The sequence below is a fragment of the Hypanus sabinus genome, chromosome 27 (assembly GCF_030144855.1).
Source record: "Hypanus sabinus isolate sHypSab1 chromosome 27, sHypSab1.hap1, whole genome shotgun sequence".
Lineage (NCBI taxonomy): Eukaryota > Metazoa > Chordata > Chondrichthyes > Myliobatiformes > Dasyatidae > Hypanus > Hypanus sabinus.
Genome location: NC_082732.1, coordinates 43,535,450 through 43,596,397, shown reverse-complemented (window position 1 = coordinate 43,596,397; position 60,948 = coordinate 43,535,450). Strand labels below are relative to the sequence as shown.

Here is a 60,948-nt window from a genome sequence, read left to right as displayed (position 1 = left end):
GTTGTTTCGTTTGGCTGTATACATGTACAGAGGAATGTTGCTTTGTTTGGCTGTATACATGTGTACAGAGGAACATTGTTTCGTTTGGCTGTATACATGTGTACAGAGGAACGTTGTTTTGTTTGTAAACATGTGTACAGAGGAACATTGTTTCGTTTGGCTGTATACATGCACAGAGGAATGTTGCTTTGTTTGGCTGTGTACATGTGTACAGAGGAATGCTGTCTCATTTGGCTATATACATGTATATGATTGAATGATAATAAACTGAACTTGATGCAGGTGGAAGTATTCTGTAAGATCCAGCAGAGGCCACTCTTGTAACAGTTGTGGTGAAGTATCAGGTAGTCGGCCCAAAGCATTAACTTGCACCCAGTGTGAGAGCTGCCCTTAAACTGAATTCAGTGACTGCTCTGCAACTTAATTCAAAATCATCATAACTACTAAACTGAGCTGAAGATCAACGCGCCATCAGCAATATTAGGAGCAAAATTTCTTTGAAATAATTTTTATCCTGTTAGCTGCAATCTGCTGATTAGCGGAGCTGAACCAAATTGCAAACAATGATAACCATTGTCAGGAGACGAGCTGTAACTATCGCCTTACATTGAAGTCAACATCAAAGTAGATTTATTATCAAAGTCCGTATATGTCACCATGTCCGACCTTGAGATTCATTCTCCTGCAGGCATTCACAGGAAAATAGAGAAATACAATAGAATTTGTAAAAAACTATTCAGGAACAAAACCTGATGAACAACTCATGCAGAAGACAAACTGAGGAAATAAAAAAATAAATAAATCAGCAAAACGGCAGACAGATAGATAGATAAAGAAAGAAAGAAAGAAAGAGATGGATGAATAGATAAAAGATAAATAAGTAATTAATATGGAGAACTTAAGTTGTTAATGAAGTGGATGGGTTGTGCGAACAGTTCAGTGTCAAGGTGAGTGAAGTTATCCCCTCTGGTTCAACAGCCTGGTGGTTGAATAATAATGACTCTTCTTGAACCTGTTGTTTTAGATCTGAGCCCCCTGTACCTCCTACTTAATGGTAGCAGTGAGAAGAGAGCATGGCCTGGTTGGTGGGAATCCTTAATGATGGACGCTGCTTTCTCGAAGCAGCGCTCCTTGTAAATCTGCTCAATAGTGGAGGGGGTGGGTAGGTGTCCCCAGTGTAAGTCCCTTTATGAGGAAGTTCTTCCCATTCACCTTAGGGATCTGGAGTGGAGGCTGCTGCATAGAGCGGTGCCCTGCAATAAGTTCTTTAGTTTGTACACGGATCTCCCAGTCGCATGTCACTTCTGCGGGCTGGAGGAGACTGTACGTGGAGTGTGTGAGGCTGCGGCCCCTTTTTGGATATCTGTGTGGGCTGCTTCTCACCTTCCAGTTACATTTTAGCCCCACCCTATTTATATACGGACATCAGTAAGGAGGGGGCATGGAGGGATGAGGATGTCCTTGTTAACTTGCCCCTGGGGCTGGCGAAATCATCCGTGGGTCTTGGAAATGGGTGGTGGAGAGATCTGGCTGGACAGACTGCCTGGCAATGTTTAGGGGGTATGTTCGTGCCTGGGTAAATATCAAGAGGGAACGCACGCTGTCCAATGCAACCATAGAGGCATTCTGGGACCATTGGGCTCCAAGGGGGGGGGGGGGGGTTAGCGCCATCTTTGACAGAGATGGAAACAGTTTAGTTTAATGTTGTTTGTCTAGTAGTAGTGTTGTAATTGTGTTAGTCACTGGTTTGTGTATATTGTAGCACTGAACAAAATGTTGGAGAGGGCTATACCTGTGCTGGACTGGGCTGTATCCACTACTTCTTGTAGACTTCTCGTTTTTGGGCATTGGTGTTTCCATACCAGGTTATGCCAGGTCATCACCTCAGGAAGACAGTTCTGCAGACTAGAGGAGGCAGATGCTAGTTAGTGAATTGGTATAGGAAGGCCAAACCACACTGGATTTGCTCTTTTGTATCTCCTTGCTCTTTGTCCCTGTCTCTGTCTTTCTTTCTCTCCTTGTTTCTTTCCCCTTGTTCTGTTCTTGTAACGTTTAATAAATGATCACGAGTGATAAGTTTTATACCTCATTTTTGACTGCCAAAGAATCTCAGATCAAAAGCTTGAGGATCCAACAGAGGGATGTGAGCCGAATGCAGGAAATTGGGACTATGAGGATGGGCACTGTGGCCGACATCGTGTCATCCATTCAAATGGGCTGCATCCATGCAGTATTGTTGGGTTGTTGTGTGGCTTTAAGGGTAGCGGTGAGACAGGAGTCCGAGGTGATTGGTGGACTGAGGAGTGGTGAAAGGTAACGGTGGATGACAACATTCTAGGTCATAACTCTGTTGTTTGCTGCTGCATTAATAATACCTTAGTCATTCTGTATTTAAATTTCACACCTTTCCCTGTCACAAATTAGAACACAGAACAGTGCAACACAGACTCAGGCCCTTGGGCCGCAATGTTGTGACAAACCAATTAAATTAGTAATCAATTTGCTAACTAATCCTTTGAAACCCCTTTTTACCAGGCATCTCTAGTGTTATGTACCCCTAGGGTTCATTTTTCCTGTGGACTGTCACTTTAAAATGCAGGGAGAATGAGACTGACTTCTGGACACTGTTTGAGGGGAGGGAGGAGAGAGAGGAGAGAGAGAGAGGAGAGAGAGAGAGGAGAGAGAGAGGAGAGAGAGAGGAGAGAGAGAGGAGAGAGAGAGGAGAGAGAGAGGAGAGAGAGAGGAGAGAGAGAGGAGAGAGAGAGAGAGAGAGAGAGAGGAGAGAGAGAAGAGAGAGAGAGAGAGAGACTATTTGATGGACAATTGATGTTATGGTTTCTCTGCAGCTTGTTCTGAATGTACAAGGTCACGCAGACACACAGAGTCAGCGTCAAGATGGATTTGGTCAATGGAAGACACCAGTGAGTCGGTCGCTGGTTTAAGCTTTCAGTAGCCCAAAAGGGTGAGTTGAGATCGATCCAAAGCATTGATAAATGACTGTCTCTAAGTAGCCCGTGAGGGTGAGTTTGTTTCCATTCGGATACGTAAGTGTGATTGTCATTTAGTTAATCCACAGGACCGGGTTCTCGGGTGAGGGGAAACCTTTCTGAATACCACGTGTGTGTTTAGCCTTTGTCTGGGTGTGGCAGTTCACTGAAGAAAGGCACCCCTGTGGCAAATCACTGTTGGAGATATTTTGTATGTTGTGGAACTGGATAAGTGGCTATCACGTTGCGTGTGATTGGGGTAACTGTGTGGAATCTGCCGGTGTGTTGACCCTTGCCTGGCTGGTGGTTCCCTTGAAGATGCTCCACTTTGTGATAAGCTACTGTTGGTGATGATCCATATGTGGATTCTGTTTGAGTATCCTGTGGCCACCACTTTGAGATGTCCCGTAGCTGAACTCGGGTGTGGTACCACTTGTGATGAAAGGATATTTGTTGAAGCCCACTGTCGGTGATACTTTGTGTGTGGAGTGGATCAACTTCGGAGATAAAGCCTACTGCTGTTGTTATTTTGTGGAATCTGTAGAATATCGACATAATTGCCTTCTCACAACACTTGCCTTTGGATAACAAACATCTCACATTAATTAACCTATACATCTGAACTGAACTTTTCTTACACATCATCATAAGATTGTATCACTTACCACCTGAGCCTGAATAAATTTGGGCACTTTATTTACACCAATATACGCATAACACCATTAGCTCCTGATCTGCCTGGATTAAGTTACTGTATTATGTAGTTACTAATAGTGTTTTTTTAGCAGCAAAACCAGACTCCAGGTGTGTTCTATTGTTGCTGATTCTTTTACAGGGTTGCGTGTACGTGACACTAGAAACACGGCTGGTTAGCCCCTCGTTAACAAGCTAATGGATTCAGTGGTGAGAAAACCACTTTTTTCCAACTCTGTCTGGTGATACGACTTGAGTCCCACCAGATCAGGAGAGCTGGGATGTTCTGACTAGCCACACCCCAATCTGAGGGAATACTGTGTAAGTGATGCCCACTTGCAATTACCCGTCAGCAAGAAATAACAGATCGTACCCTGCATATAATTATAAAGGAAGTATATTTACAAATGTCAGCTTTATCAAAATTAGCAGGAAAAGAAAAAAATTAAAAGGGCCCATTACAGCTCACCCAGTCCAAATGTGCTCGTAAGTTTGAGCTCATTTTGAAGTTGTCTTTAACTCACTCACTGGACTCACGGTCTACATGAAAGCACACACCACCAATTTCACGCGAAATCCATCTCGAACAAATGGGCTCCCCCACGGGAGTATCGGTCCTTCCTCCTTGAAGCCATTCATTTGCACAAAGCACCTCGTGCAACAGGGAGCATCCTCAGCCAACTTCCCTTCTGCCTGCTCCCAACTCCTGGCAAAAAGAGTTCGACCCACACCATTGTCCGTCACAAAAACCCAGCATTCTCTAGAACCTTCTCCCAATCCCGCCATCCTGATTGAATGACACTACATTCCTAAGCTTGAACATCACAGCCCCTTATCTTCAGCTCAAACAGGCTGAAAGCAGAACAGACTGCTCTTACAGAACAGCTAAAGTGAAATCCCCGCAGCACAGCAGTAAAAATCTTAATCAGGATGTTACACACTTATGCCTACATAATGCCCATATCCCTCCATTTCCCTCACATTCCTGTGCCTAACCAAACATCTCTTAATATTCCCTAATGTATCTGCCTCTACCACCACCACATTCCACCAACACGTTCCAGGCACCCACATCTTTCAAATTATGCCCTTTCACTTTAAATGCATGCCCTCTGATTTAAACCTTGTCATGAGGGTGTGAGTTCCCTTGTGCTGTGGACCAGAGCAATTCAGCCTTTGCCCAGTTCCCTGAACAAACTTGGTAGCAAATGGAAAGGTAAGAGCTCTCTGTCCCTGAGCATTGTACCAGAGAGAAATAGGCAAACGTTTACAGACGACGTGTACAACAATGAAACTGTGAGCCAAATATAGTTTTGGGTGAGGCTATCTAGAGTGGTTCCTTAAGGTTATTCTAGTCGGGGGTGATAGTGGGGACAAGCTCCCACAACCTAATAAATGCTCCCAATTGATTGGGTCCTCAGGCTTCAGTACCTCCTTCCTGATGGTCATAATGAGACGAGTGCAAGTCCAAGAAGGTGAGTGTCTTTTGTGATGGATGCTGCCTTGTTGAAGATGTCCTCAGTGGTGGGGTGGGTTGTGTCGGTCATGGAGTTGCTGGCCTCTGCCGCCTCTGATGATCCTGTGCATAGGAGTCTTCGTACTAGGATGTGATGCAGTCAGCATGCTCTCCACTGTACATCCACAGAAATTTGTAAGAGTCTTTGGTGATGTACAAAGTCTCCTCAAATCCTGTTCTGTTGAGCCTTCTTCATGATTGCTTCACGATGTTGGGCCTAGGACAGATGTTCTGATGCCCAGGAACTTGAAGCTGCTCACCCTTTTCACCACTGACCCCTCAATGACTGTACTCATGACTTCCCCTTCATAAATTCCAGAACAAAGCAAAAACAGACAGATCAAGATCCTTAGAATACAGTACTTCATTCTGGTCTAAAGCTCATTAAAAATGCATTGTGTAGAAAAAAATTCATGAGATCTGAAAGGCTATAATCAGCTGGAAAAACTAAACAGGTTGGAGATCTAGACACAAAATTTTGTTTGTGTTGCCCGGACTTTCCAGCATCTGTAGAATTTCTTCTGTTCAAGTTGAAAATCTTTTCTTCTCTTGAAGTGAAATAGCCCTCCATAATAACAATGCTGGAGAAACTCAGCTGGTCAGGCAGCATCTATAGAGAGAATAAACAGTCAACGTTTCAGGCCGAGACCGTTTGTCAGGACTGGAAAGGAAGGGGGCAGAAGCCAGAATAAAAAGGGGAGGGGAGGGGAAGTAGGAGAAGCTGACAGGTGGTAGGTGAAGCTAGGTGAGAGCGAGATGGGTGATGAAGTAAGAAGCTGAGAGGTGATAGGTGGAGAAGGTAAAGGGCTGAAGAAGAAGGAATCTGATAGGAGAGGAGAGAAAGGGAAGAAGGAGAGACAACAGTGGGAGGTGGTACGTTATGAGAAGGGGTAAGGGCTAGATTGGGGAAATCAGGAAGAGGGAAGGAGGAGGGGGAAATTACTGGAAGCTAGAGAAATTGAGGTTCATGCCATCAGGTTGGAGGCTACTTAGATGGAATATGAGGTGTTGCTCCTCCTCCCTGAGGGTGGCCTCATCATGGTAAAAGAGGAGGTCATGGACCGACATGTCAGATATGAATTAAAATGGTTGGGCACTGGGAAATCCAACCTTTTGCAGTGTCTGTGAAATGCCTCAGTCAGGTACCCACAGAGACAATAAACACATTTGTCGGGAAATCTGAAATACAAGGCCATAAATAAAAGATAGCCAATAACTAATCCAAGGGGGAATGTAAGACAGAGGCACAACCGAAGTAGGTCACAGATCCCTTTGAGGCTGCTCCACATTTCAATAGCTGATCCTCGTCATTGCTAATTAACTACACCACTCTGACTCGCTTCTCCATCAGATTTCAGTTACTTGTGCACAAGGACCATTGTCAGGGTCCCCACCACCAAGGACATGCTCTCATCTCACTGCATCCATCAGGCAGGAGGTACAGGAGCCTCAGGACTCACAACACCAACTTCAGGAACAGTTATTACCCCTCAACCTTCAGGCTCCTGAACCAGAGAGGATACCTTCACTCACCCCATCACTGAACTGTTCCCACAACTGATGGATTCACTTTCAAGGACTCTTCATCTCACATTCTTGATAGTTACTCCTTATTTATCTACAACTATTATTTTGTTTGTATTTCTTGTTTTTGTTGTCTTTTGCATATTGGTTCTTTGCCCAAGGTTCAGGAACATTTACTAATTATGTTATAGTGTAAGTAGTGGAATTGGTCTCCAGTTTCTAGTTTTTGGGGATGAACATCACCGAGGGGCTCCCTTGGTCAGTCAACACACCTCGATAGTAGGGAAGGCACAACAGTGACTATACAACCTGAGGTGCTTAAGGACAACTAATCTGACCAACAAATTGCTGGCCAACTTTCACTGATATGCAGTGGAGAGCATACTGACAGTGTGGGACTCCAGCTGCAGCAAAACAGATCACAAAGCGCTCCAACGGGTGACTGGGACAGCTCAGCACATCATTGGGACTTGGAGACAATCTACAAATCGTGATGCCTACGGCGTGCTTGGAACATCATTGAAGACCCATCCCATCACAGACACTGTCTGTTCAATCTCCTGCCATCTGGTAGGAGATTCAGAAACATCTTTGCCAAGACAGTAAGACTGAGAAACAGCTTCTTCCTGAAGGCTGTTGTGCAGCGGAATAATGCGACAACCCAGCTTGCTGATGGTCTGCAAGTGTTACGGACCATCAAAGTCACTTGTTGCATGTAAATATGGAATTTTTTTTAAAAATTAGGTCGTACTGCTTACATTGTTTTGCATGGACTGGAGTAACACCACCTTCTCATTGTCTTAAGCAACGACAATACAGCTCTACTCTATTCTATAGCGTGCACCCATAGTAATAGAAAATTGTATTTACTGTTAGACCTGCGGACAATCCTAATACTCTGTAATCAGGACCGATTCTGTTACTTAATTAACCCTTCTGTTAGCCACCATTTTGTTTTGCATATGTGGTTTTACCGGTAATCTCATCAACTGAGAATGAAAGTGCTTCCTCAGGAAGATCAACTTTGACTGGTGTCCTGGTGCACAGCACATTTTAATAAATCGCCTGTTACTTCAAGCACCATCTCCACGTGATCTTTCAGCCTGTTCCTATAAGTTTAGTTTTCCTTTGCCAGTTCAGTTATCCTGACAGGAATTGTGGTTCAGATTTCCAACCTGTACCAGCACCGGAAGAGCCTCAGTACAATCAGACACAACAAGACGAACAAACACCTGTGTGCAAAAGACAACTGTGTAATTACAAAAAAAGAACCAAAGTAATAATAATAAATAAATAAGCAATAAGTCAAGGACATGAGATGAAGAGACATTGAAAGTGAGTTGTGGGAACATTTCAGTGTTAGGCTGAGTCAAGGTGAGTGAGGTTATCCCCTCCGGTTCAGGAGCCTGATGGTTGTGGGGTAATTACTGTTCCTGAACTTTGTTCTGTGTCTCCTGCGGCTCTTTAAATCCTCACTAATTTCATTTGACACAAATGATGCATTTAACTGTATTGTGGCACTCTGGGGATGTGGTCGACTTATTGCTCTTGTTTTGAAAAGCGGTCGTGGTGTGAGGACTCAGTGGAATTAGGGAGAGATGTTAAAGTTCATTTATTTTAGCTCGGGTTCAGTCCCGAGTCTGTGTGCCATTCTGAATTAATAACCACCTCCCCCTTCTGTATGTGACTGAGCTGGTCCTTACTGAGTGATTCTGCTCTATCATCGTGCTTGTCCCAGTAAATACGGCAGTTGACATAAATAAGCTTTTCTCGTCTGTCGTCATGGACTGAATGCTCTTCACACTGGTTCCAGGAGTGGGATTAGAAATTGCCAGCGAGATTGAAGGGCCACAACATCAGATGGAGCGCCTTAAAATACAGGGAATAAGTTGAGGGACCTCCCCCACACCGGGCTTCTGAAGATGGGAAGCCAACCCAGAGGGAGAGCTGGGAACTGAGCATTGTGCCTTCTCAGGGAACCCCGATGGGACAAGCATACCCAGGTGCCCCAACCCAGGGTACATAGTGGAGTGCAGCCCCTGCCAGGGAACCCAAGATGCATCAGCCATGGGAGGCACCACCAATGCTACTGGCCGCCTGGAACCTTACCTGGAGCAGGTCAAACTTGCCGCATGGCAAAACGGGTGGAGCCCCAGCAAGACGGCGGTGTAACTTGCCCAGGTACTGGAAATGGATGCCGTGCAGGCCCTCCTCAACCTCATGTGAGCTGAGCAGTGTGGCTACAGGGCCCTCGTAGCGACTGGAGTGGCATTTTGAGCAGAGGCCATTGGATGCAGCAATGAGGGAAGAACGGGGCAGCAGACAGCGCCATGTGGGAGACAGCCTGGGGGCATTTACGGCAGATCTCAGCTACTGTGCTCAGCGTGGCTACCCCCAGTTCCCTCCCCCGGCCCAGGAGGAGCTTGCCCTCCACGCCTTTGGTAGTGTGTTCGCCGGACGTCGCCATCATCACTGGCTGAGGCAGAGAGGGCAGATGCAATTTTATCTTTCAAGGTGTCCTGGCGTCACCCATGAGTCCGGGCATGTGTTACTGAGGAAACTGATGAGGAGGGGCCGACCAGCTCTCTTTGCTCCCAGGCCTGCCCGCACCTGCCGCACTCCAGTCCGGCACAGCCATCAGGAAACGCCGAGGCCTCCGGCCGGACCATTTGGATGAAGAGTAAGGCTGACACTTGGACTGGGCAGTGGGGGAGCGAGGTGTTGGCCATCCCCAACTCGGACCAGTCACCCACCCCCGCCTGGGTGGACACGACGGCGATGAGAGGGAAGGGGTGGCAGCGCACCGCAGTGGGGAGGTCGGCATCTTGGGACCCGCTGCCCCGCCGGGGGTAACACGCTGCCCTCGGCGCTGAAGCCGTGGCGTTCCGGCAGGGCAGCTGCAGCACCCGCCCCGAGGGGGTGGATCAGGACCAGCGGCGGGGGCTGAGGCAGACCGGCCCGGCCCGGCCCGGCCCGGCCCCGGTGAGCCTGGGACGGTGGGGAGGGGTCTGCACCCTGGATGCAGAGCGGTTTCCCACTGCGGGTGGCTCCCCCGGGGCTCAGTGCCACGTCGCTGCGGTCGGGGATGCAAAGACGCCGGGCAGCTTCTGTCAGCCTGGGTGCGGGAAGGTTCGTGCACTGCCACGACGCCTGCGAGTTCCGGGAGGTACAAACTCCTTACAATCAGTGGCAGGAATTGAATCAGAATCAGGTTTAATAGCACCGGCATACATCATAAAATGTATTGTTTTGTAGCAGCAGTACATTGCAATACATAATATTTGTAAAAACTACAAGTTGCAATATATTATATAGTATATTAATATACTGTATATTAAAAATAATTGAATGAGTGATGCGAAAGGAGAGAAAGAAATCGTGAGGTAGTGTTCATGGGTTCATCGTCCATCCAGAAATCTGGTGGCAGAGGGGAAGAAGCTGTTCCTAAAATGTAGAGTGTGTGTCTTCAGGCTCCTGTACCATGTAAAGCATTACACTAACTGCTACACCAGTTGCTGCTGTATCACCTGCTTACTGTAGAGTGCCCAGTGAACCAGAGGCACCTGGGAGAAACTGAACATAAACATTGAAATGCTAACCGACAAACATAACAGCTTAGAATTAGTAATAATGAGGATATGATGATTTCTGCAATTGAGTTTGGCTTATTGTAAAATTCTCAAGGAAGCTTGATTGACAGTGTGTCTCTATTGTTGACCACATCGATGGCTCCTGAGGAGAGATTGTAAAGAGCACCAAATTTCTTGGTGTTCACCTGGCGGAGAATCTCACCTGGTCCCTCAACACCAGCTCCATAGCAAAGAAAGCCCAGCAGTGTCTCTACTTTCTGCGAAGGCTGAGGGAAGTCCATCTCCCGCGCACCCCCCCCCACCCCCCCATCCTCATTCTACAGAGATTGTATTGAGAGCATCCTGAGCAGCTGCATCACTGCCTGGTTCGGAAATCGCACCATCTCAGATCGCAAGACCCTGCAGTGGATAGTGAGGTCAGCTGAGAAGATCATCGGGGTCTCTCTTCCCGCCATAACAGACATTTACACTACACGCTGCATCCGCAAAGCAAACAGCATTATGAAGGACCCCACGCACCCCTCATACAAACTCTTCTCCCTCCTGCCATCTGGGAAAAGGCACCGAAGCATTTGGGCTCTCACAACCAGACTATGTAACAATTTCTTCCCCCAAGCTATCAGACTTCTCAATACCCAGAGCCTGGACTGACACCTTACCGCCCTATTGTCCTGTTTATTATTTATTGTAAAGCCTGCACTGTTTTGTGCACTTTATGCAGTCCTGGGTAGGTCTGTTGTCTAGTTGTTGTTGTTTTTTACGTAGTTCAGTCTAGTTTTTTGTACTGTGCCATGTAACACCATGGTCCTGAAAAATGTCTCATTTTTACTATGTACTGTACTTAGCAGTTATGGTCAAAATGACAATACAAGTAACTTGACTTGACTTGACTTGTTTCAGAGAAGCTTGTGGATTTCACAGTGAACAGACCACGGCTGTTGTCAGCTCCCCTGAATATATACCTGGTGGCCACTTCATTCAACACCTCTTGTACCTAATAAAATGGCCACTGAGGGTATGTTTGTGGTCTTCTGCTGCTGTCTCCCATTCACTTCAACGTTTGATGTGTTGTGTGTTCAGAGGTGCTGTCTCTGTTGCAACGTGTGTTTATTTCAATCCTTGTCAGCTTGAACCAGTCTACCATTCTGTTCTGACATCTCTAATTAACAGGGTGCTTTTGCTCACAGATATGCCAATCCCGAGGTAATTTTTGTTTTGGACCATTCTCTGTAAACTCTAGAGACTGTTGTGTGTGAGATCAGCAGTTTCTGAGATACTCAAACCACCCCATCTGGCACCAACAATCATTCCACAGTCAAAGTCACTTAGATCACATTTCTTCCCTGTTCTGATGTTTGGTCTGAACAACAACTGAACCTCTTGACCACATCTGCACTGAGTTGCTGCCACAAGATTGGTGATTTGGTCTTTGCATTAATGAGCAGGTGTATAATATGTACCTAATAAAGTGGCCACTGAGTGTATGTTGGCTTATTGTAACATTCTCACGGAAGCTTGACTGACACTGTGTCTTTGTTGTTTCACAGAAGCTTGTGGATTTCACAGTGAACAGACCATGGCTGCTGTCAGCTCCCCTGAATATACTAGATCTCACACAAAGGCATCAGTCACCTCGACCTGGTTCCTGCATCTTGCTGCAACATTGCACACAGCTGTAAGATTCTGTTTCTGATGCTCATTCTGAAAGGTAACAGAATGCTACCATTTATTGCTAGTGTTGAAAGATGTGGAGGTTAATTTTCAGTTACAGTCTGCACTGTGGTGGACAGGAATGCTCCACACTGACTGGTCACTGGCACCAGCCTACCCAACATCAAGGGCAGATACACAGAAAAGAGCCAATAACATCTTAAAAGATCCCACCCACCCTGCTCATGGACTGTCTGTCCCACTCCCATCAGGGAGGAGGCTACGTAGCATCCACGCCAGGACCACCAGACTCAAAAACAGTTACTTTCCCCAAGCAGTAAGGCTGATCAACACATCCACCCACCAACCCACCCACCACACCCCCAACCACCACTACTTTATCATTTCCTGTTGGTCACCTTATGTACAGACACTCCTGTCCCTAGCATCACTTTATGGGCATACAATCAATCTATGTATATATATTTATTGTGTTCCTTATCTTATTGTGTTTTTTTTCTGCTGCATTGGATCCAGAGAAACACTAGTTCATTCCCCCTTACACTTGAGTACTGGAAATGACATTAAACAATTCTGAATTTTGATTCCTGAAACACCTTTGGTGAAATCAGTTCTGGAGTTCTTTTTTTTAGCATGTCGCTCCAGACAGTCAGCCATTCTCGTCTGGCGTGCGGTGTCAGGATTGGTCTCCTTTCGGAATAACCAGGTCACGATATGAACGTTCCTGACTCAACCCTTTTTACGAGGGTAAAACCAGGTCACGATATGAACGTTCCTGACCCGACCCTTGTATTTTTTACGAGGCCGAGTGGCTAGTCCGACGTTCAGCCCAGCTCGGATGGAAAGCGTGCTCGGGAGTGACTCGACTTGGATTCGAACTCGGGAGTCTTCGCTCCGGAGTCTGGCGCTGAAGCCATTGTGCCACCATCTAGCCTCTGGAGTACTGAATGTTGTTGATGCAATAGAAGCAGCTCAGGGAAGGTTTATTAGTCCAATACCGGGCATGGACAGCTTGTCCCAGGAGAATTTTGGGCAGGTTGGGATTGTATTGTCATGTCTGATAGTAAAATAAAATAACTGGGCCCAGAACACATGCACTCTTATGACTCAGACGATTTTATTTACCTGTGCACAAAGAGAACAGCATGGCCCTGTCACACACACACTGTTCTAGAGGACATAAAACTCCCATTTTTATACAGAGTTGGCTTATCATTTACAGATATTGACTATTGAATAAATTCCACATTGTACGCTTGAATTCCTGATTTGCAAGATCAGTCGCCTTTCACAGCCGGCATGTTAAAAGTCATTGGAAGTGAGAAGCTGACAACCAATGACTCCTTGAAGTTAGTAAAGCAATTGCCCCTTAGTTATTTCACATCCTTCCGTTATTCTTATCCCATCAGTCTTTGGCACTCCCTACTATGTTCTTCCAGGTCGATTACACTCTGCCACGAGTCATTCTGGCCGATTGTCTGCAGCAAGCAAGTTTAGATCCGGCAGTCTCATTGACTACAACCAGTAGGAATTTCACCCTAAACATTGGCACTGTAAAGCCTTGCGCTAAACGCTACATTACCATGCCGCCATTAGAAAAACGCCCGAGCTACACAACCCCTCCTTGTAGCTTGGGTTCCCTGTCTCATGCCAATATACTCTGGCGCTGCATTTCCCCAACATCCACAAGATCAAAACTGTTGTGTGTTTAATATTTCAGTAATGTTTGAGTAATATTGTGAATATATTGTCTGATTAAGCATATTTTGTTGTTTACAGATTGCATTCTATGTGTAAGAGTACATAAATCACACGACCATGTGACACGTGTGCGCCTCGCTTAAAGTAAAAACGAATTAAGACTTGTATCTCTCTGCTCCTTTATTTTCCTTTCAATTTGTTTTTATTGTCTGAAGTTCCAAAACGTAACAAAATCCCTTCATTATAAATCTCTCAGTACGGTCATGAGTGAAATGTGACCCAGTACAGTGTTCAGATAAGACTGCAGAATTAATTTATTTATTTAGTGATAAATATGGGGCCAGCCCTCCTGCCCCTCAACCCACACTATCCAGCAGCTCCCGAGAAACCCAATCCTCCTCGCCCTAATCACGGGAGAACTTACAATGACCAAGTAACCTGCCTGGTATGCCTTTGGACTGTGAGAGGAAACGGGAGGGCCCAGAGAAGACCCAGGCATTCCAAGAGGAGGACATACTGAGACTCCTTATAGAACAGCGCCGGCACTGAACAACAAATTGCTGAACACCCTGAGTTGCGCGATGTTACCACAAAGCCCCAAGTACAATATCACAAGTATAAAATGATTTCTTATATTAAATATGATAAGATTTAGAAAATTCCAGTTAACCAAGTATCAGCATATTTCAAATAAATGAAATAATAATTTCCATTAGATCCAGTCTTCTTACACACAACATTGAACACTTCAGCACAGTACAGGACTGTCAGTCCACAATGTTGTGCTGACATTTTGATGTACTCTAAAATCAATCCTATCTTTCCCTTCTATATAGCCCTCCATTATTCTTTCATCCATGTGCCTACCTAAGGGTTTCTTAAATGTCCCTAATGTATCTGCCTCTACCAGCATCCCTGCCAGGTTTTACACACCTACCACTCTCTGTGTAAAAAAAATTATCTTCTTCCAGTCACTTTAAAGTTATGCCCCCTCATACGAGCCATTTCCACCCTGGGAGAAAGTCTGTCTCTCCACTCTATCTATGCCTTTTGTCGTCTTGTACACCTCTATCAAGTCAGCTCTCATCCTCCGTCTCTCCAAAGAGAAATGCCCTAGCTCACTCAACATATCCTCACAAGACATGATCTTTGATCCTGGCAGCATTCTGGTAAATCTCCGCATCCACTCTAAGGCTCCCACGTCCTTCCAATAATGACTTGACCAGAACTGAACACTCCAAGTCTAGTGGTTAGTGAGAGTACGGCGCAGGGTATTCTGGAGTTCAGAGTTCAATTCCCATGCCACCTGTAAGGAGTCTGTATCTTCTCCCTGTGACTGTGGATTTCATCCAGTTCCCTCCCAAAGTCCAAAGACATACCGATTAGCAGGCGAATTGGTCATTGTAGATTGTCCTGTGGTTAGGCTAGGGTTAAATAGGTGGGTTGCTGGGTGGGCCAGAAGGGCCTGTTCTGCATTGTATCTCTAAATAAATTAATTAATAAAGCAGTGTTTTAGTAACATTACCTCACGGCTCTTTTAAATCATTAACCCACTCCTACCTAAAGAAAACTGTACATTTTCATTGTTATCATTGGCTATTTGAAAAAAAAAATTAAGCTTGCAAATTTATTGAAGATTCAGCGTAATTAGCAGAATCACTTTGTACAAGGATAACCTTGATCTGCAGTGTATTTTTACAGTACGACTGCAGGGACACTGAACTTTCCAACATCTGATTTGGTTTGACTCATACTGAGTAAATGATGTATAGGTGTTAACAGGCTCCGTGGGTGTCCAAATCTGTGTTTCATTTTAAAAGCTCTGATTTTTCCAAATAAATTACTTAACGTAATGCAGGTTGGAATGTACTGTATGTACTAAACAGCCTCAATTTTCCTGTTGACCTGAACAGCTGAAATTGCTGACAATGTTCTTTCTTAAAGGTCGTTAACAGTCCTTGACAAAGTTGATTAATTAACTTATTTAGAGATACAGCCCGGAACAGGTCCTTCTGACCCAACAATCCGTGCTGCCCGGCAACTCACATATCTTCCCCTGGCCTAATCACAGGACAATTTGCAATGACCAATTAACCTACTGATCAGTACGGCTTTGGACTGTGGGAGGAAACTGGAGCACCTAAAGAAAGCTCACAAAGCCATGAGCAGAATTAGGCCATTTGGCCCATCAAGTCTGCTCTGCCATTACATTGTAGCTGATTTATTATTTCACTCAACCCCATTTTTCTGCCTTCTCTCTGTAACCTTTGATGACCTGATTAATTCAAGAACCTATCAACCTTCACCTTAAATATACCCAATGACTTGGCCTACACAGCTATGTGTGGCAACGAATTCCACAGATTCACCACACTCTGGCTAAAGAAGTTGCTCCTCAGCTCTGTCCAAATGGAAGTTTCTCTTTTCTGGGGCTGCGCCCTCTGGTCCTAGACTTCCCCATTGTAGGAAACATCCTCTCCACGTCCACTCTATCTGTGTCCTCTGGTCCTAGACTCCCCCACTATAGGAAACATCCTCTCCACATCCACTCTATCTGTGTCCTCTGGTCCTAGACTCTCCCACTATAGGAAACATCCTCTCCACATCCACTCTATCTGTGTCCTCTGGTCCTCGACTCCCCCACTATAGGAAACATCCTCTCCACATCCACTCTATCTGTGTCCTCTGGTCCTAGACTCCCCCACTATAGGAAACATCCTCTCCACATCCACTCTATCTGTGTCCTCTGGTCCTGGACTCCCCCCACTATAGGAAACATCCTCTCCACATCCACTCTATCTGTGTCCTCTGGTCCTAGACTCCCCCACTATAGGAAACATCCTCTCCACATCCACTCTATCTGTGTCCTCTGGTCCTAGACTCCCCCACTATAGGAAACATCCTCTCCACATCCACTCTATCTGTGTCCTCTGGTCCTAGACTCTCCCACTATAGGAAACATCCTCTCCACATCCACTCTATCTGTGTCCTCTGGTCCTCGACTCCCCCACTATAGGAAACATCCTCTCCACATCCACTCTATCTGTGTCCTCTGGTCCTGGACTCTCCCCACTATAGGAAACATCCTCTCCACATCCACTCTATCTGTGGTCCTAGACTCCCCCACTATAGGAAACATCCTCTCCATATCCACTCTATCTGTGTCCACTGGTCCTAGACTCCCCCCACTATAGGAAACATCCTCTCCACATCCACTCTATCTGTGTCCACTGGTCCTAGACTCCCCCACTATAGGAAACATCCTCTCCACATCCACTCTATCTGTGTCCTCTGGTCCTAGACTCCCCCACTACAGGAAACATCCTTTCCACATCCACTCTATCTGTGTCCTCTGGTCCTAGACTCCCCCACTATAGGAAACATCCTCTCCACATCCACTCTATCTGTGTCCTCTGGTCCTAGACTCCCCCCACTATTGGAAACATCCTCTCCACATCCACTCTATCTGTGTCCTCTGGTCCTAGACTCCCCCCACTATAGGAAACATCCTCTCCACATCCACTCTATCTGTGTCCTCTGGTCCTGGACTCCCCCCACTATAGGAAACATCCTCTCCACATCCACTCTATCTGTGTCCTCTGGTCCTAGACTCCCCCACTATAGGAAACATCCTCTCCACATCCACTCTATCTGTGTCCTCTGGTCCTAGACTCCCCCACTATAGGAAACATCCTCTCCACATCCACTCTATCTGTGTCCTCTGGTCCTAGACTCCCCCACTACAGGAAACATCCTCTCCACATCCACTCTATCTGTGTCCTCTGGTCCTAGACTCCCCCACTATAGGAAACATCCTCTCCACATCCACTCTATCTGTGTCCTCTGGTCCTAGACTCCCCCCACTATTGGAAACATCCTCTCCACATCCACTCTATCTGTGTCCTCTGGTCCTAGACTCCCCCCACTACAGGAAACATCCTCTCCACATCCACTCTATCTGTGCCCTCTGGTCCTAGACTCCCCCACTATAGGAAACATCCTCTCCACATCCACTCTATCTGTGTCCTCTGGTCCTGGACTCCCCCCACTATAGGAAACATCCTCTCCACATCCACTCTATCTGTGTCCTCTGGTCCTAGACTCCCCCACTATAGGAAACATCCTCTCCACATCCACTCTGTCTGTGTCCTCTGGTCCTAGACTCCCCCACTATAGGAAACATCCTCTCCACATCCACTCTATCTGTGTCCTCTGGTCCTAGACTCCCCCACTATAGGAAACATCCTCTCCACATCCACTCTGTCTGTGTCCTCTGGTCCTAGACTCCCCCACTATAGGAAACATCCTCTCCACATCCACTCTATCTGTGTCCTCTGGTCCTGGACTCCCCCCACTATAGGAAACATCCTCTCCACATCCACTCTATCTGTGTCCTCTGGTCCTAGACTCCCCCACTATAGGAAACATCCTCTCCACATCCACTCTGTCTGTGTCCTCTGGTCCTAGACTCCCCCACTATAGGAAACATCCTCTCCACATCCACTCTATCTGTGTCCTCTGGTCCTAGACTCCCCCACTATAGGAAACATCCTCTCCACATCCACTCTGTCTGTGTCCTCTGGTCCTAGACTCCCCCACTATAGGAAACATCCTCTCCACATCCACTCTATCTGTGTCCTCTGGTCCTAGACTCCCCCACTGTAGGAAACATCCTCTCCACATCCACTCTGTGTCCTCTGGTCCTAGACTCCCCCACTGTAGGAAACATCCTCTCCACATCCACTCTGTGTCCTCTGGTCCTAGACTCCCCCACTATAGGAAACATCCTCTCCACATCCACTCTATCTGTGTCCTCTGGTCCTAGACTCCCCCACTATAGGAAACATCCTCTCCACATCCACTCTATCTGTGTCCTCTGGTCCTAGACTCCCCCACTATAGGAAACATCCTCTCCACATCCACTCTATCTGTGTCCTCTGGTCCTAGACTCCCCCACTACAGGAAACATCCTCTCCACATCCACTCTATCTGTGTCCTCTGGTCCTAGACTCCCCCACTATAGGAAACATCCTCTCCACATCCACTCTATCTGTGTCCTCTGGTCCTAGACTCCCCCCACTATAGGAAATATCCTCTCCACATCCACTCTATCTGTGTCCTCTGGTCCTAGACTCCCCCACTATAGGAAATATCCTCTCCACATCCACTCTATCTGTGTCCTCTGGTCCTAGACTCCCCCCACTATAGGAAACATTCTCTCCACATCCACTCTATCTGTGTCCTCTGGTCTTAGACTCCCCCACTATAGGAAACATCCTCTCCACATCCACTCTATCTGTGTCCTCTGGTCCTAGACTCCCCCACTATAGGAAATATCCTCTCCACATCCACTCTATCTGTGTCCTCTGGTCCTAGACTCCCCCACTATAGGAAACATCCTCTCCACGTCCACTTTCCTCGACTTCTCAATATTCGATAGGTTACAATGTGATCTCCCCTCATTCTTAGAAACTCCAGTGAATACAGGCCCAGAGCCATCAAGTGCTCCCCATATGTTAACCCTTTCATTCCTGGGATCATTCTTCTGAACCTCCTCTGGATTATCTCCAATGCCAGCACATTTTAGTTAAGGGGCACAAAACTGCTCACAATACGTCATGCAGTCTTACCAGTGCCTTATACGGCCTCAACGTTTTTGCTTTTGAACTCTATTCCTCTTGAGAAGAATGCCAACATTGCATTTACCTTTCTCACCATGACTCAACCTGCAAGTTAACCTTTAGGGAATCCTGCACGAGGACTCCCAAGTCCCTTCGCACTTCTCATTTTTGAATTTCTCCTAATTTAGAAAATAGTCCACACCTTTATTCCCTCTACCAAAGTGTAGAGAAGTTACTTTCTGTAATATCACATTTTATACGAAGGGCTTCAAGCTGCAGTTCCAGTTCCCTAACACAATTTCTAAGAAGCTGCAGCTTGATGCACTTGATGCAGATGCAGTTATCAGAGTCTGGAGACTGGAGACTCACAAATTTCCCACATCTCACACAACGAACACATGACTAATACTACCACTGGGTCCATTCTCAGTGCACTAGCTATGTACTAATAGAGAAAAGATATTACTGGAAACTTTCTTCCTAACAGTACTCACTTAGAATCTCTGCCTGTGCTTTCCCAAGCCTGCTGAACCAAAGCTGGCCCACTCTAACACTGGCCCACTCTAACACTGGCCCACTCGAACACTGGCCCACTCTAACGCTGACCCACTCTAACACTGGCCCACTCGAACACTGGCCCACTCTAACGCTGACCCACTCTAACATTGGGCCACTCTAGCATTGGCCCACTCTAACGCTGGCCCGCTCTAACACTGGCCCGCTCTAACGCTGGCCCGCTCTAACGCTGGCCCCTTCTAACGCTGGCCCGCTCTAACACTGGCCCACTCTAACGCTGGCCCCTTCTAACGCTGGCCCACTCCAAGACTGGCCCGCTCTAACGCTGGCCCACTCTAACACTGGCCCGCTCTAGCATTGGCCCTCTCTAGCATTGGCCCACTCTAACACTGGCCCACTCTAGCATTGGCCCACTCTAACACTGGCCCACTCTAACACTGGCCCGCTCTAACGCTGGCCCGCTGTAACACTGGCCGGCTCTAACATTGGCCCGCTCTAACACTGGCCCACTCTAACACTGGCCCGCTCTAACACTGGCCCACTCTATCACTGGCCCGCTCTAACGCTGGCCCGCTCTAACGCTGGCCCCTTCTAACGCTGGCCTGCTCTAACACTGGCCCGCTCTAACGCTGGCCCGCTCTAACGCTGGCCCCTTCTAACGCTGGCCCACTCTAACACTGGCCCACTCTAACGCTGGCCCACTCCAAGACTGGCCCGCTCTAACGCTGGCCCACTCTAACACTGGCCCGCTCTAGCATTGGCCCTCTCTAGCATTGGCCCACTCTAACACTGGCCCACTCTAGCATTGGCCCACTCTAACACTGGCCCACTCTAACACTGGCCCGCTCTAATGCTGGCCCGCTGTAACACTGGCCGGCTCTAACACTGGCCCGCTCTAACACTGGCCCACTCTAACACTGGCCCGCTCTAACACTGGCCCACTCTAACGCTGGCCCGCTCTAACGCTGGCCCGCTCTAACACTGGCCCGCTCTAACGCTGGCCCGCTCTAACACTGGCCCACTCTAACGCTGGCCCACTCTAACGCTGGCCCGCTCTAACACTGGCCGGCTCTAACACTGGCCCGCTCTAACACTGGCCCGCTCTAACACTGGCCCACTCTAATACTGGCCCTCTCTAACACTGGCCCGCTCTAACACTGGCCCAGTCTAATACTGGCCCGCTCTAACGCTGGCCCACTCTAGCACTGGCCCGCTCTAACGCTGGCCCTCTCTAACGCTGGCCCGCTCTAACACTGGTCCACTCTAGCAATGGCTGCTCTGCTTACACATCCTTTCTTTTTATTGATCCCATGCTGATTTCAGCCTGCTGAAAGCTCCCAAGCTTTTTAAAAACTTTCTGCTGTGCCACCAGTGAATGACCTCTCACATTTCTCTCTTTGGATTCTGCTGTATCTTTGCTTTTTGGAGGCTTTTCTGTTCAAGGGCATTGGTATTTCCATGTCTTATTCTGGATGCACTGTAAAAAAAAATTCAGCTCATCCCTTTCAACCTTTGGAGATTGTTACGATGGTGGGTTGGCACTGAGTGCAGTCAGTAAGCGGAATTCAATTATCTGCTTGGCATTTACACTGATTTCAGGTCAGAGTAGATGGCTGATTGGAATTTTAACCAAGCCAGTTCCATCCAGCACAGCAGTGAGAGTTTTGAGTCGTTCTTCCCCTTAAGCCCATTAGCCTTACTGGGTGATAGGCTGATTACAGCCGCTAGCAGAGAGCTCTGTCCAGGGCCAGTCTTTCAAGTTTTCCCAGGTGTAGCCCATCAAAGATCCTGCCTCTCCCAGGGATGAGGTCCTTGGAGCTTCTGTTGGCGTTTCTGTAGCTCTGGGTTTTTATAAGATGGGATTACTGGCCCCATGCCCAACACCCCTCCTTTCACAGCAGGATCGGGACTGTCTATGACGGAGATTTTTTTTATTAGTTCCCATCATATTAATATCCAGGTTTTAAAGGGATTATTTTCAACAATCCTGATACCGCAAATCTACACAGACATCTTCATCGTCTGTTCCACAGGATCAGAAAAACACAACAAAATAGGAGCCCCTCGAGCCCGCCTACTCATTCAATGTGATCATGCCTGCCCTGCGCCCCCTCCCCTCAAATCCTCCACTGATCCACTCCTTCAAAATATACAAAATGATCCAGCCTCCAAAACCTCTGGGGGAAGGGGAAGAGAATTACCCCTCCAAGAGAAGGGGATTTTATGTCCTTCTGTTTTAAATTCCAGCTCTTCTTCAGCTCTCCTATCCCCTCTCAGATTCATCCCACCCCCTCCACTCACCTACCTTCCCTTTCACCCAGTCTCATCTATCACCTGTACTACTCCCCCTCTCCTCCCTCTTATTCTGGCTCCTTCCCCTTTCCTTTTCAGTCCTGGTGAAGGGCCTTGGCCTCAGTTCATTCCCCTCCACAGATTCTGCCTGATCTGCTGAACTCTTCCAGCATTTAGTGTTGCTTATTTTGCAGGCACATGCTCTTGCTTGTGGCTCTCAACATCTATCCTGTTTAGCCTTTGTAATGCCTGATATGTTTGGTCATGCCCTCTTGTAGTTGCCCCAAGGAGAGCATTGTAACTGGTTGCATCACCGTCTGGTATGGAGGGGTAACTACACAGCACAGGAAGAAGCTGCAGAGGGTTGTAAACTCAGCCGGCTCCATCATGGGCACTGGCCTCCCCAACATTGAGGACACCTTCAAAAGGCGATGCCTCAAGAAGACGGCATCCGTCATAAAGCATCCCCATCACCCCGAACATGCCCTCTTCTCATTGTTACCCTCAGTGGGGAGATACAGGAGCCTGAAGACACACACTCACGTCTCAGGAACAGCTTCATCCACTCCGCCATCAGATTTCTGAATGGATAACGAACTCTTGAACACTACCTCAATATTTAAAAAAAAATTTTTGCTCTCTTTTTGCACTACTTATTTAATTTAATTATATATATATATATATCTCAACATCTTGTAATTTATAGGTTATTTCCAATTAAGGGAAATAACAAATTCTGTTTAACTCCTGAAAGCACTGACATTTCTCCAGCTTTATGGGAGTGCCTTCTCTGATCACCAGATCTCAATTTCAGAACACAAGGGTTGAAGCCAGATTTCACCAAGTTACAGTGAAGTTTAAGACTGGGTGATGCCCCCACAGAGGGCTTAGGAGTCTCTTTCAATGTACATTCAGGTGAACTCCTTCTTAGGCAGAGAAAAGTGCGTAGTCAAAGTCAAAGTATATTTTTTTATCACTAATTTTTATTGCAACGCCAACAAATTACATTCAATACAACCAGTTGCCGATTACATTTTGATTGTTTAAAAGTCAAAGTAAATTTATTGTCAAAGTACATGTATGTTATCATATACTACCCTGAGATTCACTTGCTTGCATGAATTTTCAGGAAAATAAAGAACTACAAAGGACAAACTTCATTGTATGTGATCAATAAGTTTGTCTGTGAATTGGACAGAGTGAAGGGACAGGTCAGGAGGAGGTATTGCTCAGTGCTGCCATCTAGTGACTTTTGCTGGACAGTGCATACTATGTTATGAGGCAAGGGCAGAATTTCATTTGGTTCCTTAGATTGTGAAGTCAAGTGGCAGGCAATCTGTTTGGATTCATGAACCTGCCTCCGGACTGTGCAAAGTACCAAAAGATAAGAAGAAAGCTAATCCAGAAACTGATCTATTCAGACTGAAGCCCTGACTGCACAGATTGGAAGGAAACTACATGGCAGGCTGTCATAGTGTCCAAGAACACTACAGCAGAGAAACAGGCCCTTTGGCCCATCTAGTCTGTGGCGAACTGTTATTCTTGCTAATCCCAGTGACCTGCACCTGGACCATAGCCCTCCATACCCCTCCCATCCATGTGCCTATCCAAGCTTCTGTTAAATGCTGAAATGCTAAATCAAAAACACATCCACCATTTCCACCCGCAGTTCATTCCACTCTCTCACCACCCTCTGAGTGAAACAGATCCTCCTCTTAAATATTTCACTTTTCACCCTTAGCCCATGACCTCTAGTTCTGATCTCATCTAACCTCGGTGGAAAAAGCCTGTTTGCATTTACTCTATCTATACCCCTCATAATTTTGTATACCTCTCCCAAATCTCCCCTCATTCTCTTAAACTCCAGGGAATAAAGTCTCCCATGCGGGACCTTGTAAACGGCCTTGCTGAAGTCCATGTAGACAACATCCATTGCCTTTCCTTCATCAGCTTTCTTGGTAACTTCCTCGAAAAGCTCTATAAGATTGGTGAATATGATGTGCCGCCATGAAGCCATGTTGACTATCTCTCATCAGGCCATCTGGCCTAGAACCCACTACTTTGTAATTGTAGCAACCATTATGTTGGCCTACTTCATCCCAGCTTGATGTAAAATCCAGGAGATTAAGTCTGAAGTACAAACAGAAAATACCTGAATCATACAGCAGCAGCTATGGAGACAGTGAGGGAGGTCAATGTCTAAGGTTACTTCTTTTGCACTAGCATAACTGTGGTGAACTACATATACCTGTCTGGACCCCCCCCCCCCCGCTGACTGCTCCTGTGGCTCCTCCCACAGACCCCTGTATAAAGGCGATTGGGGCCTGAGCCCGGCCTCTCAGTCTCCAGGATGTAGTATGGTGGTCACTCACTGCTTGTTCCTTCTTTCAGTCAATAAAAGTCGATATCTCGCCTTACGTCTCAGAGTGAGTTATTGATGGTGCATCAATAACATATTAGGAATCAGCCATAACTACGTCAGTTGTGTACAGAGTGACCCTTGTATTAATAAGACAGAGGAAATACTTGGTGAAATATTTGGCCACATTCCAATATTGTGGTGTAGGTCCTGTGGGTTAGTCTGAGAGAATTTGATATTTATTTTCTTGCCACTGTCCCAGCGGCACACACGCACAGTCCTTTAACCTCAGGACTTGCCCAGCAGACTCGCAAAGATACACTGACTTTGTCAGTGAACTCACAGGGATTTGCAGATATTGGGCCTTTATCTTTCCCAGCAGTCTCATGGATTTGCGGACAATAGGGTTTTGACTTCCCCAGTGGAATGGCAGAGATTCACAGACATTGGGCCTTCGACTTCCCCAGTGGAATGGCAGACATTCACAGACATTGGGCCTTCGACTTCCCCAGTGGAATGGCAGAGATTCACAGACATTGGGCCTTCGACTTCCCCAGTGGAATGGCAGAGATTCACAGACATTGGGCCTTCGACTTCCCCAGTGGAATGGCAGAGATTCACAGACATGGGGCCTTTGACTTCCCCAGTGGAATGGCAGAGATTCACAGACATTGGGCCTTCGACTTCCCCAGTGGAATGGCAGACATTCACAGACACTGGGCCTTCGACTTCCCCAGTGGAATGGCAGAGATTCACAGACATTGGGCCTTCGACTTCCCCAGTGGAATGGCAGACATTCACAGACATTGGGCCTTCGACTTCCCCAGTGGAATGGCAGAGATTCACAGACATTGGGCCTTCGACTTCCCCAGTGGAATGGCAGAGATTCACAGACATGGGGCCTTTGACTTCCCCAGTGGAATGGCAGAGATTCACAGACATTGGGCCTTCGACTTCCCCAGTGGAATGGCAGAGATTCACAGACATTGGGCCTTCGACTTCCCCAGTGGAATGGCAGAGATTCACAGACATTGGGCCTTCGACTTCCCCAGTGGAATGGCAGAGATTCACAGACATGGGGCCTTTGACTTCCCCAGTGGAATGGCAGAGATTCACAGACATTGGGCCTTCGACTTCCCCAGTGGAATGGCAGACATTCACAGACACTGGGCTTTCGACTTCCCCAGTGGAATGGCAGAGATTCACAGACATTGGGCCTTCGACTTCCCCAGTGGAATGGCAGACATTCACAGACATTGGGCCTTCGACTTCCCCAGTGGAATGGCAGAGATTCACAGACATTGGGCCTTCGACTTCCCCAGTGGAATGGCAGAGATTCACAGACATGGGGCCTTTGACTTCCCCAGTGGAATGGTAGAGATTCACAGACATTGGGCCTTCGACTTCCCCAGTGGAATGGCAGAGATTCACAGACATGGGGCCTTTGACTTCCCCAGTGGAATGGCAGACATTCACAGACATTGGGCCTTCGACTTCCCCAGTGGAATGGCAGAGATTCACAGACATTGGGCCTTCGACTTCCCCAGTGGAATGGCAGAGATTCACAGACATTGGGCCTTTGACTTCCCCAGTGGAATGGCAGAGATTCACAGACATTGGGCCTTTGACTTCCCCAGTGGAATGGCAGACATTCACAGACATTGGGCCTTCGACTTCCCCAGTGGAATGGCAGAGATTCACAGACATTGGGCCTTTGACTTCCCCAGTGGAATGGCAGAGATTCACAGACATTGGGGTTCTAGCCATTGATCCTCATCTTCCAGACATCTAATTGACGTTTGGCCTTTGTGCTGGACTTCTGACTGACCTTCAGCTCTTGACCTTCGCTATTGATACAGGACTCACCGGTGATGACAAATGAAGACCCTGGGTGAGGACCCAAACTCTAGGCCCCGAGCTCCAGACTCACCTACGACGGGACCACGTGTGTCCTTGCTGCTTGCTCATCCAGGCTGAAGAACAGCTTCTATCCGACTGTCATCAGATTCTTGATCGGACTTCTTGTACGATAAAATGGATTCTTAGCCTAACAATCTACCTGGTTATGATCTCACACCTTATCGTTTACCTGCACTGCACTCTGTCTGTAGCCTCTACACTTTACTCTGCCTTGTTATTGTTTCCCCTTATTCTAGCTCAGTGCACTGTGTAATGATTTGATCTATTTTTGTTTATTTAGAGATACAGCGCGGTAACAGGCCCTTCTAGCCCAACGAGCCCACGCTGCCCCATCACACCGATGTGACCAATGAACCCACCAACCCGTACGTCTTTGAGGAAAGTGGAGCACCCGGCGGAAGCCCACGCAGTCACGGGGAGAACAAACAGATTTCTTACAGATGATGTAGGAATTGTACCGGGATCGCCGGCACTGTGAAATGTTACACAAACGCTACAGTGCCCCCTGCCCCTGTCTGTACAAACAGTGTGTAGAACAAGCTGTAGCACAGTACTTCAGGCAATAATAAACCAATACCGATGTCAATACATTCTCAAATAACATACACAAAGTGCTGGAGGAACTCAGCAGGTCAGGCAGCATCTACAGAGGAGAATAAACAGCTGACAGTTTGTGCCAAGGCCCTTCATCAGGACTGTCCTCTGATAACCTGGGTACACCACCCCAGAACTCCTCTCAGACCGAATGAGTAAATGTCACGTCATTTTCAATATTTTGGAGCAGCCTTGATAGCGTAATAGAAGATTTGATGCAATAGATTTGCATCAGAATTTGCAAGTACAGGTTTGGACTGGTGATCGGTTTGTGACTATCAGATGTATCAAAATATTATGAAAAGCCTTTGTCTGTGTGTGATCCAGGCAGATGATAGTACGTCAAGGTAGTAAAAAGATGAATAGAATGCAAATTCATTTGTTTATCAATGAAAGGCTGCACCCAATTTGCGCTTTCTTTCATTGATTCTGTAACGGCTAATAGATTTATTGAGTATGCCCACAAGAAAAGGAATCTCAGGGCTGTACGTGGTGACATTCATGCACTGTGACCGTTGTGCCTGACAGCAGGGAGGAGAAGAAACAACAAATGATATTAGACCTGATTCTCAGATTGTCCAGGGTGAGTGGGGGACATTGACTCTGTCGACAGTTTTCTGAGGTAGGGGGAGTGCCCTGGCCTACCAGAGCAACAGATGCCATCTCATTGGCTTCTTCAAGCAACCTGAAACATCTGGACAGCAAAGATGCATACATCAGGAAGCTCCTTATCGATTACAGCTCAGCCCTTAAAACCATCATCTCCTCTAAACTAATCAGTAAACTCTGAGACCTGGGCTTTAAAACCCCCCTGTGGAATTGGATCTTGGATTTCCTCACTTGCAAACCTCAGGCAATTCAAATTGATAAAAGCATCTTCTCCACAATCTCCATCAGCACAGGAGCACTGTGGGATGTGTCCTTAGACCCTGCTCCACTCACTTTACACCCATGACTGTGTGTCTAAGTACAGCTCCAACACCATATTCAGGTTCGCTAATGACACCACTGGTGTGGGCTGTATCGAAGGTGGTGATGAATCAGCACACAGGAGGGAGATTGAGAACTTGGCTGAGTGGTGTAATAACAACAACCTCTCACCCACTATCAGCGAGACCAAGGAGCTAGTTGTAGACTTCAGGAGAGGGAAACCAGGGGCCGAAGAGTCAGTCTTCATCAGAGGATCCGAGGCGGAGAGGGTCAGTAACTTCAAACTCCTGAGTGTCATTATTTCCAGATTTTTTTGTTTTTAATGACCCAACTTCCTGATCCATATAGCCTTCACCTTCTGGTGCAACACACAAAAAATGCTGGAGGAACTCAACAGGTCAGGGTATCTGCGGAGAGGAGTAAATGGCTGAAGTTTCAGGATAAGAGATCAGTCCTGGTGAAGGTCTTGGACTGAAAACACAGACTGTTTATTTCATGGCCTGCTGAGTTCCTCCAGCATTTTGTGTGTGTGTTGCTCCAGATTTTCAGCATCTGCAGAATCTCTTGTGCTTTTTTTCTTTCAGCTTCTGGTGCAGGTTTAGTGAAATACACTCCAGTTACTTTACTGGGTACACTGGTACCTGCTTGTTAGTGCAAATATCCAATCAGCCAATCACGTGGCAGCAATTCAATGCATAAAAGCATGCAGACATGGTCAAGAGGTTCAGTTGTTGTTCAGACCAAACATCAGAATGGAGAAGAAATGTGACCTAAGTGACTTTGACCAGAGAATGATTGTTGGTGCCAGATGGGGTGGTTTGAGTATCTCAGAAACTGCTAGCATAAGAAATTCTGTAGATGCTGGAAATCCAGAGCAACACACACAAAATGCTGGAGGAACTCAGCAGGTCAGGCAGTATCTATGGAAAAGTTGAAGTTTTAGGACAAGACTGGAAAGGACTGAAAAGGAAGGGGGGAACTTAGAATAAGAAGGTGAGGGGAGAGGAGGAGCGGGGGAAATGAAGAGCTGAGAAGTTGATTGGTGTGGGTAGAAAACCACGGAGGAAAGGGAAGGGGGAGGAGCAGCAGAGGGAGGTGATGGTCAGGTAAGGAGTTAAGGTGAGAGAGAGAAACTGGAACGGGGAATGGTGAAGGAGGGCAAGGGGGAACAGCTACCACAAGTTCGAGAAATTGATATTCACACCATCAGGTTGGAGGCTACCCAGACAGATGGTGAAGGTTTTGCTCCTCCAACATGAGTGTGGCCTCATCCTGGCAGTAGAGGAGGCCGTGGACTGGCACGTCAGAATAAGAATGAGAAATAGAATTGAAATGGGTGGCCACCAGCGAAGCAGTCTCCCAATCTACGTTTGTCTCACGGATACACAGGAGGCCACACCGGGAGCACCAGATACAGTAGATGACCCCAACAGATTCGCAGGTGAGATGTTGCCTCACCTGGAAGGACTGCTCGGGCCTCTGAATGGTAGTGAGGGAGGAGGTGTAGGGGCAGGTGTGGCACTTGTTCTGCTCGCAAGGAGAAATGCCAGGAGGGAGATCGGTAGGGAGGGATGAGTGGACAAGGGAGCGATCTATGTCGAAAGTGGAAAGTTGGTGTGGGTGCGGGAAAGTTGTGGTTGATGGTGGGTTCCCATTGGAGATGGTGGAAGTTAAGAAGAATTTTGTGCTGAAAATGACTGGGGTGGTAGGTGAGGACAAGAGGAACCCTATCCCTGGTGTGGTGGCGGGAGGATAGAGTGAGGGCAGGTGTGTGCGAAATGGAAGAGATGCAGGTGAGGGCTGCATTGATGGTGAAGGAAGGAAAGCTCCTTTATCTAAAGAAAGTGCTGATCTCCTGGGATTTTCACACACAAATCTCTATAGTTTACAGAGAATGGTGTGAAATACAAAAACACCTTGTTAATGAGAGGGGTCAGAGGAGAGTGGCCAGACTGGTTCAAACTGACAGGAAGGTGACAGTAAATCACATCACCACACGTTACAACAGTGGTGTGCAGAAGAGCATCTCTGAATGCACAGCATGTTGAACTTTGAAATGGATGGACTACAGCAGCAGAAGATGATGAACACACACTCAGTGGCCACTTTATCAGATTCAGAAGGTAGCCAATAAAGTGGCCACTGAGTGTAATCCAGATTCCAATCGGGATATTTCACTATGGTACTTGAAATACTTTCCAAATCCAGAAAACAATTGGAGATGATTCCCATTGATCACAAGAGAATGCAAGTTTTGTTCTTTGTGCTTCTATTTTCAGATTTTCTTTTGAACCAGATGTCTGCAATGTTCTGTGTGGAGTTGGTGGATATCCTGGGGGGGCCACGGTGGCATACTTACTGCCTGTTATGCTGCTGGCATTTAGGGTAGGTGGCATACTTACTGCCTGTTATGCTGCTGGCATTTAGGGTAGCAATGAAGGCCCTCCATCTCTGTCTGTCCTTGGCCACACTCAGATGTAGAAGGGTTCTTTACTGTTGTTTCCATAACAATTTTGTTTTACTAGTCAGGATTGTTAGCCCTGAGCTGAACCCCCAAACCTGGGGGACCAGTGGACCACTCTTAGTCTGACCTCTGCCCTTTGACCTGTTTGGCATGGCGACCCTACCAGGAGTCAAAGTACAAGGCCTTTACTCCAGCTAACATAGCTCTTTGGATCATTGAGACACCCAAACCTCCGAACTGTGACAAGAAGGGCCAAGGTAGCAAAATACAACATTATTACAGCTCAGTGTGTTGGCGTTCAGAGTTCAATTCCGCCACAGTCTGTAAGGAGTTTGTACATTCTCCCTGTGAACCGGGTGTGTTTCCTCCAGGTGCTCTGGTTTCCTCTCACAGTCCAAAGACAAACCGGTTAGTAGGTTAATTGGTCATTATAATTTGTCCTGTGGTTAGGGTAGGGTTAAATAGGTGGGTTGCTGGGTGCTGTGGCTTGTTGGGCTGGAAAGGCCTGTCTCTCTTTGTATCTCTACATAAAAATAACATTTAAAATATCTTTAGTGTATGCATTTGCAATTTCATGAAGTACTAAGGCAGGAGTACAAGCTTCGAAAAGTACTCAAGTGACATCAGTTGCCACAGAATAAATTACCCAGAGAGAGACATTCAAATGATCAAATGTTGAATTTCACGCATCAGAGACAGAGGCATTGCTTCTAATCTTATATTAGAAGTAGTTACACCCACACTTCTCGATAGAAGCTCCTCTGAGAATGATTGTTTACTTTTAATCCTAATCGTTTGCAATATAATTGAATTCTTTATTGAACACTATAAACCATCGAAACTCCTGTGAAAGGAGGAGGGTTGGGCATAGGGCTAGCAAAACTATCCTGTTAAAAACTGCATTCCCCAAATTTTATTCTGTCCCCTCAAAGGGTACACAGAACATGGAACACAAAACATAGAACTCAGAACATAGAACAGGAATAGTTCAGCAAAATGTTGTGGTGAGCTTAAATTAGGAATTAAATGGCCAGCTAAATTTTTCTGCCCACACATTGCCCATATTCTTCCATTTTCATGACATTCATGTGCCTGCCTACCTGCCTCACCACTACCTCTGGCAGTGAATTCCAGGCACTGTGTAACTCCATCATGGATATTTAAAGCCTGGCTGTGATAGGAGGACAACTGGGCATGGGTTTAGCAACACCATCCCATAAAAAACCGGAGCTACAGAAATGCCAATAGGAGCTCCTCTCCATCCTGGGAGAGGAAGGATCTTCGCCGAGAAGACGAATGAAGTCGTGTGGTGAGATCCGCTAGTCAGTGGAAGCCACAGGGTCATCTGCCATGCAGGACCACCAGCAGACTGGCCCAGGACAGAGGACTGGTGAGCTGTTGTTGGCAGCCTATACACCAGTAAGGATGAAGAAGAAGAATAGCCCTTAACTCGGCAGAGGAGTTATCGGGGCACCGTCGTGACGGTGTATCCGTAGCAAGCTATTCTTGTTTTTACGAGGCCGAGTTGCTAACTCGACGCTCAACCCGACTTGGATTCGAACTCGGGAACCTTCGCTCCGGAGTCCGGCGCTGATACTATTGCGCCACCAAGCAGGTCTACCCCAGTAAGGGCAATGGGTTTAACTGAACTGAACTGATGAACCATCAAACAAAAACACAGCGAAGGAATGAGTAACGAGGTTTGAAATGATGATAGCGGCTAGTGTAACGCTATTACAGCATGGGGCTTTGGATTTCTGAGTTCAATCTCGGCATCCTCTCTCAGGAGTCTGTTCCGGGTAGGTTGATTGGTCATTGTGCATTGTCCCATGATTAGATTAGGGTTAAATCAAAGGTTGTTGGGGTACAGGGCAGTGCAGCTTGATAGCCAGAAAGGTCTATTTCACGCTGTATCTCTGAATAAATAGATAAATAAATAAATCGAAAGATTTTAACCCACTTTCATTTACAATACATTGATTTGATATAAATACACATTCCACTGATTCATTGGTGAGAGGTTGGTTTCAAAGTTTTAAATTAATTTTATTATCAAAGAATGTATATGTCACCATTTACTACCCTGAGATTTATTTTCTTGCAGGCATTCACAGTAGAACAAAGAAATACAATAAAATCAATAAAAACTACACAAAGACTGACAAACGTCCAATGTGCAAAAGAAGACAAACTATGCAAATATAAAAAAATAAATAAGTGATAAATAATACTGAGAACATGAGTTGTAGAGTCCTTAAAATCAAGCTGATAGGTTGTGGAATCTGTAGTGTTGAGGTGAACAAAGTTATCCACACTGGTTCAGGAGTTTGATGGTTGAGGTGTAATAACTGTTCCTGAACCTGGTGGTTTTGGACCTAAAGCTCCTGTGCCTCCTGTCTAATGGCAGCGGCAAGTTGAGAGCATGGCCTGGATGGTGGTGGGGGGAATGTTGCTATCCTGTGGCAGCTCTCCATGTAGATGTGGAGAGGGCTCTCTCTGCGATGGACTAGGCCATATCCATCACCAGTTGTTGGACTTTCCACTCTTTGGCATTGGTTATTTCCATACCAGGCTGTGATGAAATCATTGGGGGTTAGACTCCAATCTGCATCTGTAGAAAATTGCCAAAGTTTTACTGCAGATGTCATGCAGAATCTGTGCAACCTTCTCAGAAAGGAGTCACAGCCCCAGACTCATCAGGGCAATACATAAAATTATTTCAGTACCTTGCAAAAGTCTTAGATACCCTAGCTATATATGTATGCCGAAGACTTTAGCACAGTATTGTATATATATATATAAAAAATATGTAATGCAAAAAGAGAAATCTAGTGTGCATGGGTTCAGTATACATTTAGAAATCTGATGGCAGAGGGGAAGAATCTGTCCTAAAACACTGAAAGTGTGTCTTCAGGCTCATGTATCTCCTCCCTGATGGTAGCAATGAGAAGAGGGTATGTCCTGGGTGATGGGGGTCCTCAATAATGACTGCTGCAATTCTGAGGATGTTACACAGAAATACCAAAGGCATGTGTAAAGAAAATAATGAAATGTGGTTAAATTTTCATACTCCAGATCAATCTATGAATTCTCCAGATCAGTCTGTACAATATTCATTCTCCAGATCAGTCTATGCAAAATTCATTCTCCAGATCAGTCTGTGCAATATTCATTCTCCAGATCAGTCCGTGCAATATTCATTCTCCAGATCAATCTGTGCAATAGTCATTCTCCAGATCAATCCGTGCAATAGTCATTCTCCGGATCAGTCTGTGCAATAGTCATTCTCCGGATCAGTCTGTGCAATAGTCATTCTCCAGATCAGTCTGTGCAATATTCATTCTCCAGATCAGTCCGTGTAATATTCATTCTCCAGATCAGTCCGTGTAATATTCATTGTCCAGATCAGTCCGTGCAATAGTCATTCTCCAGATCAGTCCGTGCAATAGTCATTCTCCAGATCAGTCTGTGTAATATTCATTCTCCAGATCAGTCCGTGTAATATTCATTCTCCAGATCAGTCTATGCAATATTCATTCTCCAGATCAGTCTGTACAATATTCATTCTCCAGATCAGTCTGTATAATATTCATTCTCCAGATCAGTCTGTTTAACATTCATTCTCCAGATCAGTCTGTGCAACAGTCATTCTCCAGATCAGTCTGTGCAATATTCATTCTCCAGATCAGTCTGTGCAATATTCGTTCTCCAGATCAGTCTGTGCAAAATTGGTTCTCCAGATCAGTCCGTGCAATATTCGTTCTCCAGATCAGTCCGTGTAATAGTCATTCTCCAGATCAGTCCGTGTAATAGTCATTCTCCAGATCAGTCAGTGCAATATTCATTCTCCAGATCAGTCCGTGTAATATTCATTCTCCAGATCAGTCTGTGCAATATTCATTCTCCAGATCAATCTGAGTAATATTCATTCTCCAGATCAGTCTGTGCAATATTCATTCTCCAGATCAGTCTGTGCAATATTCATTCTCCAGATCATTCTGTGTAATATTCATCCTCCAGATCAGTCTGTGTAATATTCATTCTCCAGATCAGTCCGTGCAATAGTCATTCTCCAGATCAGTCTGTGTAATATTCATTGTCCAGATCAGTCTGTGTAATATTCATTCTCCAGATCAGTCTGTGCAATATTCATTCTCCAGATCAGTCTGTGCCATATTCATTCTCCAGATCAGTCTGTGCAATATTCATCCTCCAGATCAGTCCGTGCAATATTCATTCTCCAGATCAGTCCGTGTAATATTCATTCTCCAGATCAGTCTGTGTAATATTCATTCTCCAGATCAGTCTGTGTAATATTCATTCTCCTGATCAGTCCGTGCAATGTTCATTCTCCAGATCAGTCTGTGCAATATTCATTCTCCAGATCAGTCCGAGTAATATTCATTCCCCAGATCAGTCTGTGCAATATTCATTCTCCAGATCAGTCTGTGTAATATTCATTCTCCAGATCAGTCCGTGCAATAGTCATTCTCCAGATCAGTCTGTGTAATATTCATTCTCCAGATCAGTCTGTGCAATATTCATTCTCCAGATCAGTCTGTGTAATATTCATTCTCCAGATCAGTCTGTGTAATATTCATTCTCCAGATCAGTCTGTGCAATAGTCATTCTCCAGATCAGTCTGTGTAATATTCATTCTCCAGATCAGTCTGTGTAATATTCATTCTCCAGATCAGTCTGTGTAATATTCATTTTCCAGATCAGTCCATGCGATATTCATTCTCCAGATCAGTCTGTGTAATATTCAATCTCCAGATCAGTCTGTGTAATATTCATTTTCCAGATCAGTCCATGCGATATTCATTCTCCAGATCAGTCCTTCATTGGGAAAGTCATCCCTACCATTGAGCACATCTATTTGGAGTGCGGTTGCAGGAAAGCATCATCTATCATCAGGGATCCCCACCACCCAGACCATGTTCTCTCCTCGCTGCTGCCATTATAAACAAGGTACAACACTTGTTCTCGATATTATTTATTACTCACCTGTGTATTATCATTTGCTTGTTGTTATTTTTCTCTTTACAGGATTTTCCATCTTTGCACATTGATTGTCAGTCTTTCATTGATTCTATTGCCTCTTTGTATTTAGTATGAATGTCCACAGGAAAGTGAATCTCCGAGTGTCATAGATACGTGCTTTGATAATAAATTTACTTTGAACTTTAATCACTGTTCTCTGACAGTTAATCCATCTCACTGCTGAGTTACCACCATCAATCAGTTTCTTTCCAATGCCTGGAAACCACAAACTACACGGCTACTTAGAATTCCCTTACATACAGAATTCTCTTTGATCCTCAGTTGCTGACTTCCTGTCCGCACTTTGCAATTCTGCATGCATTAGATTTCTCAGAATCAGAATCAGACTGATATTTTGTCGTGATATTTGTTGTTTTGCAAAAGCAGTGCAGTACATAATAAAAATATATAAATTACAATAAGAAATACACACATATAATATGTATATGTATGTATTTCTTATTGTAATTTATCTATATACATAAGTATATATGGGAAGTTGATTGGTGAAAGAGATGGAGGACTGGAGAAGGAGGAGTGTAATAGGAGAGGACAAATGGAAGAAGGAAGACATGGAAGAAAGAAAAGGGGGAAGGAGCTCCAGAGGGAGGTGATGGGCAGGCAAGGAAATGAGATCAGAGAGGGAAAAGGGGATGGGGAATGGTGATGGAGGGGGGGTGCGTCCGGGCATTACCAGAAGTTTGAGAAATGGATGTTCATGCTGTTACGAACCCCGTAACTGGGTCACTTACCAGCAAAGATAGAGAGGTCCGTTGAAGTCTGATGGTACTATTTTAACAGTATTTATTGATAAAAATACATAAAATAATATCAATGCAAACATACAGATGTTATACGTCATCAATACTAAATCTAAAAGCGCGGGTATAATAATAATCAATAAGAAATAGCTCTATCGTTGTCTGGGGGATAATGTATTGTCTGATGGAAATATAAAAGTCACTGTTAGTTCGTTCAAGCTGCAGCATTTTGGTTTGAGAGAAAGACGGGTTAAAACTTGCCCAGTCCTTTTATGATGTCAATCCTTCAAGAGTCGTTGGGAGTTGGTTTCCCCGTTGTTAGCTAAAAGCTGTTCTTCTGTGGTAAAGGACACCGGTTCCGGGGCAAATGGAACCGGACGCACGTGGCCTCCCCACTGGCTTCCGCTATTACGGGATCGCTAGTGTTTCTTCTGGTGCGTCTGAGGTGCTGTTCCCACAGACCCTCTTTTATCCTGACTCACAGTGTCTCAGATGTCAATCAGGTTGAGATGATGCAATCTCTCCACCAACCTCCCTCTCGGTTCATTGCCTGGGGCTTCGATGCATCGTACAGGATGCAATACACAAGTCCCTCTCCAAGAGACAATAGCCGGTATCAATGGGTCCGCCTTTTCGGAGGCCAGGTCACATTCCAATCTTTGTGAATTCTGCATGTCTTTCTCTCATTTCCTGGGTCTCCTGAACGGACTCAATAGTGATCTTGCGATTCTCACAAAGGAGGGGGCTACCCCGCACCCTTCGGCCCCTCAGAGCTGTGGTACATTCATAACAATGCCATCAGGTTGGGGGCTACCCAGATGGAATACAATGTGTTGAAATATAAAGTGTTGTTCCTCCAACCTGAATGTGGCCTCATTGCGACAGTAGGGGAGGCCACGGACAGACATGTAGGAATGGGAATGCGAAGTGGAATTATAAGGGGTGGCCACTGGGAGATCCCACTTCTATACACCATCCATGGAGGGGAATAAGCAGTCAATGTTTTAGGCTGAGACCCTTCATCAGGACTGGCTTGGAATGCCAATTATTTATTTATTATTTTAACCAGGAGACACATGCCAGCCTGTGCTTCTTCCCCTCCCCCCCACCTTCTTATTCTGGCTCTTCCCCCTTCCTTTCCAGCTTTTCTCTTTGGTGAGGAGGAGGATGAAATGCAAAATGATAGAGGTGTATAAGATTATGAAAGGCAGAGATCAAATGAACGGCTGGAGATTTTTTCCCAGGGCAGCGATGTCCCGTACCGGCTTTGATACGATGGATCAAAAACCTGTCTCTGTGCTATAAATCCAAGTGCCTCTGGTTAAACAACCTTTTCCACAGAGTATCCCAGAGTTTGATTAAAACATAATAAACATTTTAAAATTTGAAAAACATGTCCTTTGCACGTGTGACATTGAGAGATTGTCATCTGAACGTTTGACGTTGATTGTGTTAGGTGTTTGTAAAAAATAAATCCCATTTCACAATTAATTTACTGTTGCAAGGATATTTTTTATTTAATTATGTAATTGCTTTTAAACTAGGTAGCGTTTTCAGTCAATCAGACCAGTGAACCCAACATCACTTATAGGTCAGACAGAACCCTGTTGAGTTCTCCATTGGCTGGGGTTGACCGTGGATGTTGAGTCCTAGCTCTCTGTGTCAGTACGCAGGCCAGGGCAGTACGATACAGAGAGCAGGCTGTTGCCCGTGCAGTTGGCTCCCCCTCTTCATGCAGCTGATGAATCCATTGGAACGGCTGAGACCGATACAGTACAACACTGGTGGCACCATGAGAGTTACAAGTCAACGTTGAACTCATTGTAGCACTGTCTTAGGGATTCCAGCTCCAGACTTGTCCTCGGGCTTTACTCCCAAACGTTCCCCATGAGTGGGTATAGGCACAAGACAGCAGGGGTTTGACAGCAGACTGAATAACAATCCTGAAAAGATGAATGATCAGGGAACTTTTATAACAATCCAGTACTTTTGCACTCTCCATTACTAAGGATAACTGTTTTACCTCCCTGTCTCTCCCCAAGGTTTCTAACCATAATTAAGTTCCATAGCTTTCAGAGCAAGATTTGCATCCATTTTTTTGGACTATTTCTCCGGAAATCCAACCAAGGAAGCGACACCATTCAAACTACCGAGAGTTGAATAAGTATGGCAGATAAACACTCTACTTAATAGAAAGAATATTTCTCTTAAATAGCTTTCCATTGACATGATTTATTTAATTTTATTTATTTGAGATACAGTGTGGAACAGAGCCTTCTGACCCAATGTGCCACCCCACCCAGCAACCCACCTATTTAACCTGAGCCTAATCACAGGACAACTTACAATGATCAATTCACCTACTAACCGGTAAGTCTTTGGACTGTGGAAGGAAACTGGAGCACCTGGAGGAAACCCATGCACTCATGGGAAGGACAAACAAACTTTCTTACAGAGGACACGGTCATTGAACTCTGAACTCCGACACCCCCAGGCTGGAATAGCTTTGCAATAATCACTACGCTACTGTGGCATCCCAACTTTCTGATTTGGCTGCAGTGCAATTCAGGAACCTTGCCTTTAAACAGGCGATGATTTATTAGCAAGAGGGTTGATGAAGCTCGTTTGTGAGGGGGACTATTACCCGACCAATAGAAGGTGACTAGTTTTGGAATCACTGAAACAAATTGAATGCAATGGGAGACGTGGCAGCTTAGCAGTTAGAGCAACATTTCACCACCCCATTGATCGGGGTTCAGTTCTCGCCACTGTCTAAGAGTTTGTACGTTTTCCCATGACTGTGTAGATTTCCTCTGGGTGCTCCGGTTTCCTCCCACATTCCAAGTATGTACAGGCTAGGATTAGTGAGTTGTGGAGTCCAAGTTCATACCTCTCTGAAAGTGGCTAAACAGTTTGAATGGGTGGTCAGATTATACTACAGCTTTATAAAACTACTTAGGCCACAACTGGAATATCACACACATACCTGATCGGCCCATTATAGGAAGGATGTCAGGGCTTTGGAGAGGGTGCTGAAGAGGTTTACCAGGATTCTCTCATACATTATGTACCCTGTCATATGACATCATCATTATGTGCTGTGTTGTATGACAACATCATTATGTGCTGTGTCATATGACATCATCATTATGTGCCGTGTTGTATGCCATGGGCGATCACGGTCTTTCTGTGACCATGACTGTTCTTGGCAAATTTTTCTACAGAAGCGGTTTGCCATCACCTTCTTCTGGGCAGTGTCTTTACAAGATGGGTGACCCCAGCCATTATCAATACCCTTCAGAGACTGTCTGCCTGGTGTCAGAGGTCGCATAACCAGGACTTCTGATATACACCAGCTGCTCATACGACCATTCTCCACCTGCCCCCATGGTCTCATGTGACCCTGATCAGGGGCTAAGTAGGTGCTACACCTTGCTCAAAGATGACCTGCAGGCTAGTGGAGGGAAGGAGCTCCTTACATCTCCTTTAAGAGAGATGTATGTCCACCCCAGCACTTGAGATTAGAGGGCATGTGTAATGACGAGAGATTGGGCAAGTTTAGGTTGTTTTCTCTGGAGCAGTGGAGGCTGAGGGGAGATCTGATAGAGGTTTATAAGATTACAAGAGGCATAGATAGAATAGACAGACAGTATCTTTTTCACAGTGTTGCGATGTCTAATACCAGAGTGCATGCATTTAAGGTGAGAGGGGATCATCGCAAAGGAGATGTGATGAGAAAGATCTTTGGTGTTTCTGTAGCTCTGGGTTTTTATAGGATGAAGTTGCTAGACCCATGCCCAACCCTCCTTAATTCACTACTGGGCTGGAGGCCATCTATGGTGGAATTACACAGAGTGGTGGGTGCCTGGGGTGGTGTAGAGGCGGGAACACTAGGGACTTTTAAGATAGGCAAAGGAATGTGAGGGAATGGAGGGATATGGACCTTGTGTAGGCAGAAGGGATGTTTAGTTGGCCATTTGATTAATAATGTATTTGGCTTGGCACATCATTGTGGGCCGAGGGGCCTGTTCCTGTGCCTAACTGTTCTGTGTTCTATATTTTATAATAAGTAGACAATAATCTCCTTCACACCATTTTCTTTGTTGTGTACGGGACAGAAAACTGCCTGCAAATCCTGCAGAGGTTGCAAAAAGTAAATAAGCAGGTCGGAACCGAACAACACTCTTGTCTTTTTTATGACCTGCAATAAAAATAATTGAGTGAAAAATACGACAGGTGAAGCAAGCAAATGAAGTCGGTGTGCAGTGGTCGTCTCGGACAACTTGTCCAAAGAAGGCGGGAGATGTAAGCAGGCAGAGAGTGCTGAGACACATTACTTACACGCATTTCCATAGGCTGCGGTTTGATGCAGTGGAGCCTATCGGAGGGAGCAAAATGGGAAATGTCAGCTTTAAAATATTCAGCGTTCTCAGCAGAACCGGTGAATATATTTATTTTTATTTAGAGATACAGCAAAGAAAATGCCCTTCTGGCCTTTTGAAAAGTGCCAGCTGTAACCCACTGATTTAAACCTAATCATGTTATATTTATCATGTTCTACAGTTATATTAAAAGCAAGAGGATAGTGAGGGATAAAATTGGCCCCTTAGAGAATCAGAGTGGTCAGCTATGTGTGGAACCGAAGGAGATGGGAGAGATTTTGAATGATTTCTTCTCTTCGGTAGTCACTAAGGAGAAGGATATTGAATTGTCTAAGGTGTGGGAAACAAGTAAGGAAGTTATGGAACCTATGACAATTAAAGAGGTGGAGGTACTGGCACTTTTAAGAAATTTAAAAGTGGATAAATCTCCGGGTCCTGACAGGATATTCCCCAGGACCTTGAGGGAAGTTTGTGTAGAAATAGCAGGAGCTCTGACGGAGATCTTTAAGATGTCATTAGAAATGAATATTGTGCCAGAGGATTGGCGTATTGCTCGTGTGGTTCCATTGTTTAAAAAGGGTTCTAGAAGGAAGCCTAGCAATTATAGACCTGTCAGTTTGACATCAGTGGTGGGTAAATTAATGGAAAGTATTCTTAGAGATAGTATTTATAATTATCTGGATAGACAGGATCTGATTAGAAGTAGCCAGCATGGATTTGTGCGTGGAAGGTCATGTTTGACAAACCTTATTGAATTTTTTTAAGAAGTTACGAGGAATGTTGACGAGGGTAAGGCAGTGGATGTAGTCTATATGGACTTCAGCAAAGCCTTTGACAAAGTTCCACATGGAAGGTTAGTTAAGAAGGTTCAGTCGTTAGGTATTAATGCTGGAGTAATAAAATGGATTCGACAGTGGCTAGATGGGAGATGCCAGAGAGTAGTGGTGGATAATTGTTTATCGGGATGGAGGCCGGTGACTAGCGGGGTGCCTCAGGGATCTGTTTTGGGCCCAATGTTGTTTGTAATATACATAAATGATCTGGATGATGGGGTGGTAAATTGGATTAGTAAGTATGCCGATGATACTAAGGTAGGAGGTATTGTGGATAATGAGGTGGATTTTCAAAGCTTGCAGGGAGATTTATGCCGGTTAGAAGAATGGGCTGAACGTTGGCAGATGGAGTTTAATGCTGAGAAGTGTGAGGTTCTACATTTTGGCAGGAATAATCCAAATAGAACATACAGAGTAAATGGTAGGGCATTGAGGAATGCAGAGGAACAGAGAGATCTAGGAATAACTGTGCATAGTTCCCTGAAAGTGGAGTCTCATGTAGATAGGGTGGTGAAGAGGGCTTTTGGAACGCTGGCCTTTATAAATCAAAGCATTGAGTACAGAAGTTGGGATGTAATGCTAAAGTTGTACAAGGCATTGGTAAGGCCAAATTTGGAATATTGTGTGCAGTTCTGGTCACCGAATTATAGGAAAGATATCAATAAATTAGAGAGAGTGCAGAGACGATTTACTAGGATGTTACCTGGGTTTCAGCAATTAAGTTACAGAGAAAGGTTGAACAAGTTAGGTCTCTATTCATTGGAGCGTAGAAGGTTGAGGGGGGATTTGATCGAGGTATTTAAAATTTTGAGAGGGATAGATAGAGTTGACGTGAATAGGCTGTTTCCATTGAGAGTGGGGGAGATTCAAACTAGAGGACATGATTTGAGAGTTAGGGGGCAGAAGTTTAAGGGAAACACGAGGGGGTATTTCTTTACTCAAAGAGTGATAGCTGTGTGGAATGAGCTTCCTGTAGAAGTAGTAGAGGCCAGTTCAGTTGTGTCATTTAAGGTAAAATTGGATAGGTATATGGACAGGAAAGGAGTGGAGGGTTATGGGCTGAGTGCGGGTAGGTGGGACTAGGTGAGATTAAGGATTCGGCACGGACTAGGAGGGCCAAGATGGCCTGTTTCCGTGCTGTGATTGTTATATGGTTATATATGGTTATATGGAACAATTTACAATGACCAATTAACCTACTGACTGGTATGTCTTTAGACAATGGGAGGAAACCGGAACACCTGGAGGAAACCCACGCACTCACAGGAAGGATGTACAAACTCCTTAAAGATGGTGTTGGAATTGAACTCTGAACTCTGACATCCCGACCTGTATTAGTGCCACGTTACACTGCTGTGGCCCCCAAATAAGGTAAGTAATGTTTGCTTAAATGATGTTCACTATGTGGCGTTTTTCTTGGACTACTCCTTGGGGTGGCATACTAGCATAGTGGTTAGCGTAATGCCTTTACCGTGCCAATGACCCACATTCCAAAGACGTACGGGTTGGTCTCATGGGTATAATTGGGCAGTGGGATTTGTTGTACTGAAGAGCCTGTTACTATGCTGTACATAAACTAAATAAAAGAGTTAAACACAAGGTATTCTGTAGATGCTGGAAATCCAAAGCAACACACAGATCAGGCAGGTCAGCAGGTCAGGCAGCATCTGTGGAAGGAAATGAACAATGAATGGATACTTAGTGAACTGGTCAGGAGTCAGGGTGGAGATATGTCTCTCTCAAAGGAGATGCGAGGTGAAACTTCCCTCCGCTAGCCTGCAGGCCACTCTTGGACAAGGAGTAACACCTGCTTAGGCCCCCTAACCAGGGTCATGTGAAACCGTGGGGGCAGGTGGTGGTTGGTTGTATGAGCAGCCAGTGCAGATCACAAGACCTGGTTCTGTGACCACTGACACCAGGCAGACAATCTCTGAAGAGTATTGATAACGGCTGGGCTCACCCGGCCTGTAAAGACACTGCCCAGAAGGCACGAGGGTGAACCACTTCTGTAGAAAAATTCATCATGATGGCCCACGTCATATGACACGGCACATAATGATGATGGTGTGAACAGTTTGCAAACTGATTGACACGTAGGCGTTCAGAGATTAGTGTGCATGTTCATTGATAACAAAATTTGTTGTTATAATGAGGGAGAGATGATGATCTAAGAAGCTGAAAGGTGATAGATAGAAGAGGTAAAGGGCTGGAGAAGAAGGAATCTGATTGGAGAGGAGAGTAGACCGTGGGAGAGAGGGAAGGAGGAGGTGCCACCAGAGGGAGGTGATGGGCAGGTCATGAGGTCATCATCAACATTCATGCCCCCCCCCCCACACCCACACATCTTACCCCTCACCTGCCAGCTTGTACTGAAAATCCTTCCCCTCCTCCCACCTTATTTGTGTTTCTGCCCCATTCCTTTCCAATCCTGATGAAGGGTCTCATCCCAAAACACTGAGTCTTTATTCCCCTCCATAGTCACTGTCTGGACTGTTGAGTTCCTGAGCATTTTGTCTGTGTCTGGGATTGGGAACCTTGGACAAGTTGAGCCGAGGAGCCGAGGGGCGTTTCTCAGTGCTGTATAACTCAGCGACTTCCCGCGCAATCTGCCCGGAACAGAGGACTCTAACGAGCAGCCTATGGCCCAGTGCGACTTACGTCAGTAATTGCAAATGTCTCACAGGGTGACTTTGTTCAGTGTGCAGCTGATCAGACTTTCTCACATTACTGTAATGTTGTGATAGAGGCAGATAAAACCTTTAACTGGCACTTTGCACAGACAGATTACTCACTTTATTAAAAGGAGCTTGCTTGAGACCTGGTCGCCTTGTGAATTCTCTGGTGTGGAGGCAGGCAGAAAATTGGTAGTGGTGAGATGTGAAATACTCACCAGGGAAACGATCACATAAACCATGCTCTCTGTGCTTTCACAGGTCCCGCGATCTCTATTGGCTCATCCACGTGACCCTTTAACTCTTCGAAGCTGGGAATCACATCTAACATTTTCCAGACATGAATTCTGGATAAGCCTGCCCCACTTTTCAGTCCCCGAGGGGAATTCTCCTGCAGATCAACATCCTGAGCTGACTTGCAAGTTCATCCACCTGACAGCTCAGCAATGATTCTTTTCATCACTCAGATCTGAAAAATGAGATAAAAGTGGTAACTTGATGAATGGACAGGCTTGTCTTGTAATGTACTTGAAGTTTTATAAGCTGCAGGACAAAATGAGAGGACTGGATTTCATAACGGAGAAGGAGTTTCAGCTGGAGCTTCAGATGTGTGCTTCCTAAATGAGGTAGCAGACTCGATGGTGGCCAAATGGCCTCAATCTCCGCTTTTTTACAAACTAACACGTGGGTCTGACTGTGCTGCTTGTGAGCAGGGTGATCTCCTATGATCAGGCTGATGTACAGAAGCTGCATTATTACCGGGTCATAAACTAAGAGATTGACTTGCCAATGATAGTCACTAAAATGTTAATTGACTACAAATCACAGAATGGAAGCAATCTGTCAGCTTCATCCTGGGCACAGGGAGAGCTTCACCTGTTCCCTGTGCCCCATCTGAAAAACCACACCTGAGATGCTGGAGGAGCTCAGTAGGTCAGGCAGCATCTATGGAAAGGAGGAAACAGCTGACATTTCGGTCTGAGACTGTTCTTCAGGACTGAGAAGAAAGGGGGAAGATGCCAGAATAAAAAGGTGGGGTGGGGGAGGGAAAGAGGCTGGCTGGAAGGTGATAGGTGAAGCCAGGTGGGTGGGAAAGGTAAAGGGCTGGAGAAGAAGGAATCTGATAGGAGAGGAGAGTGGACCGTAGGAGAAAGGGAAGGAGGAGGGGACCTAGGCAGGCGAGAAGAAGTGAAAGACCGGAGTGGGGAATACAGGAAGGGGATGGGGGGGGGGAATATCTGTTCAGAGGAAAGAGAAATCAGTATTCATGCCATCTGCGAAGGTACCCAGATGGAACGTACAGTGTTGCTCTTCCACCCAGAGTTTGGCCTCATCACGGCACAAGAGGAGGCCATGGATTGACACATCGGAATGGGAATTAAAATGTTTGACCATCGGGAAGTCTAGATTGTGCAGAGGTGCTCAACGAAGTTCGCGGCCGATCTCACCAATGTAGAGGAAGCCGCATTGAGAGCACTGGGCACAATAGGTGGCCCCAGCAGATTCGCAGGTGAAGTGTTGGCTCACCTGGAAGGACTGTCTGGGGCCCTGAATGGAGGTGAATGGGCAGGTGCAGCACTTAGGCCACTTACAGGGATACGAGCTTGAGGAGATTAGTGGGGAGGGACAAATGGGCAAGGGGATCACAGAGGGAGTGATCTCTGTGGAAAGTAGGGTTGTGGGGGGAAGGTAAAGATATGTTTAATGGTAGGTTGCTAAGCCTGGAGGACCTAACCATATAACAATCACAGCACGGAAACAGGCCATCTCGGCCCTCCTAGTCCGTGCCGAACTCTTAATCTCACCTAGTCCCACCTACCCGCACTCAGCCCATAACCCTCCACTCCTTTCCTGTCCATATACCTATCCAATTTTACCTTAAATGACACAACTGAACTGGCCTCTACTACTTCTACAGGAAGCTCATTCCACACAGCTATCACTCTCTGAGTAAAGAAATACCCCCTCATGTTTCCCTTAAACTTCTGCCCCCTAACTCTCAAATCATGTCCTCTCGTTTGAATCTCCCCTACTCTCAATGGAAACAGCCTATTCACGTCAACTCTATCTATCCCTCTCAAAATTTTAAATACCTCGATCAAATCCCCCCTCAACCTTCTACGCTCCAATGAATAGAGACCTAACTTGTTCAACCTTTCTCTGTAACTTAAGTGCTGAAACCCAGGTAACATCCTGAGTAACATCCTAACATTCCTAAGTAATAAGGAAAGATTGACTAGGTTAGGACTTTATTCCTTGATATGTAGAAGATTGAGAGGAGATTTGATAGATGCATAAAAAATTATGGTGGATATAGATAGGTTAAATGCAAGCAGGCTTTTCCACTGAGGTTGGGTGGGACTACTACCAGAGATCATGGGTTAAGGGTGAAAGGTGAGAAGTTTAAGGGGAACATGAGGGGAAACGTCTTCAGTCAGAGGGTGGTGAGAGTGTGGAATGAGCTGCCAGCACAAGTGGTGCATGCAAGCTTGATTTCAATGTTTAAATGGAGTTTGGATCGGTACATGGATAGTAGGGTTATAAGATCGTAAGACCATATGACATAGGAGTAGAATTAGGCCATTTAGTCCATTTCATCATGGTTGATCTATTTTTCCTCTCAGCCTCATTCTCTTGTCTGCCCCCCTCACCCCGTATCCCTTCATGCCCTGACCAATCAAGAACCTACCAACCTCTGACTTTATACATAAAGACTTGGCCTCCACAGCTGCCTGTGGCAATAAATTCCACAGATTCACCTCTCTAGCTGAAAAAAATTCCTCCTCATAAAAGGATGTCCCTCTATTCTGAGGCAGTGTTCTCTGGACTTAAACTTCTACCAGAGGAAAGATCCTCTCCACATCCACTCTATCAAAGCTTTTAGCCATTCAATAGGTTTCAATTAGATCACCCCTCATTCTTCTGAATTCCAGTAAATACAAGCCCAGAGCCATCAGACACTCTTCATATGACAAGCCATTCAATCCTGGAATCATTTTCATGAACCTCATTTGAAACCCCTCCAGTTTCAGCACATCCTTTCTCAGAAGGGCAGCCCAAACCTGCTCTCAATACTACAAGTGAGGCCTCACCAGTGTATTATGAAGTCTCAACATTACATCCTTCTTTTTATGTCTAGTTCTCTTGAAATGAATGGTAACATTGCATTTGCCTTCCTCACCACAGACTCAACCTGCAAATTAACCTTAAGGGAATCCTGCACAAGGACTCCTAAGTCCCTTTGCACCTCACTTTTTTGTGTTTTCTCTCCATTTAGAAATTAGTCAACCCTTTCATTTCTTCTATCTAAGTGCATGACCCTAGACTTCCTGACCCTGTGTTCCATCTGCCATTTCTTTGCCCATTTTCCCTAATCTATCTAAGTCCTTCTGTAGCCTCTCTACTTCCTCAGAACTACCTGCCCCTCTACCTATCTCGTATCAACCACAAACATTGCAACAAAGCTATTAATTCTGTCATCCAAGTCATTGACATATAAGTAAAAGAAGTGGTCCCTTCACAGACCTCTGTGGAACACTACTAGTCGCCATTCAAGGGCATTGGTGTTTCCATACCAGGGTGTGATACTGTCAGTCGATATATTGTCCACTACACATAGATTGAAACTTGTCAAAGCTTTAGATGTTATGCCAAATCTTTGCAAACTCATAAGAAAGTAGTGGCGCCGTCATGCTCTGAGATAATAACATGGAGGAATTTAAAATTGCTAAGCCTCTCCACCTCTGAGCCCCCAATGAGGAGTCGCTCATGGACCTCTGGTTTCCTCCCTCTGAAGTGAATACTCACTCCTTGGTCTTGCTGACGTTGAGTACGAGGTTGTTGTTATGGCACCACTCAGCCAGATTTTCAATCTCCCTCTTCTACGCTGTACTTCCCTATGATTCCATTTCCTGTCAGTCACCTTATGTATAGCCTGGCATCACGTTATGGGCATAGAATCAATCTATCAATATAAGTCATTTTATGTATTTATATTTGTTGATTTTTAAAATTTTTATTACTGTGTTCTTTATCTTTTGTGCTGCATTGGATCTGGAGTAACAATTATTTCATTTTCCTTACACTTGTGTACAGGAGATGATATTAAACAATCTTGAACAATCTAAGTTGCCAGACCTGAACAACCCTCATCTAACAGATGCCACATTTGATGTACAGATTTGCCTTGGCTGTCGATTTATTTTTAGACTGGGATGTTTGCTGAGACACATTTAATTATTTCTGTGCGCGTTGGCTTCCCTCTAATCTCCAAGCCTCCCGAACTGCCACGAGCAATATCAATATTGCTTCACAAAATACGAAACAGCCATTGTAGATATCCAAGCCTCAGGCTGTGTTCTTGGGAGCCTTGATGCCCACATTATATATCTCTCTGTGCTGCAATGTTCCATCGCTGCTCAAAACACAATTTCAATCCTACATACCCCTGTGTTGGGACACTGGCTTCCTCTGTCCTGCCATTGTGATAGTAACTGTAGCCACCAGAGAGGTGCTGAAGCCGGTGGCACAGAAGTCTCTGTTTATCACAACCAGCAGGCATTCTTCTGGGGACTCTCTCTGCAGAGCCTCACAAATCCAAAGATATGTTACATCTTATACCCTAAAGATCAAAGGCAACAGTTTCTATAGTTACAATGAGATTGTTTACTTCAATAATTTGCGTTGACAATGCTTCACCTCAATTACATATCTACAGTGGGAGACCCTCTCAATGTACAACGTATATTTCTTATCTAAGTATGTATACTATGTATAACCTTGAGATTCGTCTCCTTACAGGCAACCACAAAATGAAGAAACCCAGCAGAATCCATTAGGAAGGACCATCAAACACCTAATCTACAGGGAAAAAAAACAAATTGTGCGAACAGTAGAAGTAAACAAAAACCATTCGTAACTGAAGTTCATGAAAGTGAATCCACAGCCACGAAGCCAGTCGTCATGGTGACCAATCTAGGAACTGGTTAGTTGTAGGCCCAGAGACAAGTAGACCTCACAGAGCACTGAGCTGAACTGGCCTGACATCCTGACCTTTTCAGTCAGACTTGATGCTTAAATCGTCCAAAGCTTCACTTCCAGGCCTGGGCCCCACCAACTTCATTCGGCCTGTAGCCAACCTTACCAATTTGGCCTGGCACTTAAATCAATGAAGCCTTGAGTTTCCTTGCTCTCGGGCCTGGGCCCCGCCACCTTGATTCTGCCTCACCTTGGCTCTGCAACATGAAACACCCTTGCTGAAACAAACTAATTGACATGATAATAGCAATATGCAAGCTTTCTTTAGCTCAAATCATGATGGTGCAAATTCTGTAGGATAATTAACACAACCCACACCGTTTTAACGTTTGGCTGATAGGTATGAAATCTCCTAGTCTTTGGCCTTTTAACTTCAATTTACTGCTTACGGTTTACAATTAAAAACTGAAGACCCGTTCTTGTTTGAACTAATATCTGCCGTATTTACAAAACTCCAGAATACTCCCTAACGCCGTCTACCAATGACTTTGCAGTTTGAACCGACTTTCCAAATTCCTCTCCTCACCTCTTAGGGACTCAAGTGTCTAATGAGGAGTTCTGGACATGTTAGTTAGTTGAGAAGAGAGTCAGAGTCATAGACTACTACAGTACAGAAACAGGCCCTTTGGCCCATTGACCTGCACCTGGACCGTAGCCCATTCTGTCCGTGAACCTATCCGAACTTCTCTTAAGCATTGAAATTGAACCTGCATCCACCTCTTCCACTGGCACTCTGACCTCCCTCGTGTGGAGACTTGATTGACACATGTAAAGTGGATGTGGAGAGAAGGTGAGTGAATTTGGGATGAGGGAGGTTGCTGTTTATAAGTAAGGACCCAACCATTTAAAGCAAAGGTGAGGTGTTTTATTTTTTATTTATTTAGAGACACAGTACGGTAACAGGCTCTTCCAGCCCATTGAGCCCGCATAGCCCAATTACATCCACGTGACCATCGTTAGAACATGGAAGGAACACCGGAGCACCCGGAGGAAACACACCCGGTCACAGAGAGAACGTACAAGCTCCTTACAAACAGCGGCAGGTATTGAACCTGATCACTGATTACTGATGCTGCAATTGGCTTGCATAAGTGCTGTACTGCCAATGTGCCCCTATCTAAACTAACGCAGTGGGAAATGGTAAGTTCAAAGTCAATTTATTATCAAAGTAAATATATGTCAGCATATACTACCCTGAGGTTAATTTTCTGGAAGGCATTCATGGTGGGCACAAAGAAACACAATGGAATCAATGATAAACTACCTACAAACAAAGACAGACAAACAACCAACGTGCAAAAGATGACAAACTACAAATACAAAAAGAAAAAGAAAATAACAGTCGTGGGACAACTGAGAGAGGTGGATTTAAATGTCCGAGAGTGAGGCAACTCCACTGGGAAGGGGTGTAAGAGAGAAGTTTGAGTCAAAAATCTGATTGAATGAAGGACGAAAGTGTTTTTGTGTCTGGGTGTCCGAGATTTCAAATTCCTTTGTCTTCTCCCAAAAGGTGAGAGTGTGGATTTGAGAAGTGGTGGATGTGCGTTTGATTTCTACACTTAAAGTGAAATTTGGATAGGTACATGGATGGGAGGGGTATGGAGGGCTATGGTCAGAATCAGAATCAGGTTTAATATCATTGGCATATGCCGTGTAATTTGTTGTAATGTGGCTGCAGTATATTGTAATACATAATGATAAACTATAAATTACAATAAAAAAGATGTTTAAAAATTAAAATTAAGTAAGTAGTGCATAAAGATAGTAAAACACCAATACTGAGGTAGTGTTCATAGGTTCATTCTCCATACAGAAATCTTCTGGCAGAGGAAAAGAAGCTGCTCCTGAAACATCGAGTGTGTGTTTACATGGATGGGAGGGGTTTGGAGGGCTATGGTCAGATTCAGAATCAGGTTTAATATCACTGGAGTAGGTGGAGAAGACCGGAGAATAGGTTTGAGAGGGAGATTATAAATCAGCCATGATGGAATGGCAAAACAAGCTCAGCGAGCTGTGTGGCCTAATTCTGCTCCTGTGTCTTATGGGTTTATGGTTGTTTGGTGTTGAAGTTAGTGGGCAGATGATCCACGAGGTAATACATTAGTGTAATGGTTAGCACAACACTTTACAGTGCCTGCAACCTGGATTCAATTCCCACTGCCATCTGTAAGGAGTCTGGACATTCGCCCCGTGACCGTGTGGGTTTTATCTATGTGTTCTGGATTCCTCTCACAGCGCCAAGATGTACAGGTTAGCAGGTTAACTGGTCATTGTAAATTGTGCTGTGATTAAGCTCGGGTTAAATCAGGGATTGCTGGGCAGCGCAGCTCGAAGCGCCAGAGGGTCTGTTCCGCGCTGTATCTCAATAAATAAATAACAGGACAGGAACTGTTTATCACCCATTTACTGTAAAAGCATGATTATGTTTAATCTCTTGTGGACACACTGATCGTCAAAGACCTACATTGTGTGGTGAGAATCAGTGTCTTTCCTGACGGCTGCTGTTGGCATCGAACTGAAACTAATACAACAAAACAAACAAAAATTGGCAGCATGAAATAACCTGACACACGATTACCAGCCAGCTGTCTAAGTTGGGCTTCATGTTAGCAAAGATAATATTAACACAGACTCCCAATTAAATCCCTGTCCTTGAATCTAATCTTGGATAAAATGTCATATCTGAGAAAATGGGCAGAACTAAATTCTGAAGCTTTAAGCAATGGTGGTTGGGCAGCCAGCTGTCCTCAGTGATCTACCGCTCACTTCTTTCATATTCATTGTCCTTCTACTCGTCCGAACACATTGTTAACCTTCACAAACGTACTTTCCTGGGGTGAATCTCACTGTGTAATAAACAGTCCACTTGGTAATAATAAACACAATAAGCATAGCAATAAGCTCTGAACAACAGCATGAATATATAGCATAGAACAGTACAGCACACCATGTGCCAACATTTTAACCTGCTCCGAGATCATTCCCTAATAGCAGATTAAGTACGGCACACTCTTTCTTTGGGATGTCTACATACTTCCCAGAACACGTTTGACAAAATCTATCCCATCTACAGTGTGGGACTCCCCGTCAATATGTGGAAATTTAAAATCACCTAGTATAACATCTTTATGTTCCTTGCACAATCTGTGACCTCTCTGCAAATTTGTTCCTCTAAATCCCTCAGACTGTTGGGCAGTCTGTAATATAGCCCCACTAATATGATCATACCTTTCTTATTTCAGTTCCACCCATAACACCTCACTCGATGAGTTCTCCAGTCTGTCTTGAGTGAGTACTGCCATGAGACTTTCCCTGACTAGTAATACCACCTCTTCTCCTTCAACCCATCCCAATTTCTTGCATTTTAAACATTGGGACCGTGGAATATTGAGCTGCCAGTCCTGCCTCTCCTACAACCAAGTCTCACTAATGGCTGCAGTATCCAGGTGTTGATTCATGCCCTACAATACTTGTATTGAAATACACACAGCTCAGGACATCAGTTGGACCATTCTCAACCGTTTGATTCCTGACTTTGTCTGAGGCCTTACAACGGCCTGTTTCCACAACCTCTCCACTCACCGTTCTGGCACTCTGGTTCCCGTTCCCATCCCCATGCAACTCTGGTACGACAGCCACTCCCCCGTGCAGCACTAGCAAACCTTCCAGTTCAAGTGCAAACCATCCCTTCTGTGCCAGTCCCACCTTCCCTGGAAGAGAGCCCAGTGATCCAAAAGTTTCCCCAAGTTTGTTTGTTCATTCTGTGCCATGCTGTAGACATGGGAAATCAGAGTCAGCATGACCATAATTGTTCTGGGCAAGTTTTTCTACAGAACTAGTTTGCCATTGCCTTCTTCTGAGCAGTGTCTTTACAAGACGGGTGACCCCAGCCATTATCAATACTCTTCAGAGGTTTTCTGCCTGGTGTCAGTGGTCGCATACCCATGATTTGTGATAAGCACCACCTGCTCACTTGGCTTCATGTGACCCTGATTGTTGGGGGGGGGGGGTGGGTAGCACTAAGCAGGTGCTACACCTTGCCCAAGGGTGACCTGCAGGCCTGCAGAGGGAAGGAACACCGTACACCTCCTTCGGTAGAGACGTATCTCCATCCCGGCACCCTGAATGCAGGAAGACAGGTGGGTAAAACACTTGCTCCCACATCTCCCTTAAGGTGAGATGAGGCAAGTTTAGAGGTGATGTGCCGGGCAGCTATTTTACCTACATGGAGACCAGTGAGTGCCCAGAAAGGGCTACCAGGGGTGGTGCTGGAAGCAGATACCAAAATGGTGCTTACTGGCACATAGGCAAAACATGAACATGCAGAGACTGGAGGGTTATTGATCCCCCTCCCCTCTTCTGTTCCTCACTCTGGCCTCTTGCCTCTTCTCACCTGCCTACCGCCTCCCCCTCGTTGCCCCTCTTCCTTCCCTTTCTCCCATGGTCCACTCTCCTCTCCTAACAGATTTATTCCCCTCCAGCCCTTTACCTCTCCCACCCACCTGGCTTCACCTATCACCTTCTAGCTGTCCTCCTTTCCCTCCCCCCATCTTTTTTTTCCTGGTGTCTCTCCCCTTCCTTTCCAGTCCTGAAGAAGGGTTCGGCCCAAAATGTATTCCCCTCCACAGATGCTGCCTGCCCTGCCGGGTTCTTCCAGCATTGTGTGTCTGTTGCTGTGGATCACCAGCCCTTTATCTTTTTCACATATCACCTCCCAGCTTTTTCCCTCATCACCCCTCTCCCACCCACCTGACTTCACCTTTCACCTTCTAGCTCGTCCCCTTTTGCTCCCCCCTACCCCGCCACCTTTTTTTCCTGGCATATTCCCCCTTCCTTTCCAGTCCTGATGAAGGGTTTCAGCCCCAAATATCAACTGTTTATTCCTCTACGCAAGTGCTGCCTGACCAGCTGAGTTCCTCCTGCTGTGATAGAATACTAGCATCCAGTATTAGGGAACATGGACTTATTAAGGTGAAAGGTGAAAGTTTAAAGGAGATGTGCAGGGCAAGTTGAGTTGTTTTCTCTGGAGCGTCATGGGCTGAGTGGAGATTTGATGGAAGTTTTTGAAATTGTGAGACACGTAGGCCTGAATCTTTTTCCCAAGGCAGGAATGACTAGTGTTAGAGAACATGCATTTAAGATGTGTGTGGGGGGGGGGGGGGGAGGAGAGTCTCGGTGAGAGGAATAGGAGGTGTATTTTTGACACAGAGTGGGTGCCTGAAATGGGCTGTCAGAGATAGTGGAGGGAGCAGATATGATCATAGCATTTAAGAGGTTGTTAGACATGAATATGCAGGGAATGAGGGACATTGAGCTGTGTCACACAGCAATCCCCTGATTTAACCCTAGCCTAACCACAGGACAATGTACAATGACCAATTAACCTACCAGCTAGCACATCTTTGGACTGTGGAGGAAACCGGAGCACCCGGAGGAAACCCACGTGGTCACAAGGAGAACGTACAAACTCCTTACAGGCAGAGGTGGGAATTGAACCTGGATCGCTGGTACAATGCTACCATGCCTCTTGTGCAGGCAGAAGAGATTTAGTTGAATTTGCACAGGTATTGTGGGCCGAAGGACCTGTTACTGTGCATACTGTTCTATGTTCTATATTCCAGACAGGGTTCTTGTTGCCCCTCCCAGAATATAAATCAAAGAATTCTATATTCTCGAACAAACACTTTGCTGGAGGGATGTCCACATCTCACCCTCCTCTTGTCACAAAACGCAGAGGAAGCTTGACCCAAGTGCAGAGCAGCAGAGACAATTTAGCAGTGACCGATAACTTTAATAATACATTGCAAGATAGCAAGGCTTGAGGGGCCACAGAACAAAAGAGAACAAATACTAAACACAACAAGGCAATGAGGTAACTGAAGGCGAGGTGCAACTGATTTGTGCTGGCTGGTTCGTTTGATGAGAAAACAAGGGCTGTGGTTTAAATAGGCTGCAGGTGATGAGTTGGAAACCATGGCAGACTGGGTGCAGATGGGAAGAGCCTGCATATCCAGGCCTGACCCTCCTCCTGAGCACTACTCATTTCCTCTCTGCTCTCATCCTCCAGCCCACTGAGGGCCTGGACTGTGTCCAAGATGCCAATCATCTTTCCTCTTCATTGTGACTCCTGGATGACGTCCTATGAGATGGAGTAAACAAAATGCTTCCAAAGATTTGCATCAGATTGAGGCACTGATAAAAAATCCAGAGGTCTGAGCTAGTGCTCAGTTCGACTTTCAGAAATGCAAATGGATAATTTCCATAAAGATCATCACATAACCTAGATTCCCCCAAGGCTCAGTGCTCACGTTGTGTGAAATCAGGTTCACAGGTCCGGAGAGTGGAGACAGATGACATCCACTATTAGTAAGTAAGTTAACTGTTTATTTACAGGACAAGGAAACACTAAGCATTCAATACACCATTCAAGTCACACCGAGTTACAAATACCAACGGCTCTTCAGTAGAGATCGTAAAGAGCACCAAATTTCTTGGTGTTCACCTGGTGGAGAATCTCATCTGGTCTCTCAACACCAGCTCCATAGCAAAGAAAGCCCAGCAGCGTCTCTACTTTCTGCGAAGGCTGAGGAAAGTCCATTTCCCACCTCCCCCCCCCCCCCCCCCCACCATCCTCATCACATTCTACAGAGGTTGTATTGAGAGCATCCTGAGCAGCTGCATCACTGCCTGGTTCGGAAATCGCACCATCTCGGATTGCAAGACCCTGCAGCGGATAGTGAGGTCACTTGAGAAGATCATCAGGGTCTCTCTTCCTGCCATCACTGACATTTACACGAAACGCTGCATCCGCAAAGCAAACAGCATTTTGAAGGACCTCACACACCCCTCATACAATCTCTTCTCCCTCCTGCCATTTGGGGAAAGGCTCTGAAGCATTTGGGCTCTCATGACCAGACTATGTAACAGGTTCTTCCCCCAAGCTATCAGACTCCTCAATACCCAGAGCCTGGACTGACACCTTGTCCTATGGTCCTGTTTATTATTTATTGTAATGTCTGCACTGTTCTTGTGCACGTTATGCAGTCCTGTGTAGGTCTGTAGTCTAGTGTAGCTTTCTCTGTGTTGTTTTTTTTTACGTAGTTCAGTCTAGTTTTTGTACTGTGTCGTGTAACACCATGGTCCTGAAAAATGTTGTCTCATTTTTACTATGTACTGTACCAGCAGTTATGGTTGAAGTGATAATAAAAGTGACTTGACTTGACTTGAAGTGTGCGCTCAGGCTCTTTCTCACTGCAACACACTTCTACTGTTCCCACAGCGCCGGTCATGAACCCCCAGTCCATCGGTTACCCCCAAAGCGAACGATCTGGTGCTTTCAGTGCGATAGATTTAAACTCTACCTCTGCTGCAGCGCCAAACAGCAGCTAGTGGAACAGTTGCAAAGGTCCATAAACAGACCATTCCCCAGCTAGCTCGGTGGAGCAGTGATGCACCATCAATAACTCTCTGAGACGTGAGGCAAGATATCGGCTTTTATTGGCTGGAAGAAAGAACAAGCAGCAATTGACCACCATGCTACATCCTGGAGACTGAGGGCAGGGCTCAGGCCTCAATCGCCTTTATACCGGGGTCTGTGGGAGGGGCAGGGGGGGCAGGGGGGGCAGGGGGGCGTGTCCAGACAGGTATATGTAGTTCACCACAAGCAGCTTTCAATGAACAGGTAAGACCGACAGTGCAACAGTCCACTGCATTTGAAAAGTACTAATGACTTGGAATTGACTATACAGGATACGATTTCGAAATGATGCAAAACCTGTATGTGTAGGACGACATGGAGTTGACAATGGCAGGCTTCAAGGAGTCAGAATCAGGTTTATTATCACCGACATATCTGACTTCGAGCGAAGTACCTGGGGATGGGGCGTGAACTCACGTTCGCCTCCATTTCTCACCGATCTCGCCAATTAAAGCATCGAGGAAGATTGAAATCAACGAGGATGACAGCAGACGGCGGGCAGGTGGAGAGTGCTGTCTATCTGCACGTGACTGGTCCCTCTCTCCCTCTCACCCGCTGCTGCCAGAGGAAGGTGCCGCTGTCCTGGGTCTTGGGCAAAGTTTAATCAACATGGTATGTGAAGAGAACTCTGTAGTTCACGTTATAATGTGTATCTGGTTTCTGGTCACTCCCTTTTTTTATTGCTGTTTTGTACCATTTTGATTGCAGCAGACTGGTTCTGCAGCCTGCAGTTAATGAATGGGACATCGGTAGATTGAGCTGAACTTTGTCGTTTGGTGTTTTGTATCATATAAAGGTTTTATATGAAGGGTGTCAGCAATAAGGTCAATTCAGTTCTGTGTTTTTCGCCATCCGCGTGATTTGTTCTTTTGTGCGCATTGAGGGCTTGATGTTTTCCTTTGAGCAGGTTCCATGGTTTTCACTGTGTCGTGGCTGTCTGTGGGAAGACAAATCTCAGAGTTGTATCCTGCATATAAACTGTAATAACAAATGTGCCTTGAATCTTTGAATATGTTATGAAATTTGTTGTTTTGCAGCAGCAGAACAGTGCAATACATAAAAGTTACTATAAGTTACAATAAGAAATATTTTTTAAAAATGAATTAAGTAATACAAAAAGAGAGCAAAACAGTGAGGTAGTGTGCATGGGTTCATGGACCATTTAGAAATCTGTTGGCAGAAGGGAAGAAGATGTTCTAAGAAGTGTTGAATATGTGCCTTCAGGCTCCTGTACCTCACTTTGACGATAGTAATGAGAACACAGCATGTCCTGGGTGGTGGGCGTCCTCAGTGAAGAAATTTTCAAAGATAAATGCATCAGAGGGCTATGGGCCAGATGCAGACACATAGGACTCACTCACTGGGCAACACAGTCAGCATGGATGAGCTGAGCCGAAGAGCCTGTTTCATAAGCGCACAAGACATAGGAGCAGAATTAGGCCGTTCGGCTCATCGACTCTGCTCCACTATTCCATCATGGCCGATTTATTATCCCTTTCATCCCATTCCCCTACTTTCTCTCCATAACCCTTGATACCCTGACTGATCAACCTCTGTTTTAAATAAATTCCATGACTTGGCCTCCACAGCCATTTGTGGCAATGAATTCCACAGATTCACCACCCTCTGGCTAAAGAAATTCCTCCTCATCTCTGTTCTAAAGGAATGCCCTTCTATTCTGTGACTGTGTTCTCTGGAGAAACTTTGCAAGGATGTTGCTGGGACTGGAGGATCTGAGTTATATGGAAAGATTAAATGGGTTGGGACTTTATTCCTTAGAATATAGAAGACTGAGGGGAGACTTGATAGAGGTATACAAGGTAATGAGGGTTATAGATAGGGTAAATGCATGCAGGCTTTTTCCACTGAGGTTGGGTGGGACTACAACCAGAGGTCATGGGTTAAGGGTGAAAGGTGAAAAATTTAGGGGGAACATGAGAGGAAACTTCTTCACTCAGAGGGTGGTGAGAGTGTGGAATGAGCTGCCAGCACAAGTAGTGCATACAAGCTTGATTTCAATGTTTATGCAAAGTTTGGATAGGTACATGGAGGGAAGGGGTATGGAGGTCTTTGGAGAATGCAGTTTAAATGGTTTGGCATGGACTAGATGGGCCAAAGGGCCTGTTTGAGTGCTGTACTTTTCTATGAATCTATGATGATGACTGTATGGTTGTAGACACACCCACACTATAGGAAACATCCTCTCCACATCACTCTCTCTAAGCCTTTCAATAATCGATAGATTTCAATGAGATCCCCCCTCATTCTTCAAAAATCCAGTGAGTACAGGCCCAGAAACATCAAATGCTCTGCATACGTTAACCCTTTCATGCTCATGACTCCAACGCCGACGCACTCTTTCTTGGACGAGGGGCCTAAAGCTGCTGATGATATTCAGAATGCAATCTGACCGATGCCTTGTAAAGCCCCAGCATCACATCCTTGTTTTTATACTCTCGAAATGGATGCTGACGTTGCGTTCATCTTCCTCACCACTGACTCAAGCTGCAAATTAACCTTTAGAGAATTCGGCATCAGAACTCCCAATTCCCAACTGTCTGTATAATATCCATCTAATTCTGCACAAGAACTCCCAATTCCCAAATATCCACGCTCTATGACTGTACAATAGAAGTTATCAGGAGCATTGAGAAAGGAAATTAGAGTGCTATAATAATCAGAACAATATACAGTACTGTGCAAAAGTCTTAGGCACATATGTATAGGTAGAGTACTGTATCTGTCAATGTAAATCTGGCATCAGCAAAGGATGTTGGGAATGGTGAGGGTGGAGTGCCGGGGAGGGGTGTGGGATAGGTGGCAGAGAAGGAGTGCAAGTTTGGGGGTGGCACTGGTGCAGACACACACAGCCCTAAGACACCAAGGCCATTTGATTCCAAACAATTTATTGATCATTACAGAACATCCCTCTGGTGCTTCCCACTCCCCTGTGTCCCAACCATGATTCCCAACTCAGTCCACAATAGAGACCCAGATCAGAATCAGGTTTATCATCACTCACATGTGTCATGATTTTTTTTCTGTGACAGTGCAATACATAAAATTACTATGGTACTGAGCAAAATTCTTAGGCACACTAGTTATACATATGTGCCTAAGACTTCTGCACAGCACTGTATAAAAAAAATTTTTAAAAATTAAATATTATGCAAAAGAGAGAAAAATTGTGAGCAACACACAGAAAGTGCTGGAGAAACTCAGCAGCTCAGTCAGCATCTATGGAAATGAAAGAAGATTTGATGGTTCGATCCAAAACCGTTCACCAGGGCTGAGAAGAAAGGGGGTAGTTGCTGGAATGAAAAGATTGGGGGAGAGATGGAGGCTAGCTGGAAGGTGATAGGTGAAGCCAAGTGGGCAGAAAGCTAAAGGGCTGGGGAAGAGGGAATCTGAAAGGAGAGGAGAATGGACTTAGGAGAAAGAGAAAGAGGAGGGGACCCGGGGGAGATGATAGGCAGGTGAGAAGAAGTAAGAGCCAGAGTGGGGAATAGAGCAACAGGGGAGGTGGAGAAAGTTAATTTACCAGAAAGAGAAATTGACATTCATGTCATCAGGTTGGAGACTACCCAGATGGAATACAATGTGTTGCTCTTCCACCCTGAGGGTGGGCTCATTCTGGCACAAGAGGAGGCCACAGACCAACAAATAGTGAGGTAGTGTTCTTAGCAACACACACAACAGGCTAAAAGAACTCATTGTGTCAGGCAGCATCTATGGAGAAGAATAAACAGTCAACGTTTCAGGCACAGACCCTTCATCAAGACCTTCACTGAGACCCTTCATTGATGTGTTTATGAGGTAGCGTTCATGGTTTCATGAGCCATTCTGAAACCTGTTGGTGGAGGGAAACAAGCTGTTCCTAAATCATGTTGAGTGTGTGTCTTCAGACTCCTGTACCTCCTCCTTGATGGTTGCAATGAGAAGAGGACATGTCCTGGAAGGTAGGTGGCAGAGACACTCTAAACCTGACCAAGCTGAGGTACATCATTCTGGAAGAAGGAATGAAAAGAACGAGGGGGAGGTTCTGGTGAGATGTCATAGAGTTATTGACTACTACAGCATAGATACAGGCCCTTTGGCCCATATAGTCCATGCCAAATTCTTATTCTGCCTCATTCCATCAACCTGCATCTGTACCATAGCCCTCCATAACCCTCCCATCCTTGTACCTATCCAAATTTCTCTTAAATGTTGAAATTGAACCCACATCCACCATTTGTGCTGGCAGCTCGTTCCATTCTCTGAGTGACAAACTTTTCCCTCAGGTCCAATTTAAATATTTCACCTTTCACCCTTAACCCATGAACTCTAGGGTAAGGCTGTTCCCACTGAAGTAGGGTCAAATCC

The 60,948-nt window shown here is 45.6% G+C and overlaps 1 long non-coding RNA gene across 5 annotated transcripts; it reads left to right on the top strand.

Annotated features, from left to right (window-relative positions):
• Nucleotides 1–2,854: 2,854 nt before the first annotated feature.
• LOC132382281 (uncharacterized) lies at nucleotides 2,855–50,871 on the top strand. Of its 5 annotated transcripts, none has more exons than XR_009508268.1 (8): nucleotides 2,855–2,962; nucleotides 11,858–12,018; nucleotides 35,183–35,349; nucleotides 38,444–38,552; nucleotides 42,616–42,768; nucleotides 44,331–44,695; nucleotides 48,870–49,896; nucleotides 49,991–50,871. It is a non-coding gene; the product is annotated as an uncharacterized LOC132382281 (long non-coding RNA). The 5 variants fall into 5 exon arrangements; XR_009508264.1 differs by lacking the exon at nucleotides 2,855–2,962 and adding an exon at nucleotides 8,771–9,400; XR_009508265.1 differs by lacking the exon at nucleotides 2,855–2,962 and adding an exon at nucleotides 9,490–9,702.
• The last annotated feature ends 10,077 nt before the right edge of the window (nucleotides 50,872–60,948 follow it).